This window comes from Ranitomeya variabilis, chromosome 2 (genome assembly GCF_051348905.1).
Source record: "Ranitomeya variabilis isolate aRanVar5 chromosome 2, aRanVar5.hap1, whole genome shotgun sequence".
Classification (NCBI taxonomy): Eukaryota; Metazoa; Chordata; class Amphibia; order Anura; family Dendrobatidae; genus Ranitomeya; species Ranitomeya variabilis.
In genome coordinates this window covers 224,332,361-224,393,308 of record NC_135233.1, presented here as the reverse complement: position 1 = coordinate 224,393,308, position 60,948 = coordinate 224,332,361, and the positions used below count along the sequence as shown (strand labels likewise).

General features: G+C 46.5%; 1 protein-coding gene and 1 long non-coding RNA gene across 3 annotated transcripts; one reads left to right on the top strand and one right to left on the bottom strand.

Moving 5' to 3' along the window:
* The first annotated feature begins 7,473 nt into the window (after window positions 1–7,473).
* On the top strand, window positions 7,474–50,826 carry ABCD1 (ATP binding cassette subfamily D member 1). Of its 2 annotated transcripts, XM_077283774.1 has the most exons (11): window positions 7,474–8,428; window positions 9,147–10,570; window positions 26,057–26,237; window positions 26,796–26,938; window positions 27,377–27,545; window positions 29,579–29,673; window positions 32,541–32,686; window positions 34,179–34,324; window positions 38,456–38,540; window positions 40,476–40,601; window positions 44,422–50,826. In XM_077283774.1, the coding sequence occupies exons 2-11, from the start codon at window positions 9,653–9,655 to the stop codon at window positions 44,648–44,650; spliced, it is 2,238 nt and encodes a 745-aa protein (XP_077139889.1). In that variant the 5' UTR covers window positions 7,474–8,428; window positions 9,147–9,652; the 3' UTR covers window positions 44,651–50,826. The 2 variants fall into 2 exon arrangements, with proteins under 2 accessions (XP_077139889.1, XP_077139888.1); XM_077283773.1 differs by lacking the exon at window positions 7,474–8,428 and having other exon boundaries at window positions 8,671–10,570.
* LOC143805034 (uncharacterized) lies at window positions 7,661–8,577 on the bottom strand. The gene is made up of 4 exons (XR_013221162.1): window positions 8,464–8,577; window positions 8,346–8,407; window positions 7,908–7,983; window positions 7,661–7,789 (listed from the first exon to the last, which is right to left on the bottom strand). It is a non-coding gene; the product is annotated as an uncharacterized LOC143805034 (long non-coding RNA).
* Window positions 50,827–60,948: the final 10,122 nt, after the last annotated feature.

The window sequence follows — 60,948 nt, the reverse complement described above, 5'->3', positions numbered from 1 at the left end:
ATATCGGGGGCAGAAACACAGTTGTGGAGATATCGGGGGCAGGAGGACAGTTGTGGACATATCGGGGGCAGGAGAACAGATATGGAGATATCGGGGGCTGGAGCACAGTTATGGAGATATCAGGGGTAGGAGGACAGTTATGGAGATATCGGGGGCAGGAGGACAGTTGTGGAGATATTGGGGGCAGGAGGACAGTTGTGGACATATCGGGGGCAGGAGAACAGATATGGAGATATCAGGGGCTGGACCACAGTTGTGGAGATATCCGTGGCACAAGGACAGTTGTGGAGATATCGGGGGCTGGAGCACAGTTGTGGAGATATCCGGGGCACAAGGACAGTTGTGGAGATATATCGGGGGCAGAAACACAGTTGTGGAGATATCGGGGGCAGGAGGACAGTTGTGGACATATCGGGGGCAGGAGAACAGATATGGAGATATCGGGGGCTGGAGCACACTTATGGAGATATCAGGGGTAGGAGGACAGTTATGGAGATATCGGGGGCAGGAGGACAGTTGTGGAGATATAGGGGGCAGGAGGGCAGTTGTGGAGATATCGGGGGCAGGAGGACAGTTGTGGAGATATCGGGGCAAGAGGACAGTTGTGGAGATATCGGGGGTAGGAGAACAGTTGTGGAGATATCGTGGGCACGAGGACAGCTGTGGAGATATCGGGGGCATAAGGACAGTTGTGGAGATATCGGGGGCTGGAGCACAGTTGTGGAGATATCCGGGGCATGAGGACAGTTGTGGAGATATATCGGGGGCAGAAACACAGTTGTGGAGATATCGGGGGCAGGAGGACAGTTGTGGACATATCGTGGGCAGGAGAACAGATATGGAGATATCGGGGGCTGGAGCACAGTTATGGAGATATCAGGGGTAGGAGGACAGTTGTGGAGATATCGGGGGTAGGAGAACAGTTGTGGAGATATCGTGGGCACGAGGACAGCTGTGGAGATATCGGGGGCTGGAGCACAGTTGTGGAGATATCTGGGGCACAAGGACAGTTGTGGAGATATCGGGGGCTGGAGCACAGTTGTGGAGATATCCGGGGCACGAGGACAGTTGTGGAGATATATCATGGGCAGAAACACAGTTGTGGAGATATCGGGGGTAGGAGGACAGTTGTGGACATATCGGGGGCAGGAGAACAGACATGGAGATATCGGGAGCTGGAGCACAGTTATGGAGATATCAGGGGTAGGAGGACAGTTATGGAGATATCGGGGGCAGGAGGACAGTTGTGGAGATATTGGGGGCAGGAGGACAGTTGTGGACATATCGGGGGCAGGAGAATAGATATGGAGATATCGGGGGCTGGAGCACAGTTATGGAGATATCAGGGGTAGGAGGACAGTTATGGAGATATCGGGGGCAGGAGGACAGTTGTGGAGATATAGGGGGCAGGAGGGCAGTTGTGGAGATATCGGGGGCAGGAGGACAGTTGTGGAGATATCGGGGCAGGAGGACAGTTGTGGAGATATCGGGGGCAGGAGGACAGTTGTGGAGATATCGGGGGTAGGAGAACAGATATGGAGATATCGGGGGCTGGAGCACAGTTATGGAGATAACAGGGGTAGGAGGACAGTTATGGAAATATCGGGGGCAGGAGGACATTTGTGGAGATATTGGGGGCAGGAGGACAGTTGTGGACATATCGGGGGCAGGAGAACAGTTATGGAGATATCGGGGGCAGGAGGACAGTTGTGGAGATATAGGGGGCAGGAGGGCAGTTGTGGAGATATCGGGGGCAGGAGGACAGTTGTGGAGATATCGGGGCAGGAGGACAGTTGTGGAGATATCGGGGGCAGGAGGACAGTTGTGGAGATATCGGGGGCAGGAGGACAGTTGTGGAGATATCGGGGGTAGGAGAACAGTTGTGGAGATATCGTGGGCACGAGGACAGCTGTGGAGATATCGGGGGCTGGACCACAGTTGTGGAGATATCCGTGGCACAAGGACAGTTGTGGAGATATCGGGGGCTGGAGCACAGTTGTGGAGATATCCGGGGCACAAGGACAGTTGTGGAGATATATCGGGGGCAGAAACACAGTTGTGGAGATATCGGGGGCAGGAGGACAGTTGTGGACATATCGGGGGCAGGAGAACAGATATGGAGATATCGGGGGCTGGAGCACAGTTATGGAGATATCAGGGGTAGGAGGACAGTTATGGAGATATCGGGGGCAGGAGGACAGTTGTGGAGATATAGGGGGCAGGAGGGCAGTTGTGGAGATATCGGGGGCAGGAGGACAGTTGTGGAGATATCGGGGCAGGACGACAGTTGTGGAGATATCGGGGGTAGGAGAACAGTTGTGGAGATACCGTGGGCACGAGGACAGCTGTGGAGATATCGGGGGCATAAGGACAGTTGTGGAGATATCAGGGGCTGGAGCACAGTTGTGGAGATATCCGGGGCACGAGGACAGTTGTGGAGATATATCGGGGGCAGAAACACAGTTGTGGAGATATCGGGGGCAGGAGGACAGTTGTGGACATATCGGGGGTAGGAGAACAGATATGGAGATATCGGGGGCTGGAGCACAGTTATGGAGATATCAGGGGTAGGAGGACAGTTATGGAGATATCGGGGGCAGGAGGACAGTTGTGGAGATATTGGGGGCAGGAGGACAGTTGTGGACATATCGGGGGCAGGAGAACAGATATGGAGATATCGGGGGCTGGAGCACAGTTATGGAGATATCAGGGGTAGGAGGACAGTTATGGAGATATCGGGGGCAGGAGGACAGTTGTGGAGATATCGGGGCAGGAGGACAGTTGTGGAGATATCGGGGGTAGGAGAACAGTTGTGGAGATATCGTGGGCACGAGGACAGCTGTGGAGATATCGGGGGCTGGACCACAGTTGTGGAGATATCCGTGGCACAAGGACAGTTGTGGAGATATCGGGGGCTGGAGCACAGTTGTGGAGATATCCGGGGCACAAGGACAGTTGTGGAGATATATCGGGGGCAGAAACACAGTTGTGGAGATATCGGGGGCAGGAGGACAGTTGTGGACATATCGGGGGCAGGAGAACAGATATGGAGATATCGGGGGCTGGAGCACAGTTGTGGAGATATCGGGGCAGGAGGACAGTTGTGGAGATATCGGGGGCAGGAGGACAGTTGTGGAGATATCGGGGGTAGGAGAACAGATATGGAGATATCGGGGGCTGGAGCACAGTTATGGAGATAACAGGGGTAGAAGGACAGTTATGGAGATATCGGGGGCAGGAGGACATTTGTGGAGATATTGGGGGCAGGAGGACAGTTGTGGACATATCGGGGGCAGGAGAACAGTTATGGAGATATCGGGGGCAGGAGGACAGTTGTGGAGATATAGGGGGCAGGAGGGCAGTTGTGGAGATATCGGGGGCAGGAGGACAGTTGTGGAGATATCGGGGCAGGAGGACAGTTGTGGAGATATCGGGGGCAGGAGGACAGTTGTGGAGATATCGGGGGCAGGAGGACAGTTGTGGAGATATCGGGGGTAGGAGAACAGTTGTGGAGATATCGTGGGCACGAGGACAGCTGTGGAGATATCGGGGGCTGGACCACAGTTGTGGAGATATCCGTGGCACAAGGACAGTTGTGGAGATATCGGGGGCTGGAGCACAGTTGTGGAGATATCCGGGGCACAAGGACAGTTGTGGAGATATATCGGGGGCAGAAACACAGTTGTGGAGATATCGGGGGCAGGAGGACAGTTGTGGACATATCGGGGGCAGGAGAACAGATATGGAGATATCGGGGGCTGGAGCACAGTTATGGAGATATTAGGGGTAGGAGGACAGTTATGGAGATATCGGGGGCAGGAGGACAGTTGTGGAGATATAGGGGGCAGGAGGGCAGTTGTGGAGATATCGGGGGCAGGAGGACAGTTGTGGAGATATCGGGGCAGGACGACAGTTGTGGAGATATCGGGGGTAGGAGAACAGTTGTGGAGATATCGTGGGCACGAGGACAGCTGTGGAGATATCGGGGGCATAAGGTCAGTTGTGGAGATATCAGGGGCTGGAGCACAGTTGTGGAGATATCCGGGGTACGAGGACAGTTGTGGAGATATATCGGGGGCAGAAACACAGTTGTGGAGATATCGGGGGCAGGAGGACAGTTGTGGACATATCGGGGGTAGGAGAACAGATATGGAGATATCGGGGGCTGGAGCACAGTTATGGAGATATCAGGGGTAGGAGGACAGTTATGGAGATATCGGGGGCAGGAGGACAGTTGTGGAGATATTGGGGGCAGGAGGACAGTTGGGGACATATTGGTGGCAGGAGAACAGATATGGAGATATCGGGGGCTGGAGCACAGTTATGGAGATATCAGGGGTAGGAGGACAGTTATGGAGATATCAGGGGCAGGAGGACAGTTGTGGAGATATAGGGGGCAGGAGGGCCGTTGTGGAGATATCGGGGGCAGGAGGACAGTTGTGGAGATATCGGGGCAGGAGGACAGTTGTGGAGATATCGGGGGTAGGAGAACAGTTGTGGAGATATCGTGGGCACGAGGACAGCTGTGGAGATATCGGGGGCTGGACCACAGTTGTGGAGATATCCGTGGCACAAGGACAGTTGTGGAGATATCGGGGGCTGGAGCACAGTTGTGGAGATATCCGGGGCACAAGGACAGTTGTGGAGATATATCGGGGGCAGAAACACAGTTGTGGAGATATCGGGGGCAGGAGGACAGATATGGAGATATCGGGGGCTGGAGCACAGTTATGGAGATATCAGGGGTAGGAGGACAGTTATGGAGATATCGGGGGCAGGAGGACAGTTGTGGAGATATAGGCGGCAGGAGGGCAGTTGTGTAGATATCGGGGGCAGGAGGACAGTTGTGGAGATATCGGGGCAAGAGGACAGTTGTGGAGATATCGGGGGTAGGAGAACAGTTGTGGAGATATCGTGGGCACGAGGACAGCTGTGGAGATATCGGGGGCATAAGGACAGTTGTGGAGATATCGGGGGCTGGAGCACAGTTGTGGAGATATCCGGGGCACGAGGACAGTTGTGGAGATATATCGGGGGCAGAAACACAGTTGTGGAGATATCGGGGGCAGGAGAACAGATATGGAGATATCGGGGGCTGGAGCACAGTTATGGAGATATCAGGGGTAGGAGGACAGTTATGGAGATATCGGGGGCAGGAGGACAGTTGTGGAGATATTGGGGGCAGGAGGACAGTTGTGGACATATCGGGGGCAGGAGAACAGATATGGAGATATCGGGGGCTGGAGCACAGTTATGGAGATATCAGGGGTAGGAGGACAGTTATGGAGATATCGGGGGCAGGAGGACAGTTGTGGAGATATAGGGGGCAGGAGGGCAGTTGTGGAGATATCGGGGGCAGGAGGACAGTTGTGGAGATATCGGGGCAGGAGGACAGTTGTGGAGATATCGGGGGCAGGAGGACAGTTGTGGAGATATCGGGGGTAGGAGAACAGTTGTGGAGATATCGTGGGCACGAGGACAGCTGTGGAGATATCGGGGGCTGGAGCACAGTTGTGGAGATATCCGGGGCACAAGTTCAGTTGTGGAGATATCGGGGGCTGGAGCACAGTTGTGGAGATATCCGGGGCACAAGGACAGTTGTGGAGATATATCGGGGGCAGAAACACAGTTGTGGAGATATCGGGGGCAGGAGGACAGTTGTGGACATATCGGGGGCAGGAGAACAGATATGGAGATATCGGGGGCTGGAGCACAGTTATGGAGATATCAGGGGTAGGAGGACAGTTATGGAGATATCGGGGTAGGAGAACAGTTGTGGAGATATCGTAGGCACGAGGACAGCTGTGGAGATATCGGGGGCTGGAGCACAGTTGTGGAGATATCGGGGGCTGGAGTACAGTTGTGGAGATATCCGGGGCTGGAGCACAGTTGTGGAGATATCCGGGGCACAAGGACAGTTGTGGAGATATCGGGGGCTGGAGCACAGTTGTGGAGATATCCGGGGCACGAGGACAGTTGTGGAGATATATCGGGGGCAGAAACACAGTTGTGGAGATATCGGGGGCAGGAGGACAGTTGTGGACATATCGGGGGCAGGAGAACAGATATGGAGATATCGGGGGCTGGAGCACAGTTATGGAGATAACAGGGGTAGGAGGACAGTTATGGAGATATCGGGGGCAGGAGGACATTTGTGGAGATATTGGGGGCAGGAGGACAGTTGTGGACATATCGGGGGCAGGAGAACAGTTATGGAGATATCGGGGGCAGGAGGACAGTTGTGGAGATATAGGGGGCAGGAGGGCAGTTGTGGAGATATCGGGGGCAGGAGGACAGTTGTGGAGATATCGGGGCAGGAGGACAGTTGTGGAGATATCGGGGGCAGGAGGACAGTTGTGGAGATATCGGGGGTAGGAGAACAGTTGTGGAGATATCGTGGGCACGAGGACAGCTGTGGAGATATCGGGGGCTGGAGCTTAGTTGTGGAGATATCCGGGGCATAAGGACAGTTGTGGAGATATCGGGGGCTGGAGCACAGTTGTGGAGATATCCGGGGCACAAGGACAGTTGTGGAGATATATCGGGGACAGAAACACAGTTGTGGAGATATCGGGGGCAGGAGGACAGTTGTGGACATATCGGGGGCAGGAGAACAGATATGGAGATATCGGGGGCTGGAGCACAGTTATGGAGATATCGGGGGTAGAAGGACAGTTATGGAGATATTGGGGGCAGGAGGACAGTTGTGGAGATATAGGGGGCAGGAGGGCAGTTGTGGAGATATCGGGGGAAGGAGGACAGTTGTGGAGATATTGGGGGCAGGAGGACAGTTGTGGAGATATAGGGGGCAGGAGGGCAGTTGTGGAGATATCGGGGGAAGGAGGACAGTTGTGGAGATATTGGGGCAGGAGGACAGTTGTGGAGATATCGGGGGGGCTGAAGGCCAGCTATGGAGATATCAGGGGCAGACAGACACTTTGATTTTACTTTTGAATTTCTATAAGTCACAGGAAGTTTCCGAAACTGTAAAAAATAATAGTTGCTCTGAAAAATGAAAGCTTTGCTGTGATTGGGTGCTATTGGTTATAGACTTTTTTTTTTTTACAGTTTTCTAAACTTTACCTGAGCTCCAAAAGTTATGGGAGACAGGTGGATAACTTTACACCATTAAATAAATCTTCCCCAGTAGAACTACTCTCTCCTTTTTTCTCACAATTCCATAAGCATCACCTACTATGCATGACGTCACTTGTTGCTCAACGTTCTTTTCAATAAAGTTAAGTGAATGAAATGTTTCCCCAGAAGTGGAACTAAGGGGGCGGAGCCTTTGAAGCCAAACCCGACACCATGATGCCTGGCAAATCCTGATTAGAAGCCCAGTCACACGTAGGTCACCATAGCTCCGCCCACTTGTGGTTCTGACTCCCTCCCTTCAACGCCTCCTATTCGCCCGTTCTGCTGTCAGCTGCCTGTGTGGGCGTGGCCATCCGCCGGCTCCGTTACCAGCAGTAAGTGACGGTGACAGCAGCTCAGGGGACAAAAACGGGAAGTAGTGACACCTGAGGCTCCGGACAGCGGCTGCTGCGAGCAGGAGGGCGGCGGGGACAGGTACCGGGGAGGGACATATTCACCCACACACGCTGCACATACACTTCTATATACAGGAGCCCTAGAATTCATGCGGCAGCAGTGCTGGCGGCCGACATGTGACTGCTCCTAGCGGCAGCTGTGCCCTATAGTCAGTGCTATGTATAGAGGCACCAGATAGCGCTGACTGCAAGGAAGCCTAGATACACACCTGTATACATCTGGTGATGGCTGTGCACACCTAGGGCTGTATATACCTGTACTGCACACCTAGGGCTGTATACACATGTAGTGCACACCTAGGGCTGTATATACACCTGTACTGCACACCTAGGGCTGTATACACCTGTAGTGCACACCTAGGGCTGTATACACCTGTAGTGCACACCTAGGGCTGTATATACACCTGTACTGCACACCTAGGGCTGTATACACCTGTAGTGCACACCTAGGGCTGTATATACACCTGTAGTGCACACCTAGGGCTGTATATACACCTGTAGTGCACACCTAGGGCGGTATATACACCTGTAGTGCACACCTAGGGCTGTATATACACCTGTAGTGCACACATAGGGCTGTATATACACCTGTAGTGCACACCTAGGGCTGTATACACATGTACTGCACACCTAGGGCTGTATATACACCTGTAGTGCACACCTAGGGCTGTATATACACCTGTACTGCACACCTAGGGCTGTATACACCTGTACTGCACACCTAGGGCTGTATATACACCTGTAGTGCACACCTAGGGCTGTATACACATGTAGTGCACACATAGGGCTGTATACACCTGTACTGCACACCTAGGGCTGTATACACACCTGTAGTGCACACCTAGGGCTGTATATACCTGTACTGCACACCTAGGGCTGTATATACCTGTACTGCACACCTAGGGCTGTATACACCTGTACTGCACACCTAGGGCTGTATATACACCTGTAGTGCACACCTAGGGCTGTATACACATGTAGTGCACACATAGGGCTGTATACACCTGTACTGCACACCTAGGGCTGTATACACACCTGTAGTGCACACCTAGGGCTGTATATACCTGTACTGCACACCTAGGGCTGTATATACCTGTACTGCACACCTAGGGCTGTATATACCTGTAGTGCACACCTAGGGCTGTATATACCTGTAGTGCACACCTAGGGCGGTATACACACCTGTAGTGCACACCTAGGGCGGTATACACACCTGTAGTGCACACATAGGGCGGTATATACACCTGTACTGCACACCTAGGGCTGTATACACCTGTAGTGCACACCTAGGGCTGTATATACCTGTACTGCACACCTAGGGCTGTATATACACCTGTACTGCACACTTAGGGCTGTATATACACCTGTACTGCACACCTAGGGCTGTATATACACCTGTAGTACACACCTAGGGCTGTATATACACCTGTACTGCACACCTAGGGCTGTATACACCTGTAGTGCACACCTAGGGCGGTATATACACCTGTAATGCACACCTAGGGCTGTATACACACCTGTAGTGCACACCTAGGGCGGTATATACAGCTGTACTGCACACCTAGGGCGGTATATACACCTGTACTGCACACATAGGGCGGTATATACACCTGTAGTGCACACATAGGACTGTATACACACCTGTAGTGCACACCTAGGGCTGTATACACACCTGTACTTCACACCTAGGGCTGTATCTACACCTGTACTGCACACCTAGGGCTGTATCTACACCTGTACTGCACACCTAGGGCTGTATCTACACCTGTACTGCACACCTAGGGCTGTATACACATCTACTTCACACATAGGGCTGTATATACCCCTGTACTGCACACATAGGGCTGTATCTACACCTGTAGTGCACACACAGGTCGATCTATATCTACTCTCGCACTATACAGGCAGTGAAGATATAGCGACTGACACCTGCAGAGTAAGCATTTCCTATGTAAAACCTCCGGCCTCAGACTCTCGGGAGGATTTCCATATCCACAGGTTTTCTCGTACAATATGTATGCACACTCAAACCTGTAGTCTGGAGAGCGCCCCCTCCTGCACATACACCCCAGGGGATACCCCGGCCCACCCATACACTTACAATGATCCAGGTTTGTCCGTCCCCTGTCACCCGGGCCGCGGTCCTGAAGCGAGTGGCAGCACTGGCAGTGGCCACATATGGCGCCCGCCGGCTGTACCCTGTGTTGAAACATCTCTACCTTCACTCCTCGGAAAAACATAAAACTCCTAATGGACTCCAGAAAAGTGAAGGCTCCTCGTCTTCTGCCTCCGGCCAGTCCGGGTATGAAAGGACCGGGGTGAATAGGGTATTCTTCCGTAGACTCGTCCGTCTGCTCCGGCTGCTGTTCCCCAAGTTGGCATGTAAAGAGTTTGGGTTGCTGGTGTTGCACTCGGCCGCCCTGATCTCCAGGACTTTCCTCTCGGTGTACGTGGCTCAGCTGGACGGACGCCTGACCCGATGTATTGTAAAGAAGCGGCCGGCAAGTTTTGTTTTTCAGCTGTTAAAATGGTTGCTGATCGCCCTGCCCGCCACCTTCATCAACAGCGCCATCCGCTACCTGGAGGGTCAGCTCAGTCTGGCATTTCGCACCCGTTTGGTGGCCCACGCTTACAAGCTGTACTTTGGAAACCAGACTTACTACAGGGTGAGCAACATGGATGGACGACTGCGCAACCCTGACCAGTCTTTGACGGAAGACGTGGTGGCCTTTGCCAGCTCTGTGGCCCATCTGTATTCCAACCTGACCAAACCAGTGCTGGACGTCATCGTGACTACTTACACGTTGCTTAGTACAGCCAAATCCAAGGGAGCCAATACGGGCTGGCCGTCTGCCATAGCGGGACTCGTGGTGGTCATCACAGCTAAAGTGCTGAGGGGCTGCTCCCCGAAATTTGGGAAGCTCGTAGCAGAAGAAGCGAGAAGGAAAGGAGAGCTGCGGTACATGCACTCGCGAGTGGTGGCCAACTCCGAAGAGATTGCCTTCTATGGAGGCCATAAGGTGAGGTGGGCAACTTGTGATGGGTTATGTTGGACTTGCAATATGCACATTGGGCCTGAGCATAATTTGAGCCTTTTTTTATTTTTTGCACTTGTTTTACATCCAAGATTCTTAACCATATTCCAGACTTTCAAGACCCAGACTGAAAGTTCAGATCATTAAGGTGGTTGGTGAAATTAGGTCATCACCTATGTACAGGGTGGGTGATAGCTTGCTGATCAGTTGTGGTCAGACCACTGGGACAGAATGACAAAACTTCTTGTCCCTGACTGGGCACTTCTGTCCCTGTTATAATGGAGTGGCAGGTTGGACCCCCGACCATTTTTGTGTTCATTCTTTACGGGGCTGCCGGAAAGAGCCCAGCATAGCGCTCAGCACCAAGAAAGGGAATGATGTGAACGGCGGTTAAGTATGTGCCGTGCTGCTCCTCGACGGTTGGATCCCCGCTTCTCTTTGTCGGTCAGATCCCCGAGTTGCCTAGTCGGTCGGTTCCCCGCGTCTGCTCAACTGTCAGATCCCTGCGTCTCTGCGTCGGTCAGAGCCTCACCGATCCCTGTGGTATTTGATATCTTGCTTTCACCGGGCAACCCCTTTTTAAAGAGGTTTTTGGTTATCACGAAGGGGCACTGAGCCACAGGATAGGTGATAATTACTAGATGGGACCTGCGACCCCCCTTGTGTTTCAAGTCGGTGCGTTCAAGTGCTGCACCCATCCATCCTGGTCAGTCCAACAGACACTGATGAGCAGCAGCGCTTGTAAATGCTTCTTCTGTCCAACATAAAGCACAAGCAATCTATGGGGGGTCTCAGCAGTTAGACCCCGACCAAATTAGTAGTTCCTGCCTGTCCCGTACATAGCTGTTATCTTTCACCTGTCACCAGGCAGGGACCATTAGCTGTATCATGTGAGCAATAATCTGTGCTGCCGCTGCTGTGAGACCGGGTAAGGCACTGATGCTGGGGGAGAGCAGAAGCTCGTGAAGGGCAGAAAATGCCCAAATTAACAGATCAGCTGATGATTTTGTCATATAATAGTTGTGTTGGAGCTTTTCGGAATATAAATTAATGGAAAAAATATATAGCGCATCTTGTTTGTATTACGGCTGCGCCGTCCCCCCAGATTTGGGAGGCGAGAACTGACATTTCACCAGTAACGGTGGTTTATAGCACGCAAGGTGGCGGGATTATTTTACTTTTCTCATAACTTGGTCATCGTTTTGTCCCATCGAGAAATTCTTCAAGTTTGAAGATGATACACCCAAATTATTTAGATTCCCTCTGTAGACTGAGAACACTTTGGCCATATTATGTTTTTTTTTACGTAGGAGAAGGAAGCCGTTATGAGATCTTTCCAGATTACAAAAAAAATGGACATGTTGGACTAAAACATGCGTGGCCTTCTTTTTTTTCTCTTTGATATCTGCCACAGAGGAAGGTTGTGACACCTCTGTGAACATTAGATCGTTAGCTCGTTATATAATGCGTGTAATGTGTATGGATACCTTAAAGGGGTTGTCTAGTGAAGATACAGAGCCGTAGAAAAGTATTCACACCCGTTACACCCACAAACATAAGGTTTAAGATTTAATTTAGTGATATCAAACTACAGGGGGCATTTAATTTTATGGGTGTAAAGTGAAAAAATGTGGAAAAGTTCACAGGGTATGAATACTTTTTCAAGGCACAGTAGATTATCACGTAATCACAGGAAATTCGATAACTTATTGATTGGTGGGGTCCAGCTGATCAGCAGAACAGGGCACTTTTATCTTCGACAAAATGGATCAGTAGTGCACATGTGCTGAACCACCGCTCCATTCATTCTCTACAGGATTGCCGAAAAAAAGATTGCAGCCCCATAGGGAATGAATGGTGCTGCGGCCGGGCGTGTGCACTTATTCTCCATTCTAATATTAGTATTAGTGCCCCTTCTGGTAGGTGTTGGTCCCAGCTCACAGATCTGTAAGATATCACCTCCCTAGTGGATAGGCGATGACTTCTCAATGGACAGCCCCCTTATGGTTAATATTAATGATTGCTCATTATTGATATGTCTAGCGCAGCCATATGGATGAAACCTAACTTGGCAACCAAATAAGTCATCTTATCCGACACTGTATCTCGTTGGGTAAAACAACCAATCATCTTGGCCTATTGATAACTAACCATCATCTTTTGGAAACAACACATCCATTTAAAAACAAAAAACTTTTGTGTTACAAGTTTCTTGCCCATGAAAGATCTTTATTTTTCGAAAGCACCTTCTTACCCAATGATCGTTAGCCCAACGGTTGTTGGACCATCTAAAGTAGATCTTCCATGATGGATTTCCCTGATGAGAAGAGCTTCTGCCTGCTTCTTCTACCACCATGGCCAAAAATATACTTTTATTGATCCAGCAAAGAATATTTTGGTCCCGCTCTTCTTCGATCTCTGGGTCAACCATACGGTCTCCGCACCTTCTTACCCAATGATCATTAGCCGAACGGTAGTTGGACCATCTAAAGTAGATCTTCCATGATGGATTTTCCTGATGAGAAGAGCTTCTGCCTGCTTCTCCTACCACCATGGCCAAAAATATAGTTTTATTGATCCAACAAAGATTATTTTGGTCATGCTCTTCTTCAATCTATGGGTCAACCATATGGTCTCTGTGAATGTCCATAACCAACCTCTGATCTTCTGAACTCGGGACCGCAGGGAGTGTTCATCCAGATGCTTCTCATTTGTCGGGATGTTTAAGGTTTTAATTGAATTATCGCTCCCGTCTCTAGTGGTTACTCGAGTAAAATGGAATTTTTGCGGGAAACCGTAGACTTGAAACATTTGTGGTGCTCATCGTCTGTCTTACCAGCAGCAGACTGACTCTGGGAGTCACTCGTCAGCTTTGATGCCTCCAGAATAAGAAAGGGCTAATTAGTTCATGGAAAAACAAATCTGGTTACAGTTTCTCACAAATTAAACTTCTCGTTGAAGAAGTTCTTCAAATTTTTTTTTTTTGTCAATCAGTTATAATCACGCGTCTTGTAATTACTGCAAATTTTCCATCTGGACTTTCAGATAGAAAATTCTCAAAAAGATACAAAGTTGGATATTTTCCAGGCAGAAAATTGACCTGAGGTGTGGATTTCTAAATCAGCATGTCAATTCTGGGTGAGGTACTTTCTTAGATTTCCTCCATTCACTCACTGTACTGTAAAATACAACTCTTTTACCGTGTAAAAAAAATGCAAAAAGGTTCTAAAAGTATTTTTACATTGTGTTTTTTTTTTTTTGTAAAGCTGTAAGAAATCTATGACTTTTGGCAGAAATGAGTCAGATCTTTTTTGAATTTTTTTTTTATTTTTTTTGGAGTGTATTCCGTATCAAATAAGTCCAACCATATGTGACGCTTAGATCGGCATTACTAAAAATATATATATTTGACTGTCTTGGTCGCAAAAGAAGGAATTAAAGTTAAAAACTTTTTTAAACTATCTCTAAAAGACCTTTCAAAAGGCCCCTTTCTCAAGTGACCGAGACCAGATAGGTTTAGCTATGTCGCTGGAAAAAAGGAGCCGTTTGAGCCCTGAAACTCGTTGTGTTCTAGAGTTTTTTTTTTTTTTTTGTATCCTCCCGTCTCTGTTCAACATTACTCAGCTGGTGAATGAATGAGGATGTTTCCAGAATGATGGACTTCTTATTTTGGCCTTCAGTGGAGTTGTCCCCAACAAAGTGCAACCTCATAAGTTAAGCAACCTCGTTTGCTCTTCCTTCTCTCGTCGACATACTCGGTCCATGTGGACCTTTTTTTTTTTTTTTTTTACTTGTCTATGCATCAAAGAAGTGACATGTCGCCTGGGTGGTCTGTGTGATGTTCCCTAATTAACGTTTTCCATGCCTTTCACATCTTAACGATACTCCAAAACCTGCCAATTCTACAAGGTCGTAAGGCTCACGGTTTATGAGGCTCGGTATTCAACGTGTCCTGATGAGATAACCAATATCTAAGATCCTTTAAAGTTTTTCCCATAAAACAGTGTAGTATATTCTCCATTGCCCTATGACTTTCTATGAAGTTTATCCTAATCACCTGCAATTTGCGATCGATATCGTGTTTTGCACTTTTGCCCACGGTTAGCTGTTTTCATGGACTGTGTGTCCTGGACACCAGGTCAAGGCTGAAGCTTCATTTCTTCACCAAGGGCAAATTCCATCTAGAACATTTTTATCAAAGTGTTTTTTTTGTTTTTTTTTCTTTCTTTTTCTCAGCTGAGGGTTATTATTAGAAATGAGTATTCCCTGTTTTAAGACATGAATGTGGATATAAAGGAGAAAAAAACCCTGGATGAGATAGGACCAGCCATGGTCCTGAAAGCCACCGACAGTTTGGTAACATGCACGTTTTGTCTGGCCCAATTGACATGTCATTTTAGTGGGCAGGAAGGAATGAACGGCTCCCTCGGACACGACTTGTCTCACAGGAAAGGATCGAGCTGGTTACAATGTCACCTGGCTGACTTAGGAACTGGTGGGCTGTCACCATACCTTTTACAATGGTAGATAGTGAAGTCTGTTGGGTTCACCAACACATATGGAGAGGATTGGTTATGGCGATGGCCTTGTGATAAATGAGTGTGTTAATGGACGTGTTGGGCTTTGGTTCATTTGACCAGCAGTAAATGGAGGGTCTGGTCATTTCTAAGCCATTCCTAAGGGATTCGCAATGTAGTTAGTGCTAAACCTTCAAAAATAATGTTTGACTTGGGTCCACTAAAGAAGGCTTTGACCTCGTCTGGTCAGCGTAGGACTAGAGTACAAAATGTTCTGGTGTCACGTTGACCAGATAAATCCCCAGGATATGACAGGGGCGTAACTACAACAGGTGCAGGGATTGCAATCACACCCGGGCCCTGGAGCCTAGGGGGCCCTAAAAGTCCCTTTGGCCTATACAAAAAGACTATTGCTATTAAAGGTTTAAAATATTTGGGGGCCCCGTTGGAGCTTTCGCATCGGGGCACATGAGTTTCAAGTTACGCCACTGGATATGACCCTCAATAATTCTAGCTTTACATAGTGAGTCGCCTGACCAAAAAATGCCGCCCCCCCCCCCCCCCCCTAAGTATTTTAAAGGTGAAGTTTGGCTGTTCCTCAGACTTGTTGCAGTCGCCTGGGAACAGCATTAAGGTCTCTGCAGGCAAAGTGTGAACCACGACCTAAAATCTAGCAGGTTCAGATTTTTTTTGAGTTTGTTGTGTCATCATGTGACCACATTAGTGACCATCCCACGCGATTTCTGACACCTAACGGAGACTTTATACATGACATCATCATACATGAGGCACCCATCTGTGGACAGAAACAGAGAAGGGTACGAAGTGAGGCCTTTGATATGAGCTTTGGAGGGGAGGATTACTGGTCCTCTTTAAAGTGAGGGACAGTGCACTACACCTAATAAAGGGGGCTTTACTGACCTCCCATACAACAGCCACAGACCTTAATATGGAGTCGCCCCCCCCTGCAGATATAACAACTCCCGCTCTTCTGGGAAGGATTTCAACAAGCTTATGAAGGCGTCTTTGGGGATTTTTGCCCCTTCATCCAAAAGAGGTTTTGTGAGATCAGATACTGGGCTTCCAATCTCCATTATAGGTGATATATGGGGCTGAGGTCCGGGCTCTGTGTAGTCGCTCATGTTCTTCTACCAAACTCCCCCTCCATCTCTGTATGGAGCTTGTGCACTGGGCACAGTCATGGGGAACAGAAAAAAGTCCTCCCCAAACTGTTCCCACAAGGCTGAAGGTACAATTATCCACAATGTCTTGTGCTGAAACATTTTAGATTTCCCTTCACTGGAACTAAGAAACTGAGGCCGACCCCTGAAAAATAACCTCATAGTATTATCCCTCCTCCACCATCTGTACAGCGGGCACAGTGCAGTCAGGGGGTAACGTTCTCCTGGCATTCACCAAACCCAGACTCGTCCATCAGATGCCGGATACAGAAGTGTGTTCCGTCACTGCACAGAACTCGTCTCCTCCAGAGTCCAGTGATGGCGACTTTACACCACTCCATCTGACGCTTGGCCTTGTGTTTGTTGAAGTACGGCTGCGTGCAGCTGCTCTGCCATGAAGCTCCCGGCGGGAGCGCAGTGTTTGTGCTACTGTTATACCAGAGGAGGTCTGGACTCTGCAGATATGGAGTCAGCAGAGCGTTGGTGACTTTTCTGCCCTCTGCTCCTGAGCACTCGGCCCTCCGCTCTGTAACATTATGGGGTCTCCACTTCGTGGCTGAGTTGCCGCGGTTCCTTCCACTTCTCAATAATATCACTCACAGGAGATAGGGGAAGATTTATGATGGAAGAAATGTCATGAACGGACTTGTTACCCCGGTGGGTTCTATTACAGGACAGTGCTGGTATCAGTGATATCTGGACCACCAGCCATGCTGTAACATGTTCGTGAGGGCAGACAGCACTCCAAGGGGCCGCAGGTTATACACAGGGGGCATGGGGCCGGAGGTTATACACTGAGGGACGATGAGCTGGATGTTATACATTAAGGGGACTAATGAGTATACTGAATACAAGACGTGTGTCCCAATACATTTTCTTTAGTATGATTAAACTTTGTAATTCTCAGATCTCGGTACTAAATCCTCATCTCACCTCGGGGAGTATTCCTTTCGGTCTATTCTTCTGACTCACTGAGTAGTTTGCTCTTGGTGCCGCCATCACCTCCTCCATCGTGCCTTAAATAGGGTTTGTGGAATTATTTATTCCTCATGTTACAGAAATATGTTGCCGGACTGGATGGACCTGTTTGAGTCGTTAAACCTCCTGGCTATTCCTCAAAACTTCCTTTGGCAATTAGTCTCACAAATACTTATTTAAGACCTGTCGCGTACCTGGGGACATAAGAGGAGCAGGGCGGGATCTCTGCCAATTTGGCATCTTTTTGTGTTAAGTGGAAACCATCCAACAATTTATTAAACTCTGCGGGAACTTCAAACTGTAAAGAATGGGGTGTATGAGTAGGCAGGTGGTATATGTTTCATCAAATCTTCTAATGCTAGAACCACCATCATTGCCCCTTTCATTCGCACATGTCTGTGGTCTCGTGCCGACACCGTAGAACACTCCTGTGTGGAGCACAAGATGGAAGTGAAGCTCCCAAATCCGAAGGCTGAGATTCATGGATCAATATGGAGGCATCAAATGTGCCCTAGTGCCCTCAGTAATGCTAAATAACTCAGCCAAACTATTAAAAAAGTATTCTAGACATTTCTGCAAGGGCTAAAACTGACCATATCGAGAGATTTTGGACTGAGTGTGGGAGTGACGGACACCGAGCAAAACCAAAAATTTATGGGGAAACTTGATCCACCATTATTAAGTAATTGTCAAGTTCAGTTAAGGATATTTGGAAAGTTGCTCACAAACTTCAGCAAATGTATACCCCTCCGCCACGTCACGGATCAAGAGCCTGGTCTGTCGTTTGTGAGTTTTCGTCTTTGACGTAGAGCGTCCGTGCAATCCTTTGAAGGGGGTCACCATTCTTCAATGTTTAATGTTGGGAAGAAGTCTTAATCACCTATCCACAAATTGAAAGTGATAACTTGCAGATCGATGGGAGGCCAATTTCGAGAACTATGCCCTGCATGAATGTAGCGGTGACTCCGTTCATTCCCTACTACACTGTTGGACATCCGGTCATTCACTACTGCACTGTTGGACGTCGCCATCAGTCCCATACCAAATGCATAGAGAGCTGGTACCCATGCACTGCCACCTTTCCATTCTGACGGCGCATTTCAGGGCGCCATTGTCAAGCTCCAATTCCACTTCCAGTGGTCGGACTCCTACCTATCAATGTTGGGAATAACCCATTAACCAGCGATATGTTCCCTTCATGCTAGAAATCAGAAGCGTCCCAGCACCAATTACTGCTAAATGACTCTAATTTGGCAACTGTGCCATAAAAATTCTGAGGGTGTGGACACTGTATGTAGCCAAACGGCTCTCGTTAGGGTCGATGCCCACCAGACTACAACGAGGAGTCTCGGTGGTAAAAAGGGAAATTACACCCCACGTAACACATGGTTACAACTCTTTGTTTCTCGGCCACATTACAGGTCTCGAGGCAATCAGGTGATCGCCACGACAATTTTCATTTTGAAAGGACCTGTCTGATAGGTTGCCTTGTTTTTATGGGTAAATTAGGTTGTACTAATATAGAAATTAGGTACACACAGACCATCATCATTTGGCACTAAGCTTACTTCAAGGGGATTGAGGTTAGAATCTGCAGACGCTATTATGTGACTGCAGACTTTTCAATCCTTACAGCGCACACACTGCACACTGTTGGGATTCGCAAATACCAGGCAATCGTGTGACCTCAATTACAGTGCCTTGCGAAAGTATTCGGCCTCCTGGAACTTTTCAACCTTTTCCCACATATTATTCTTCAAACATAAAGATACCAAATGTAAATTTTTGGTGAAGAATCATCAACAAGTGGAACACAATTGTGAAGTTGAATGAAATTTTTTGTTTATTTTAAATTTTTGTGGAAATTCAAAAACTGAAAAGTGGGGCGTGCAATATTATTCGGCCCCTTTAACTTAATACTTTGTTGCGCCACCTTTTTCTGCGATTACAGCTGCAAGTCGCTTGGGGTATGTCTCTATCAGTTTTGTACATCCAGAGACTGAATTTCTTGCCCATTCTTCCTTGGCAAACAGCTCGAGCTCAGTGAGGTTTGATGGAGATCGTTTGTGAACAGCAGTTTTCAGCTCTTTCCACAGATCTTCGATTGGATTGAGGTCTGGACTTTGACTTGGCCATTCTAACACCTGGATACGTTTATCTGTGAACCATTCCATTGTAGATTTTGCTGTATGTTTGGGATCATTGTCTTGTTGGAAGACAAATCTCCGTCCCAGTCTCAGGTCTTTTGCAGACTCCAACAGGTTTTCTTCAAGAATGGTCCTGTATTTGGCTCCATCCATCTTCCCATCAATTTTAACCATCTTCCCTGTCCCTGCTGAAGAAAAGCAGGCCCAAACCATGATGCTGCCACCACCATGTTTGACAGTGGGGATGGAGTGTTCAGGGTGATGAGCTGTGTTGCCTTTATGCCAAACATATCGTTTGGCATTGTTGCCAAAAAGTTCGATTTTGGTTTCATCTGACCAGAGCACCTTCTTCCACATGTTTGATGGCTTGTTGCAAACTTTAAACGACACTCTTTATGGATATCTTTGAGAAAAGGCTTTCTTCTTGCCACTCTTCCATAAAGGCCAGATTTGTGCAGTGTACGACTGATTGTTGTCCTATGGACAGACTGTCCCACCTCAGCTGTAGATCTCTGCAGTTCATCCAGAGTGATCATGGGCCTCTTGGCTGCATCTCTGATCAGTCTTCTCCTTGTTTGAGATGAAAGTTTAGAGGGACGGCCGGGTCTTGGTAGATTTGCAGTGGTGTGATACTCCTTCCATTTCAATATGATCGCTTGCACAGTGCTCCTTGGGATGTTTAAAGTTTTGGAAATCATTTTGTATCCAAATCCGGCTTTAAATTTCACAACAGTATCACGGACCCGCCTGTTGTGTTCCTTGGTCTTCATGATGCTCTCTGTGCTTCAAGCAGAACCCTGAGACTATCACAGAGCAGGTGCATTTATACGGAGACTTGATTACACACAGGTGGATTATATTTATCATCATTAGGCATTTAGGACACATTGGATCATTCAGAGATCCACAATGAACTTCTGGAGTGAGTTTGCTGCACTGAAAGTAAAGGGGCCGAATAATATTGCATGCCCCACTTTTCAGTTTTTGAATTTCCACAAACATTTAAGGCTACGTTCACATTTGCGTTGTGCGCCGCAGCGTCGGCGCCGCAGCGCACAACGCAAACAAAAACGCGCCAAAACGCACGCTAAAACGCTGCGTTTTGCGCCGCATGCGTCCTTTTTGGCCGAAAGTTGGACGCAAAAAAAATGCAACTTGAAGCGTTTCTTGCGTCCAACGCTTGCGGCCATGCGGCGCAAAACGCAGCACAACGCATGTCCATGCGCCCCCATGTTAAATATAGGGGCGCATGACGCATGCGGCGCCGCTGCGGCGCCCGACGCTGCGGCGCTGACCGCAAATGTGAACGTAGCCTAAAATAACCAATACATTTCGTTCAGCTTCACAATTGTGTTCCACTTGTTGTTGATTCTTCACCAAAAATTTACATTTGGTATCTTTATGTTTGAAGCATGATATGTGGAAAAAGGTTGAAAAGTTCCAGGGGGCCGAATACTTTCGCAAGACACTGTATATGATTTACATACATGCTGTCACATGCCAACTAGACGTGTACAACCTCTCTCAATACAAGTGAGTGGAGCAAGGCCGGACAAGTCTATTCGGAATGTGGCTGTAAGTATGCAAATCACATAGTGACTGCAGACTTTAACCTCAAGCCTTGACAACCCCTCTAAATGTAAAAAAAACAAAAACCTTTCATTTGCTCACCCTTCTCAGGTCCAGTGATGCTTCTAGTGCTAGTTATTGCACAGTGGATCTGCCTGAGTTGATGGCTCAAATTGCTAAGAAAGCCGACTGGCTGCAGCGCTGTTGACGTAATGTTCATGCTGCAGACAATAACAGACAATGGGAGCAGCGACATAGACTCAGCACTGTACCCGGGAAGGGCTAGTATGGGGGGGTTCAAACTGCAGCCGGGCGGTGAGTTTTTGCTCCCTTTCCTCCCTTTTTGAACCAAATTTTGTAAAAATAGTTTGTGGATTTGAACCCTTGATGTTTTACATTCACACGTTGAGTCTTTTCTTTAGTGGAAAGATAATCTAGGAATCCTCACAAACCTTTACTATGACTGCTAAGACTAGTTATGTTTATTTTTTGTGATCTGTCTCGAAAGCCGACGTCGGCTGCGTGCCGTAAAGCTCCTGTCATTCACATCCCCAAAATCTGAAAATCTGCACCTTTTTGAAGAACAATGTGGATTTCTCATTGACTTGCTGTAAAAACACAGAATTGAAAAGCTGAAGAGAAGCTTAAAGGGGTCTTCTGCTTTTGGAAAATCCCTGTCCCCTGGCTGCAGTCTTCGTCGCCTCTGAGCTGAGTGCGATGTGTCTTCTATTCAGGGCACACACAGACCTCAGGGACTCCTGCTCTTCTGTCTGCATGTAGCACATTTTCAGCAGCATGGAGCGAATTATACAGCGGTATTGAGCAGTGTAGCTGTGAATCCAGCTCTGGGGGTGAGAGAAACACTGCTTTTCCCTTTTTCTCTCTCTGTTAATAGTCAGCACTAATGTGATCCCTGTGTGCCAAAATAATTCTAGTTTTGAGCAATATGCAGATTAGCAGTTTTTCATAGGGAATGATGCGTTCAGGAGGTAGAGGGGGTTGGGATGAAGACTGGCTCATAAGTGGAGAAAGGAGCAGTGAACTTATGGGCTAGTTGATAGATGCAAAGTTAATGCATGAAGATAACAAATTCTGTTGTGACTTCGATGTGTGGATGACATGGGGAGTTATTCATTTTCAGCCTTCTTCTGGCTTCAGTTTGTTGTGTCAGTGTCTATCTTTGTCTTTTTAGTAGTCTTTAGGCTAGTGAGTGGAGACTGCTGATCTACTGTTTCTTATTCAGAGCATAAACAGATATTTGGGACTCCTGCTCTCCTGTCTGTATGCAGCATATGTTCAAAAGCAGCATGGAGCAAATTCTACAGCGGCACTGAGCAGTGTAGCTATGAATCCAGCTCTGGGTTGAGATAAACACTTATTTAAAGCAAGTGCTCTTCCCTTCTTTCTCCATTATAAGGTAGTTGTAATCTGATCCCTGAGTGTGTGGGCAGTACTTCTAGTTTTGTGCAGTCTCGACTATTAGCAAATTTTGAATAGGGAATGGTGAGTTCAGGAGGCAGAGGGAAATGAGAGAAGCGTCTCATAAGTGGAGAAAGGAGTAGTGAACGTATGGGCTAGTTGATGGACGCAAAGTTAGCGCACGGGGATCACAAATGCTGATGTGTGGATGGCATGCAGAGTCCATCATTTCCGGCCTTTTTCTTGATGACACCATAAGGCAGTTATTTGGGCCGCACGTAATAAAAAGCAGGAAGCGCCTAAATCCAGATCCGTGGGGTTATACATAGAAGCTGGGAGCTGCGTTACCTTTCCCCCACTTGGCTGGGAATCTGATGCTGCTCCGCTAAATCCGCAGCTCCCAGAGGGGAATAGAGACAATCGGCGCCTCTCCATTCAGGATGGGTCCCGCTCTGTAGGCGCGAGACACAGATCTGGGACTTGTATCTATCAGACACATGCCATAAGTGTCCGAGATGGCAATATCCCTTTTAGCAAAGTGTGCTAACTTACTGACATTTTGGACCTCTGATCCTCAGAGAGCAGCCATATTTGGGAGTTAGAACATCACATAATTTGAGGGATGTTACAATGAATCTGACGACAGGTTTTTGCTACAGTACAATGATGTAGGGACAGAGACCCTGATTCTAGGTGACATGTCACTTAGTTTACAGTGAGAAGTAGTTGTGATGGCCTGATTGTTTTCTCTGCTGCAAATCTAGCAGTGCTCGGAATACTGAGCCGTGTATAACCCCGCCTCTGATTGGCTGCTTTCTGTGTACACTGTATATTGACAGTAAATTGCCAATCAGTGCTGGGGGTGGGGTTACACGGATTAGCTGGACTGCCTGGCACAGGACCCCTAGTCCTGTAATGATAATATCCTGCTGATAAAACACTGATTTTATTAAAATATCAAGTGACCCTTTGCTGGAATCAAGTTCTCTGTCCTTACATCATGCAAATATGTAAATAGCAAAGACCTGCTGCCAGATTTCCTTTTAAAGGGTATTTCTAGTAGGGATCCGACTCCCGGGACCTACTAGATGAGCACGTTGCCTGACCACCCCCCCCCCCCCTTATTTCTGCTCATCAGTGGATGTTTTTGTGACCCTCCCACCGATCACCACAATGAGTGAGCTCTGCACTCGGTTAACCTTTAACAGTGCCGTAGACATGAGTGGCCTATGCTTCACTTGGCTCCTCTGGGCCGCATTCTTAGAAACACAATGAGTGGGGGGTCCCGAACAGTCAGACCCACACTGATCGCTTATTTGTACAGTACCCCTTTAATATTGCTATATTTATGACTTTCGTAATCCCACCTGTTTTAACTTCATTTTACATTATTCTACATAACAAGTCACTTTTCTTTTACAAATCCTAAATATTACCCCCTTTTATTGTGCTCCTGAGCTTCATTCATAATTCTACAGCCTTCAGAGCTGAAATCTCCCAGCGTTCCTGGTAATTGGTATAGTGGGAAGTTTTAGGTACTGGTGACTAGATCAGTTACCCATTATGGGAGCTCAGCTGTTACGATCATGGCACGTCTCCCGACGTGCTTGTTGATGGTTTCCAGCCATAACTTGCAGAATGTAATTTTTTATATAAAGTCGCTCAACTTTTTCTGCTACCCTCCACCGCTGGCTGGGGAAAGAAGGAGTTTTTGCGGTGGATTTCGAAATACCCAATCCGTTGGCTGGTTCTTGAGGGTTGGCAGCACTTATTCCCCTCTCCGTGCTTGTGTATGGTGGAGAGGGGGAAAGCATTTGACAGTTATCTGAAGGGAGACATCACCAAGAAAGGACGTTATAGAAGAGGTGCCATTTTTAGTCCTTTAACCTTCTCATGTATCTGAAGAGCTGACAGTGAGGCCCGGCTGAGGTGCTGCAGTTTGCTCCCGGCAGCAGCGCTCCTCCGATAAGCGATGGTATTTTGCAGCCTTTAATCTCTCCAGAGCATTTCTGGCTCCAAGGGAAAGGTTACTATAGGACATTGCTCTCACCACTTTTCTGCTTTGGTTACTAAGACACGAAAAAAAAAAAAGGCCTGATGTCGGCAGTGGGCTTAACCCCTCCACTGCCAGAGCACCCTCATTCACAAAAGAAAAAGTTCGACTAATATTAAGTACAACGAGGCACTTGACTTTGGATTTAAAGGGAAACTTTGCTTTTTTTTTCAAGAGGTTAAAAAAAATCTTAATTAAAGGGCATCTGTCAACACTTCCAATGAAGTAAATGCCTGTATTGTCATAATGTAAGAAATCTGGAACAGCTTTTCCTCCATTCCTGCGTTGTGCCGTTCCTCTGTTATTCATGCTCGAAATTTGCGAATTAGTTGTTACTATTCCTCTGGTCAAAGAAAGGGGTGTGGCCCTGCATTCACAGCACTGATTGGACAGTGTCAAATTGGTTAGAGACACGCCCCCTCCCCGCTGGTTGTCAGTTTATTCCTACACTTCCAGGAGAAATAACGGAGGAACGGAACAATGCGGAGTTATAGGAAAAGATGGGAAAATTACGGGAGATCCAAATACAGTAATTGCCAACACAGAGATGTCAGGAGAGTGAAGAGATTATAATTTTTATCTTTTTAAATCTGGAGTAATTGGTAACCTGTCAGCAGGGCGTCATGGAAGCCTGAGATGACTGACTACACAGTGTGAAATGTCTGTTTCCAAGGGCAACCAATAGAATTTTGAATTCTGTAAGAAGTAGGATCCGGTACCCCAAGACTATGCAATGAGGAAATATAGCAAATTGCGCTTGGTCTGTGCTTGTGGGTCTGAGGATAGTGCTGGGTGTAATGTCAGACACTCGAGGAAGAAATATCCAGGCCATTGGTCACTCTGTGCTGTCACATCACGTGAATCATCTGGAGCTCGCAGAGTCCTTCACTCGTGTTACACTGAGCAGCTCTGACGTGTGGCATTTTTATTTTTTTATTATTATTTTTAGCTGCTCATAATGGTAATTTTGTTTTAAAAAGAAAAAAAAATGGTTTCTTACAATAAAAAAATTAAAAATAAATTAATGGTTTTTTTTTTTAATTTATTTAGTAGTTTTCTTTCGCCTTTATTTGGTCGCCTCTGTTTCCCACAGAAACTCGCAAGCTATTGTAGAAAGCCACATGCAAATCAGGCAGGAAGTGCACTGGGGTGTGTCGTTCCAGTTGGTCCGCTTCTTCCAAGTGCATGGACACGCCCCTAGTTCACTTCCTTCCTGATTTGCATATGGATTCTACTCTAGATTTCTCAGCACCGGTACATTGGATCTGTACAAAAGAGGTGTCATTTTTATTGAGGAACAAGTGCCTAAATGGCCTTACCGCTACGTCCATAAAATGCACTGATGGGTTCCCTTAAAGGGATGGTTCAATATTAGAATTTTGTTTTTCCCGAAGAGACGCTGGGTCTGGTGTTGCAGTTCAGGCTTATTTTATTTTAAATGGTACTGATCTGTGAACAAACATAGGAGGAGTATTCAGGAGAATGCCCCATACTGTGATATACACTCTCTGGTGGGTGTAATGATAACCCGTTATTGTCCTACTAATTATCACGTCTTCCTGTCTGATCACTAAAGCTCCCCCTTTCCATGTCATTTCCTTTCACAGGTGGAGTTGTCCCTATTGCAGCAATGCTACAAGGACTTGTCCTCGCAGATAAACCTCATCCTGCTGGAGAGGCTGTGGTATGTGATGCTGGAACAGTTCCTGATGAAGTACGTGTGGAGCGCGTCCGGCCTTGTCATGGTGGCCGTGCCCATCATCACCGCCACTGGTTATTCAGAGAGAGGTAAGGATTGTCCACATCCCCACAAAATTGAACTTTTACGCTATGTGGGGTTCTCTTTCATGACCCATTTATACCCTGGACAGGGGGCAGCCACAAGGAGATCTTCTCTCTATCTGGAGGACTCAACGTGCCCAGAAAGGTGTAATGCTTCATTTTTCCTCTGGGAGTGCTGTGGGGAAATTGCACACTCGCTAATTACACAGCTGACAGCCATAATTTCTAGAGCGAAGTATTTTGTAACTTTTTTTTTAAGTTTTAGAAGAATGTTAAAAAAAAAAAAAACAACTTTCTCGGGTTTGAGACTACCCCGTTTTTTTTTTATTATTATTTAAAGGTGTTTGTTCTAATGTTTGTTGTTCTTGGGGAGAATTTGTGCCTGTATTAGTATGCACCACAATAGTCCGTACACATGGCATCTCTATGTTCATGATGCCATGTACTCAGTGAGTCCTTTATATTTGTATGGCCTCCTTCACTCCCCCCAGTATGGTGGCTTATCCTCCGTGTAGGGGAACGCTGCACTGTGTTACTAACTTTCTTCTTCTTTCTTGACCTCAGATTCAGAGGAAGTGAAGAAAGCAGCCATGGAGATGAAAGAAGAGGAACTAGTAAGCGAGCGAGCTGAAGCCTTCACCACTGCCAGAAATCTTCTGACCGCAGCAGCGGACGCCATCGAGAGAGTAATGTCCTCTTACAAAGAGGTGAGTCACGCGTCGGTGAGTCGCTTCGGTCGCTGTGTTTAGTAGTTGTACAAAATGGAGAGCGCGCGACACTCTCTCTTCTCCATAGGTTGTGTTTAAGTCCATCGACTTAAATGAGCCCAAGCGAATTGCAGTACCATTCCCAGACTGTGTTAAGATGTGGCACTGTTTCCGGAAGGCGTGCATTTTTTTTCCCCTGTAAGGATAATTGTTAAAGAAAAAAAAAAAAGGGGCAACCCCCTTAAATATTTTTTTTTTTTTTTGAGATCATTTCATTGCACATAGCCTGAAGCTGCACTACGTCCGGGTTCTGGTTTCTGAGCGATCTTGTGTGGATCCAAATCACCAAGTACATCAATATCTACCTAGGCCATTGATTTCTGCGGGTGTTATCGCCCTCCTCCCTGAGTTAAGCATACCCCAATATGTTATTTGCAGGTGACCGAACTGGCCGGGTACACAGCTCGAGTCCATGAAATGTTTGAGGTCTTCGAGGATGTACAGAACGGTGTCTACAAGCGTCCCGGAGAATTGGAAGGAGGCAATCCCAAGGAAAGCGATGTTATACAACATGGCATTCGCATCGAAGGTCCCCTTGAGATAAGAGGTAAGGAGGATGTTCTGCCTTCTACAGTGTCATTTGTGTGATTACATATGATCCTTGTACTGACAATGCAGTGAGGTGTCTTATTCGCACAAATATACTTGCCAATAAAAAGTTTAGTATTTTCCTGCCACTAACAGACTGGATCACATATCTTAGGAAAAAAAAAAGCAAATGTATTGAATTGCTTAATTGTAGTCAGAGCCCCCATTTTTTGTGCTCAGTGGTTTGCTCCATCACAGTGCCGTAAGTGGATAAGTCATGGTTTGAAGGCAAAACCACTGCGCACAGATAAATAGGGGTTCTGACTACGATAAATGTGATCTTACATATCTGTTGCTTCCCCCGTACACATGCACTCTCAGTTCGGACTCAGACCTGTCTCCCCAAACCCTGTCCTGCCTCATCCATAGTCCAAAGCAAACGAACAGAAAACCTGCCTATACCAAACATTTCTGACACATTTTATGGATATTTAGGTTATTGTTTAAATCTATAGTCCGGTGAAGAAACCCAATTTTTTTATTATCCTTATTAGGTAAGTTCGAGCCCATAAAGCTGGAGGTTCCTTATTTGAGTCCAATCTATTGGCTAAAGAGGAGAAGGACTACAATAAGCGTGTGAAGTCTTGGAGGACTTAAGATGTCCTTGCATCATGCAATGCCACTTTTTCCCTGCGGGGGCACTGCAGACAAATTGGAATTATGGCAGTTGTTCTTTTAGCCGAAAAGCTGACAAATCAGCCTGGAAAAAAAGCTGTGCGAGAAGCCGACTGGTAACACACCTACTACATCATCCGGTTTCACCTCGTACAGGGCAGGCCCAGGATCCATAATTATTATATACTTAACTCTTCGTCATGAATGAATGAGTCGAGGGCAAACATCACATGGACGACTAAGTGGATTATAACACGTGGGCAATTATACATTCAGCCTGATTAGTATACGCGTAGCTAAAGAACTCCCAAGCCCTGTTATTGTCTCGAAGCACCCCCTGCTGGAAGTCTACCACCATGACAGTATGACCTACCAACCGGCCACCACCGATCATGTAATCAGTCCGCTCAGATCTAAGGTGGACACTTTTTGGCAGATTTTTTTATAAAGTGTATGGCCAGATTTACGGACAGTGAAGGATAAAAGGTGTAAGCACTCGGCTTTGTCCACAGCGTCAATGATGATCAGGGTCAAAATAGTTTTGTGCTGTGAAGACACTTATAGGGATTAGAGGACTCCTTCACCTTTTTTAAAGTGCCTTTTTTTTCTATAGCTTCTTGGAATGGGCCGGAGTGGCGGTTTTCAAGTGAATTTCTGTCTTTTGCTTGTATGTCATTTTTTAGGTTCAAAATTAAGAGTTGTCAGTTTCTCAAAATGAAGTTTTCAGAGATCTCCAGATCCCCCTACGTGGACCGAGAGTAAATAGTAGTTAGGATATTTGGTTTTGCCTTGGCACCAGAACTAAGTCAGTCTTCACTTCTGCAGCTGGAAAGCTTGACCTTGCATCCCCGGCGCCTCTTGTACTTAAGCCCTGCAAGGTCAAGACTTCATGTGAGGCCTAGTCATGTGATGTCATGACATCAGCCGAAGAGACCCCGATAATGCCAGGCCGAGGTTTCCGGCTGCAGAAGTGAAGACTGCCCTGGTCCGGATGCCACGGAGGACTGGACCACACGCTGGACAAGGGCAGCAGAAATCTTTTTGCTCAGTGTTAGTAATTGGCAGATCCTGACTTACAAGGGGCACAGGTGACGCAGACGCCGTTGTGGGGGACAGTGTAGGTATTTGGGAAGTAGTGGCTGTTACAGGGGGTGCAGAGTGGCTGCAGGCACTTGGGCTGTTACGGTGGGAATGTTTGCCGTCATTAAAGGATTAATCCGATATCCGACATTTGTGGCACATTCACAGATTATGCAGATCTCCAAAATAGGTTCCTCTTGGCTGTTTCTGTTACCTTCTATGGGAGTGTCAGAAGTGTAAAACTAGCGACGCTGAATACTATATTAATGTCTTTAATTTTCCCTTGTTCTTCTACAGGACAAGTGGTGGATGTGGAGAACGGCATCATATGTGAGAATATTCCCATTGTCACCCCAACAGGCGACGTGGTTGTTGCCAGTCTCAATATTCGGGTAAGAGTCGAGAAGAAGAGAAGGTGGCGGAGCACACGGCTCCTAATATTACATACGTGGCAGGGAAAGTGGTTCCAGGTCTGCAGATGAAGCTTATTCACAATATGGAGAAAACTCTGCAGTTTTCTAATATACTGGGAGGGATCAGATCCTCCAAAGTTTTCCAGATCTCTGCTTGCAGTCACTGAATGGTGCCCTGTCGCAGCGGTGGGCTCAGTATTCCCATGGCACCGTATGATAAGGACAGATCTTCCATTCCCCGACTGTAAGCAGAGATGGGTGGCAAAAAAAAAAAAGTCCTGTATTGCCAGGCGATTTTGGTCAGATTTGCTTTGGGATCTGGTCATCCACACAATTTACAATTTTTGCAAAATTCTAGGGTAAAAAAAGAGAAATAATAGTGTCATACAGTGGTGGTTTGACCTCTGGGACCCCTACTCTTCCCGAAAAGCAAGGGTAAGCCGAGGTGGTCCAGGTGTGACTGCTGCTGTACAGAAGAAGGCTACGGAGGGTCCGCGGATGGCAGATCAAGGCTTTCAGAGGTCGATGATGACTGTCGTAGCTATCCACAATCAGTCCATGAGATAGGAGACCCCTGTCACTTGTACACTTGGCACAGCTAAAGGGGCTGTATGTATGTAAGTTTCAAACGGAGCCATCATTAGGAAAGTAAAGAATTGGATAGGTTAAAATCCAGATTCCCCTGACTTAAGAATTTGGGGGGTGATGTACCAGCCCCCAGAGATGTTAGTAAATCCAGGCCGTGTGTTACCCATGAGCTGCAATCGATCTGCTCCAACCTTTTCCCTAAAGTATCGCCACGCAGTTAACACCGGCGACATTGCTCTGCCTAATCCCATCGCTCTAATAACTTTCCCTGAAATCTTGATAACCAGATTACATGATCCTAATGTGGGATCAGCGTACACAGGAGACGTGAATGGAGCAAGGTCAAGGTCTGCGATTATCATCTTTCGGCAGTGATAGGAAGAAGACAAAGGTCCAAGGAGCAGCTGAGCTGTCAGATCTCCCCATGGTACAGGAGCCGCGACCTTAGTACCCCATCGCACTGGCGCTTTGTGCAGGGTTCGGACATGTGAGGGCAGATCTGTGTCTAGGGGAAGGGTGTATTCACTGTTACATTACATGTTGGTGGGCAGAGCCGGAGGACCACCTAATGTGTATGGAGGCCTCCGGACTGGGGTGTCTGTGGAAGGGAGAATCAGAGTCATCTAGATCTCAGAGAGATAAGCAGCCGCCATAGGTGTTTGGCAGCGGCTTACTCTCCTCTGCCTACTTGGAACATATGCACGCTCAGGCAGGCTGATCGTGCATATGTATGGGGGAGAAGGGGCCCAGAAGAAAGAACATTCAGCCAACACCTATCTAAGGAGCATGGCAGCCATGGAACTACTTATGCATGGAGTCTTTATATATATATATATATATATATATATATATATATATATATATATATATATAGATTATATATATAGATTATATATATATATATATATATATATATATATATATATATATATATATATATATATATATATATATATATATATATATATATATATATATATATATATATATATATATATATAATCTATCTATCTATCTTAGGATAATAGCCAAACCAGAATCTCAATTTGCAGACACTGTGTTTCGGGGTACAGGCTCGTTAAAGGGTCGACCTTGACTTGTAGGATTGCTACCTTCCAATAGCGCTAGAGTTCTAGTCCTCTTCCTCTCTAAAGAGACAATTTGCATAATGCAATGAATAAAAGTTACATTTTAGTTACACATAAACTTTTTTTTCTATATTGTAATCTAAGTCTCTTGGTGGTGTACACCTATGTGTAACTTTGTTCTTTGAGGATGGATTTACTATACACTAAAAAAAAAAAAAAAGGTTTATATATATTTTTTTTGCCTAAAAGCCTAAAATGCAGAGGAAATGTGTCATCTGTAACTTTAGCCCTTTTAGAGATCATTTCATCTTCAACTTGCTTACCTGCTCACAATAACAGTAAACTTTTACATGCCACTGTACGTATGCTCTGCCTGCCTGGAGGTACAGTAGGTAAGAAGATGGGCCATTCATACAGAACAGCCCCTTGATCCAGCTCTGAGGGGGTCCCAAGTGGGGTGGGGGCCTCTGTCGGGTCCACATGCCTTTTATAGAGAAATGGGCAGATTAGTCCTGATGAAACAACCCCTTTTAGGGGCAGTGATGTAGTCATTTCCCGCTGTCCTGTGTCTTTGTGTCTTTTCACGTGACCCTCCCAGGTCCACACACTATTTCCCTTTAAAAAAAAAAAAAAAGTGTTTTGCTCTGGATCCCCTCCGCCGTCGGCTTCCTCTGAGATGTGCGGACGTCAGCGCCGGTCACACGGGGCATTTCACCTACTGGGGGGTCTGACCCCTGTAATCTGCGATCTCTCACAGGTGCTTTTCTAGATGGGGCTTTGCCTAGTGCTATTGCCCCCCTATCCTGTGCATAAGGGATCGTATTTGATTCTTGGAACCTGTGTATATTCAGACCTTGCGGATTATGGGGGGATTACAAGGGACTCCTCATGATCAACTTATCGGTGGTCCCAAACTTGTCAACTTCTTTAAGATATTCAGATACCTTTTTGGTACATCTATTTATTTTGGGGTGGCTAAAAATCCTTTTTACAAATGGGTTTAATTTAAAACTGCTGGTTGCATTTGGCTTGTACAGTTCCTATCTGGCTGCAGAATGAGGTGACCGTGACTCTGTCAGTGAGCTCCTCCGACATTGGGGCGTGTAACTCTTATCTCTCTTCTTCTCAGTTATCTTCTAAGCTGATTTATGGTCACGATTCCTTCTGTAGGTAGAAGAGGGGATGCACCTTCTGATCACTGGACCCAATGGCTGCGGGAAAAGCTCCTTGTTTCGCATCTTGGGAGGACTGTGGCCTGCATATAGCGGCGTGCTGTACAAACCTCCCCCGCAGCATATGTTTTACATACCACAGAGGTAAGGTAGTCGTTCATCTGCAGATTGTACCGCGGCGCCATGCACAACCATACTTACTCGGGCTTCTCCCTCGGTCCTGTAGACTTTGAAAAGATCGGGACTTTTAAAAAAATCCAATATGCAAATGAAGTAGCAAGTGCCCAGTGGGCGGTCCCAAACCTGGCGGAGATCTTAGGCTTTCCTGCCCTGTTCTGGCCCCTTGTCTTAATTGACTGCCCAGCCTTTGTCACTCTCAAGTCCTGAACTTTGCGGCGATCAACCAAGACCATAGGGGACGGGGATTGCAAAAAAGAGCGTGAGGGCTCACTGGGCTCAGGACCCCCCACTGGGAAACTAGGCATTATTAACATGCGAGGTATAAATATGATTTCCTGCTTATTAGACCTAAAAAGACCACAAATGTCTGCCTATACTTCTGTCTACCTACCTTACCTGCCGCTACCCTTCCTGACGTAGGATTTACCAAGGTGCAGGTGCATAGGGCGGGCTCAGGTGCTGCGCCTTCTCTGCGCAAGGTGGATGCCGACTGTGTTGTACAGGTGGCACCTGCTTCACCATTTAGAGACCCCTGTTAATCTAGGACTGCGGCATTGTTATGGTACTTGAGTCGGCCATTGCCGCCATCTTTGTACTCCCAAAGTTAATACATTTAAAAAAAAAAAAAAAACATTTAAAGTTCTAATCTCCTCCACTTTTTTTTTCCAGTTAAAAAATGAAGAAAAAAAACCCATTTATTTATCGCTGATAGCAAGACAGGCCCTTACACAGCCTTTTTTCCCATGTATTTATTTATTTTTGTTTCGTTTTTTTTACAAATAAAAAATATATATATTTTAAACAGTAAAATAATAAAACCAAAGAAAAAAAAAACTAATTTGGTATTTCTGTACTTTTACTGTCCTGCAGAACTATGTTTCCGGCTCATTCTTACAGCACAATAAGACGAAACTCAAAAAGCAATGGTGATAATGCGATTATGGTTTTTTTTTTTTCCCCCCTACAGTTATTCATTGCATTTGGAATTCTTACCATTTTTTTTAAGCGCATTTTATGGTAAAGTAAATGGTGGCATTCTTGTTGCTCCCCCCTTCCCCCTAAAAAAAAAAAAAAAAAAAAAAAGACCCCTCGTACCGCAATGTGGAGAGAAACATAAAGTTACAAGTCTCGGAAGAAGAGGGGAAAAAACAGGCTCCATGTAAATGGCTAACATAGTTCAGCTTCTGGCCAGCGGATGGCACTGTTGTACACTAATTTGAGTAATAAATGTGTTTAGTCTGATTTAAAGGGGTGCGCTGAATTCTCAATTCTTTGTAAGTTAGGAACAATAAATGGAGACCCTTCATATGTTCTTTATTGTAAACCAGAGTGAATACAAATCAGTGACTGAGTAATATGAGAGGTACTCCGTGTTCTGCAGTGGTAGCAACACTCCCCATTTAAACGCATTCTCTGATTTGTGCTCACATTTATGTCATTTTTCCTTTGCATCCAGGCCTTACATGTCCGTCGGCTCCCTCCGAGATCAGGTTATTTACCCTGACACAGCCACCGACATGAGAACAAAAGGCTTCAATGACCAAAACCTGGAGGTGATCCTGCACATTGTGAATCTGAACTATCTGGTGCAGCGAGAGGGAGGTGAGCGCACGAGCATTTTATTTTTGCATTCTTCCTTGCTTCTAGAACTTTTGTTAAATCAGTCAGTCACCTGAATTATGTAAAACAAAAACTGCAGTACTGTAAACAGCCACCAGATGGTGCAATAAGAACATAACTTTTTCGTCCTTGTGTAGAGTTAGCGCATTGATTATAATCCCAGTTAAAGGGAAATGTCCCAGTTCGATGATGGTTCTATGATCAGCTGAGACCTGAATAATAATAATCTTTATTTATATAGCGCCAGCATATTCCGCAGCGCTTTACAGTTTAACAGTTTCAAACACAACAGTCATAAGTAACAACGTTAACAATACAATAATTAAAGCACAATAAGATGACCCTACTCGTGAGAGCTTACAATCTACAATGAGGTGGGGAGATACAAAGCACAGGTGTGTATTTACAATGATGTATTTACAATGATGGTCCAGCCACCTTCAGGGGGTGGGGGGTAGATGGAGATAGTGAATGGGCTACACATACAAACATAAAATGACTTTGATTAGGGAACATGATAGGCCGCTCTGAACAAATGTGTTTTGAGGGAGCGCCTAAAACTCTGCAAATTGTGGATGGTTCTAATATCTTGGGGTAGAGCATTCCAGAGGATTGGCGCAGCACGGGAGAAGTCTTGGAGTCGGGAGTGGGAGGTACGGATTAGTGCAGAGGTTAGTCGGAAGTCATTTGCAGAGCGCAGCCGCCGGCTAGGCCGATAGACAGAAATGAGGGAGGAGATGTAAGGGGGTGTCACTCTGTGGAGAGCTTTGTGGGTGGGACAAGTACTTTGAGTTGTATCCTGTAATGAATGGGCAGCCAGTGTAATGACTGGCGAAGAGCGGACGCGTCCGAGTAACAATTAGCTAGATAGACGACCCTGGCTGCTGCATTAAGGATAGACTGGAGAGGGGAAAGTCGAGTGAGGGGGAGGCCAATTAATAGAGCGTTACAGTAGTCCAGGCGGGAGTGGATCAGGGCGACAGTGAGGGTTTTTGTTATCTCCATGGTGAGAAAAGGGCGGATTCTAGAGATGTTCTTTAGGTGTAAGCGGCACGAGCGGGCAAGAGATTGTATATGGGAGGTGAAGGAGAGATCGGAGTCAAACATAACACCCAGACAGCGTGCCTGCTGCCGGGGTGTTATTATGGTGCCACCCACGGGGAGGGATATGTCAGATTTAGGGAGGTTAGTAGATGGCGGGAGCAGAAGAACTTCAGTTTTGGAGAGGTTGAGTTTCAGATAGAGAGCGGACATGATGTCGGAGACTGCAGACAGACAGTCACTGGTGTTCTGTAGTACAGCGGGGGTAAGGTCAGGGGATGACGTGTATAGTTGAGTGTCATCAGCATAAAGATGGTACTGAAAGCCAAATCTGCTGATGGTCTGTCCAATTGGGGCTGTGTAGAGGGAGAAGAGAAGGGGGCCAAGGACTGAGCCCTGAGGTACCCCGACAGTGAGAGGAAGCGGAGATGAAGTGGAGCCGGAGAACAGAACACTGAAGGAGCGTTCAGAAAGATAGAAAGAGAACCAGGAGAGAGCAGTGTCCTTAATGCCTAGTGACTGGAGCCTAGAGATTAGGAGAGGGTGGTCAACAGTGTCGAAAGCTGCCGAAAGATCGAGAAGAATGAGCAGAGAGTGGTCACCGTTCCATTTTGCTGTCAGAAGGTCATTGGTCACCTTGATGAGTGCAGTTTCTGTTGAATGTAGGGGGCAGAAGCCGGACTGTGAAGGGTCTAGGAGGGAGTGAGTGGAGAGGTAACAGGTAAGGTGGGAGTAGATCAGGCGCTCCAGGAGTTTAGAGATGAAGGGGAGATTGGAGACTGGTCTGTAGTTGTTTGTGTAGGATGGGTCGAGGGTGGGTTTCTTTAGTAATGGAGTAATGATAGAGTGTTTGAAGGAGGAGGGGAAAATGCCAGAGGAGAGGGAGAGATTAAAGATTGTAGTTATGTGAGTTGTGACGACTAGAGAGAGAGACTGGAGGAGATGTGAGGGAATGGGGTCAGTAGTGCATGTAGTCAGATGAGAAGAGGAGAGGAGCTGGAGACTTCTTCTTCTGTGATGGGATCGAATGTGGAGAGTGAGCCAGGGGAGATGCAGGGAGGGATGGGAGAGTCGCTGCGCTTGGTGTCTGGGAGCGGATTTCCTGACGGATATTGTCTATTTTCTCTATAAAGTGGGAGGCCAGGTCATCAGCACAAATGTCTGTGATAGGGGCTTGTGCTTTTGGCCTGAGGAGAGAGTGAAAAGTGTCAGAAAGTTTCTTGGGGTTGTTGGATTGTGAGGAGATCAGGGTGGTGTAATAGGTCTGTTTGGCGAGGTGAAGGGCAGAGTTATAGGTGAGGTGCACTCGCTTGACCTCAGCTATTTTCATTGCTTATGGGACTGTCGGACCTAGTGGAACACTGCATTCGGCTTTCTCAGGCAGTCCCATAGACCATGAATGGAGTAAAGATTTAGCCTGCATAGTGGCTCTGCATAGCCCAGTTCCCAGAGCCCCACTCCTGAGATCACAGGGGGTGCCAGTAGTGTACAGAGGGGCTCTGCATAGCCCAGAGCCCCACTCCCGAGATCGCATGGGGTCCCAGTAGCGTACATAGGGGCTCTGCATAGCCCAGTTCCCAGAACCCCACTCCCGAGATCGCAGGAGGTCCCAGTAGTGTACCTAGGGGCTCTGCATACCCCAGTTCCCAGAGCCCCACTCCCGAGATCGCAGGGGGTCCCAGTAGTGTACCTAGGGGCTCTGCATAGCCCAGTTCCCAGAGCCCCACTCCCGAGATCGTAGGGGGTCCCAGTAGTGTACCTAGGGGCTCTGCATAGCCCAGTTCCCAGAGCCCCATTCCTGAGTCCCAGCAGTCAGACCTCCAGTGATCAGTAAGTTATCACACATCCTACGGATAGGGGCAAGTCCCTGCTCAGCTGTGGATTTTTTATGCATTTCCAAGAGGAATAACAGAGGAACGGCGCAACATGGAGTTCTCAGAAAAAAAGGGAGCTGACTGCTCGCCTTTATTTCATAACTTGGAAGATCTAGCATTGAAGGGCTTGGGGAAAGCTAAAAGTGAGTGATATTGAGGGGTAGACATACCACGTCACAGGAGACCCAGAGGGTGGGAAGCATACGTACACCGCGAAGCATACGTACGCCGGGTTTTAGGCATGAGCGGCACATTTGCAGCGTGTGTCACTGAATTAAAGAGAAAGCTGTCTGTATGAACCCCCGTCTTCTGACGCCCAGTAATGACGCCATCTTGTGCACCCTTCCAGTCTTCTGCAAGCAGGCATCAGCAACACTGTTTGTTCCATGGCATAATCCGTTTTCTTAACACCATCCTTGTGCCAAGGTGTTTGTGCTCTGACAAGTAGAAGAAAGAGAAAACAGAAGACGAGTGTGTGAGTCCGCGCCAGGGTGATTCAGTGCGACGTGACGAAATCCAGGGGTGTATGGAGCTGCCGATTCTCGCAGGACGCCCCCTCGTCTGGGGAGCTGGTTCCCGTAGTAAATAATGGTGGGAACATCCGGTTCGTTTGCTTATGTTGGGTGATGTAGGCAAATCGCGACCACAGGGGCATCCTTCGCACACTACTATCCCCTCCATGATGGATTAAGGAGTTAAAGGAAAATTCCACATATAATTATTATTTTCATTCCCTATCAGACAATAGAATGTGCCCATAGCTCGGTATAAAAAGCTAATGATGTATTTTTAGAAGGGCCCACTAGGGGGAGCTCACTGCAGATAGATGCAGCGCCTATTCAACTCAATGATGTGCATGTCTTCAGCTGTCTCCTAAGCTCCCTCTAGTGGCTAAAAGTAGTGCTTGCATCAAGTACAAATCAATGTTTGGGCAGCCTAAAAGAGCTGATGGCTCTGAATCGGGGCAGGACTTCAGAGAACAGAGGGGTTCCCTATCTCCTCTCCATTTTCTGTGCTGCTAAATGCAATGTAATGTTCTCTGTTATCCGCCACCATGATGGGTAGCACCCATCAGCTTTATTCTGAGGCTGTATAGGAGAATTCTTGTCCCAATTCATCCTTTTATCTCCATAGGTAACATATATAATGCAGCGAATGTCTACATCTACATGACTTGTTTCTCTGTGTCTCCATACAGGCTGGGACTCTGTGAGCGACTGGAAAGACGTCCTCTCCGGGGGAGAGAAGCAACGTGTGGGAATGGCGCGAATGTTTTACCACAAGTGAGTAAAATACAGAATATGGTGGAAGTAAATTGCTTTACTCTCCAGAACAGACCCTTCCTTGTATACCGATCCCAGACCTGTTCCCTTCTGTATACAGACCACCCACACCATTACAGATTCCAAATCAGCCCCCCGTGTACAGACCTCTTACCATTTCCCAAGTGCATGGAGTCCCCAGACCAGTCCCATCTTGTATACAGACCCCAGACCAGACCCCACTGTATTCAGACTTTTTTTTTAGCATTTCCCCACTGTATACCGACCTCAGACAAGACCCCCTTTGCATACAGATGGCTCATCTATAACAATACAGATGCCACATCAGCCCTCCACCCACATACAGATCTCAAGATCTCATACCATTTTGTCTCTGTGTTTAGACCACTCCGCCCCTGTGTAAAGACACCAGAGCTCCTTTAAAAAGGACTTTTCTCTGGATTAAATGTAGACAGTTTTTGCTCCTATCTTATTCCCTCCGCTCGCGTGACCATACGGGTTTTTTTGCATGTTTAAAATCCGCCATACCATTACATAGATATGAAGCTTCTCATTTACCGTAGTTATAATTTCATGGTCTTTACAAGTGGGTGTGGCTCTCAGGATCCTCGGGGGAGTGTCTTTAGGTAGCTCTGCCTTATTACCCTGTGAGCCACACCCTTTTGGTAAAGAAAAAAATAAACATAAAAACTAGCATGAAATAATAAGGCCCATATCTCTGCCATACAGGCAGATATACAGAAAAACAAAAACCGGAATACTCAGGGGAGCAATGAGAATAAAATCAGAGCAAAAAATGGTCACTTTTGACCTGGTATCAGGTCCCCTTTAATGACCACAGTTTTATGTTGCTCACTTTACCCTTCCTGCGCTTCCCTCTACCTATCTATGATCACATCGGGCTTGGCTCCTCTCCGGGTTCAGCACAGAACCAGTGATCATGTGATAATGTGACTTCATGGACTTAGAAAAGTTTGAACATACAGTAGATTGAGCTGAACAGAAAAAAAATACCTCCCCCTAAAAACTCCTTGTAGATGGATCAATAATATTCTGAGTTTTTCACATTCTCTGTGGATCTGTGTAGATCCATTATAGAGGTTCTCCCATTTAGAAAAGCCACTTGATCCTCATCTATGAATCATAAAGTACTGGGGGTAGTAAGAACCTTTGTCACCCTGGAGGACCCGGCATGAGCATGTAATGCCTCGTCTGTCCTGCGGAGGAGCTGCCGGATAATCAAGCACTTGCTGCTGGGTTCCTCCACAGATTACCTCTGATCATCGGGAGTGGAGCTCTCCATGGCTAGCCTATTAGGTAGGGATTCCTTATAAAAAAAGGGACTGTCCACACCAGACAACCCTTTTCTATATGGCTCTTGTTTATCCATTGGAACAATATTCAAATGAATAGCAATAACTCCCCCTAGATGAGGAGTTAAGGAATTAAGAATGAGAAATGAATTGCTCATATCAACCCCTTCCTGCTGTATGACGTACTATTACGCCCGGAAATGATAACGGCTGATCTTGTGGTTTCTTTTTGCATCAGTTCACCCATCTTGGATTTTTTTTTTTTTTTTTACCATTTTTCTGTAGAATGTAGTCATTTTCATAAGGCTAGGTCAGCAAAAAAAAAAAAAGAAGGGGAGGAAAAAATGAAAGCGCAGAAAGAGATTAAATAAAGAAACACGGATCTTACCTGGCCCAATATGGAGCTCGTATTTCTCCATGTCCCAGCAATCGCTATATAGGCAGCGAATGCAAAACCGGACTTGTGGTCCATATTGTGTCTCCTCGGGGGTCGTGTGGCCACCAAACTTGTGCCTGAATTACAGCAACCCTCCCCAAACAATCCAAGACCTTTCCTCATGGGTCAGTCAGCTGATAAGAAAAGGGGCTGCGTCTAAACAATCTGATTGTCATCTGTCCGCAGACCGAAATATGCCCTCCTGGACGAGTGCACGAGCGCTGTCAGCATCGACGTGGAAGGCAAGATCTTCCAAGCTGCCAAGGATGCTGGGATCGCCCTACTGTCCATCACCCACAGGCCGTCTTTATGGTAAGCCACGAGAGAGGAGGATTGGGCATGTTGAGTCTCCATGCCCCATCCTTTTATTCCCAGGGAAGATAAGCTTCTTATCTCCCTTCTCCTGCGACATGTGTATGACTGTGGGAGCTCCAGCCAAATCCTACAGCACCCCCTACAGCACCGGGGGTCTTCGGACCCCAACTTATAACCTTATAGATACATATGAGGCTGTGAGTTTGGGAGAATCGTGCTCAGTCCGGGCATTGCGGTCCATAAGCAGGCCGGGAGACACGGGCTAAGGTGACGTCTCAGTATAGAGTCTCTAATCCTGTAATGATTTTTATTCCCTTGGAAAACCTTTAGTTTGAGTGATTTTTCTCTGGATTATTTGTTTTTTGCACAGTTGAACACTAACATGTGACAATTTAAAGGATCGTGCTTCTTTTAATGCTAAATATAAGTAATTAAAATGTTTCAATTTGTGCCAAATTCATCAAACATTGTGCCCCCATTTTGTAGGTGACCATGTGACCTCAGGTATGCTATTTGCATACTTCCGGCCACATTCCGACTAGACTTTTGCTGCCTCACTCAATACACTTGCATTGTGTGAGGCTGCACACGTCTAGTCGGCATGTGACTGCATGAATGTAAATTGCACACTTACGGTCACACACCTGCTGCTCCCGGCACCGACACCAGAGAATCCTCACAGCGTGCACACCGTGAAAATTCACAGATTGTCCCCTACAGCCGGACAACCCCTTTAAGGACCCAATTCATCATCAATGTTTTGTTTATGGTTTTGTAAGCCTGAAAGGGATTGTATAAACATAGTAAAAGTGTGAACTCTCCCACTCTAACCCACGTGGCTCCGGAGGTTTCCAGCGAGACTGGAAGTAATGATGTGCACCTGACCTTTGAGGCTGCTGATTGGCTGCAGCGGTCAGGTGATTGGAACATTAACGCAGATGACAGGTCTCCTGACTGGAGCTGGTGGGTATGCATTTTTTAGTATGTTGTTACAATTTTGTACGGTCGGACAAACCCTATTATTGTCCAATCAGTGCTAGAAATGTAAAATAAAGACCTTTTTTTGCCCATTCTTAAATTCAGAATTTGCACAGGGCTGATACGATGGGCAGTGCAGCGGGCATTGTAGCATCCAGACCCCGTGGCAAAGACTAGGACCGTCCAGATAAATTCTGGGCACGTGAGAATCTCCGGTGCCTTGTTCCCCCCTCGCTATGAATGCTGCAGCGTCTGACTGGTGTCTAATGGGGAAATAATGAACATTCATGGGCACAAGGCCCTATTATATGTGCAGCCTGTGAAGTCAGTGCCTCTGGATCGCCAGGCATCACAGTACTGCCAGGGGTTAGCACTTCGGGCAGCATTGGGGTTAAACAGCATCAAGTAAGCGATGTATGGCCATTCTCAGAGATGGCCCCCAGCTGCCCTTTTGTGCCCCACTTCTGTCCCCTTTTATCGTCACAGATGGGGAACTTGGATGGTTTCCAGCCTTGGCCTCCATGAAGGGGACAGGGGAGGACAATGGAGGCTTGTTCTTCCCTCCTCTGCAGTACGTCCAGTGACATGCAGCACAGAGAAGACGAGGGCATTCACCGCGCTGCTTCCTCTCGTCCTCCATTCAGTCCGTCACTGCCGTGCACTGTCCTGCCGCCTCTGCATCTTCTCTGACGTCTCTGCGCTCTAGTAACACTGCCCGGAGCCATCGGGAGGATTTATATAGGGCATTTATTCCCACTTCAGGGGAAAGGGGTCTTCCGATGTCCGCACAGAAGTCATTTATTGTAATATGGAATTCTAGAAAAATTGTCTAATATACTTTCCGACATAATCTCCCAATAAATCTCATGGCGCACAAGATCTCTGCTTGCTGTCATTTACTGGGAATCCTTATCATGACCCATCCTGGCGATGTGATGCATGACACTGCTCTGGTCACTGGACGCGGCTCTGGTCATGGCTCTGGTTACTGGTCGCGGCTCTGGTCGCGGCTGTGGTCAAGGCTCTGGTCGTGGCTCTGGTCACGGTTCTGGTCACTGGACCCAGCTCTGATTGCTGCTCTCCCCCGCTGCTCCCAGTGTCTGTTATTGTCCTCATTCGCACTATAGCCAAACCACGAGCAAAGGAGCTCATACTCAGGGTATTGGGTTCCCGAAAGTGAAAAAACCCTTTAAATCAAAGCAGAAATCTTGAAAACTATACCGGAAAGTTGTAGAACTTTTTACATTGCTTAAATAATAATGTTTACATTGAATAGTGATCCCCTAAATGATGGGGATATACTAAGGCATATCCTCCATGTTTCTTTTCTGTGAGAGGTGGAGGAGTAACCCTGATAAACATGAGGGTCCTCTATAATTAGTTGTTTGCGCCCCTTTAAAGGGGATGGCCCCACAACATTTACTATACATCCACAGGTAGTGGCTGATCACTGGTGTGCCCACAAATCACTGCAATCACAAGCAATGGGGGTCTCCGAGTCTCAGAATGTTATTGTGCATAAGTGACAAGCACTCTATTCCATGGCTATAGTAGTGGTCATGTATGCTCACCGCTCTGTTCTATGGCTATAGTAGTAGTGGTCATGTATGCTCACCGCCCTATTCCATGGCTATAGGAGTTATGGTCATGTATGCTCACCGCTCTATTCCGTGGCTATAGGAGTAGTGGTCATGTATGCTCACCGCTCTATTCCATGGCTATAGGAGTAGTGGTCATGTATGCTCACCGCTCTATTCCGTGGCTATAGGAGTAGTGGTCATGTATGCTCACCGCTCTGTTCTATGGCTATAGTAGTAGTGGTCATGTATGCTCACCGCTCTATTCCATGGCTATAGGACTAGTGGTCATGTATGCTCACCGCTCTATTCCGTGGCTATAGGAGTAGTGGTCATGTATGCTCACCGCTCTATTCCATGGCTATAGGAGTAGTGGTCATGTATGCTCACCGCTCTATTCCATGGCTATAGGAGTAGTGGTCATGTATGCTCACTGCTCTATTCCGTGGCTATAGGAGTAGTGGTCATATATGTTCACCGCTCTATTCCATGGCTATAGGACTAGTGGTCATGTATGCTCACCGCTCTGTTCTATGGCTATAGTAGTAGTGGTTATGTATGCTCACCGCTCTATTCCATGGCTATAGTAGTAGTGGTCATGTATGCTCACCGCTCTATTCCGTGGCTATAGGAGTAGTGGTCATGTATGCTCACCGCTCTATTCCATGGCTATAGAAGTAGTGGTCATGTATGCTCACCGCTCTATTCCGTGGCTATAGGAGTAGTGGTCATGTATGCTCACCGCTCTGTTCTATGGCTATAGTAGTAGTGGTTATGTATGCTCACCGCTCTATTCCGTGGCTATAGGAGTAGTGGTCATATATGTTCACTGCTCTATTCCATGGCTATAGGAGTAGTGGTCATATATGTTCACCGCTCTATTCCGTGGCTATAGGAGTAGTGGTCATATATGCTTACCGCTCTATTCCGTGGCTATAGGAGTAGTGGTCATATATGCTCACCGCTCTATTCCGTGGCTATAGGAGTAGTGGTTACGTATGCTCACTGCTCCATTCCATATTTATGGGAATAATGGCCACTCTTGCTCACTGCTCCATCCTGTAGCTATGAGAGTAGTAGTCACACAGGCTCACCGCTCCATTTACATGGGTGTTTGCGACCCCTGTTCTTGGGGTAGACCTCCTCCCTATTCAGTAACAGGACGAGCTTATGGTTCCCTCTTTGGATTTCAGAATTTTTTCATGTCTTTGGTGCACGACCCCCTCTTACCCCAGTCTATAACCTTCTCCTCTTCTCTCTAGGAAATACCACACTCACTTGCTGCAGTTTGATGGTGAAGGAGGCTGGAAGTTTGAGAAGCTGGACTCGGCCGCTCGTGTCTCGCTCACGGAGGAGAAGCAGCGACTGGAGCAGCAGCTGGCCGGAGTGCCAAAAATGCAGCAGCGCTTCAGTGAACTGTGCCAGATCCTGGGAGAGGATTCCGAGTTGTCCGGAGGTGAAGACGGCCAGAAAGCCGAGCAGCCTGTGTAAGGACCTTTCTCGCTGGTCTCGGCAGCCATTGCTGTTCCATGGCCATAGCCTCACCAGTACCTGCTGGGTAGCACCCGTTACCCACACACGCCTCTCGGCCATTTTTATTTTTCCTATGATTTAGATTAATTGTCCAGACAGTAATAATGCGAATCATCCTGAGCAAGGAGTTAACATGCACTTTGAAGTCAATGGACTTCCGATGCTGAATGTGGTCGTCCTGCAGGCTGCGGTCAGCCATAGGCGGGAATCATTTCTGTCCTTCTGTGGAATATATTGAGGTTTCAATCCAGATAATGTGAAGGAAATGGGGCGTGGGGGTCCGGAAACCTATAAACATTAAAAGGGTTGAATACTTTTGGATAACGCCGCCCTTGCCTGTAAGGATAGTTGGCTCCAAAGGGAGGACAAGATGAGTCGTCCTAGACCATATGGCTGGGCAGAACCAATCCGGAGGTGATCTGGCTGCAAAAGTATTCAACCCCCACCTAAGAGTCCATATCTGCAGCGTGGTGCAGATGGAGGTTAGAGTAGCAATTGGTAAATTTCACGTTCTGAGCCATAAGGATAATTCTGCCATGCTTTAGATCAGCTCTACAGAGAGGGAGGGCTTTTTAAGCAAAGTTCTGCTTGCTGTCATTGAGTGGAAACCTTTTTCCTTTTGTTAAGAGGCTTCATTTTATTTTAGTTACACCATTGCGACCAGTTTAATGCTTCAAAAGATGACATATTAGCAGCTTTGCAAATAGTCTTGATTTAACAATAAAAAAAAAATGCTGCTGTTTTATGTACACAGCTCCTATGCTGAGCATTGGATCTCTGTGGAAACACATTGCAGTATGGAAGTGATCTTTACATCAATCAATGTACAGCGATCAAATGGAAAACTAACTAACCCCATCCACTATGCTGATATTTCCAATAGCAACTAGCAGAATACTGAGTGCAGCTCCGGAGTATAATACAAGCTGTAACTATGGATCAGTACGAGATAAATCATGTATACACATAGTGGTGTAACAGTTTCTCTATTTTGTTATATCCATACAGGCCGTAAAATGGGGTTCGCTGGCAAACAGCACCCCATTTATATGCATATGGAGGCCGTTTTGTTGTTGTCGCCCACAGCAACCAATCACAGCTCAGGTTCAGAAATGAAAGTTGATCTCTGATTGGTTGCTATGTGTAACGCAGACATGTTTTTCTTGTTTAGACAGTTTTCATACATTTCTATTGTCATTTCCTCCATTTATGTGGGGTGTGCCCTGAGGTGATATGATCTTGCCAGATAACCTTAGTCTGAAATCATGGCGCTGAAAGAATAGACGCGTGGCGCATACAGCTTAGGGAGATTGCATCTAATCACTTAAGCATGACAGATTTCCAGCCCTGCACATTCCCCGTAAGCTGCTGCGTGCCTGCGAAGCGCCTCCACATGTACATTAGTCCTCGTGATCCCATGTTTGATAAAACACCCGCCAGAGCTGCCGACAAACATCTGTAGATAGATATAGTATAGTCAGGTGACCTCCAAAATGGCCGACCTAGCGCTCTGCGCACTCCTCAGCTAGACTTCAATGATATTATATACTATGTACAAGGGCAGGGAAGGAGACGAGGCGTCTCCACATGTACATCAGTCCTCCTCGTATTTACATGTTTGTTTTGATACCCGGTAGAGTTGCTGACAAACATCTGTATATAGATAAAGTATATTGTCAGGTGACCTCCAAAATGGCTGACCTAGTGCGCTGTGCACACCTCGGCTACTTCAATGATTATTATATACTGTGTACAAGGGCAGTGAAGGAGACTGGGCACCTCCACATGTATATCAGTCCTCCTCGTGATTACATGTTTGATAAAACATCTGGCAGAGCTGCTGACAAATATATATATATATAGATATAGTATATTGTCAGGTGACCTCCAAGATGGCCGACCTAACGCTCTGCGTGCACCTAGGTTACTTGTATGATGTTATATACTATGTATGAGGGCAGTGTACAGACTGGAGAGAGAGAGGGACGTGTCTTATGAGTGAAATTGTGAAAACCTGGCCGCCACAGCTGTGAAAGTAAACATGGCCGCCACAGCTCTGAAAGTAAACATGGCCGCCACAGCTGTGACAGGACCTGGCTGTTTGCTCTGGTGTCCTGGCAGAACAATAGTAATGTGTACAAAGACCATAACATTAGATCGTCACCTCCTTGCTTCAAAAAGAATCACAGCTGCCATATTATTTAGTCCAGTCAGACTTGCAGTTTCTTCAGTCACAAGCATGACGGAAGCTGAGATTAGGGGTTTCTTTAGGCCTCAAAATGGTAGGACAGGGGTATTGAAAAGAATCGTGACCCCTGTATCTCAGCTTAACGCTGGATTCACACATCCGTTAGCCACATACTGGAGTCCTGCTGTGGTCCGTGACACACGGAGGTCTGAATACCGCCTAATGGTACCCAGTAAATAATGATATAAAATATTTCTGGCACAAATGAAATATTAAAATATTTCATTATAACAATTCTTCCATATTATATTTAAAGACAAATGGGTTGTCCATCTTTTACGTATAAATTTGGGGTTAAAAATCAATTTCTCAAATGGGTGTCATTACAAATTTTTCACCATTTTGGCTGCAAGATGAGGAGAATCTGTCAGTGAGCTCCTTCTGTAACTCTCTTATCTGTCTGTTTCTGAGCTCCTCTGATAATATGGAAGTTCAGCTCAACTTTTCATTTGGTCTGTCTTCATAAACCAGCACAGCGAAGTTCTGTACAAGACTGATAAGAAGGAGCAATAGACAGTGACATACGGAGGCTATTGAAGGCAGATAGGGCAACATTTTTTAATGAAACCCAATTTAAGAAATTATTTTTAGCCAAAAATAGCTACCGGTGATAGTGATTTCATGCAGGCTTGCGGTTTTAGTGCCATGTGCTTTAGATTGAGTAGGTTTTTTTTTACTCTTTCAGAGAAGAAAAAAGAGGAATTAGTGACATCTAACATCCAGTCATGTACATCATGTGGTGTCTGGTGTGACTGTAGACACTTCCCCTTTGCTTACAGGGAATGTGATATCAGAAAATAACCTATTGTTTAAATCAGTTCTTTGTGTTAAATGTATTTCTTAAAAAGAAAAAAAAATTCTATATCACAATTTTAATTACAAATTAGAATCTTGCAATTCTCACAATGGCCACTGGGGCTTTTTAAACTTTAACTTCTTGTTGTTTCAGGAAATAACACATGTACATTAGTCGCAGTGTAAACAGACCCTGACCCTATAATTTGTATTAACGCATCTAATGAGTGTGTGCAAAGGTCATCGTGAAGAGAGAAGGAGGAGGAGGTGAGCTGTGGTAACACAGGATCCACCACCCACAATAGGCGATATAAGCTGTGTATAGAGTTGTTACCTGTCATTGCAATGTAATCCTGCCTCTGCTCATAAGGAGCCTGCTGAAAACTCTTCCAGAAAGGACAGGAAGTACAAGAGGCCAGAAGTAAAAAAAAAAAAAAAAAAAAAGCCCCAGTGTGATATGAATAAAATTGGCGCAAACTTGATATAAACAATAGGTCATTTTCTGGCAGCTCTTTAGTTTTAAAAGCGGAGTGTGAGGACGTCTAATGAGTAATGGCAGTTCTTGTATCAGTTCCTCCATTTGTGTAATACCAGACACAGCCAAGAGGGGAGCTGTTCTAATCTCATACCACCCTATGAACATCGTCTGGAGGTGGATACTTCTGTTATCTTTCTTTTTTTTGTTATATATGTAGGGAACTTATTGTTTTTTTTATCTGCTCCAAACTCTGTGCCCTTAAAGGGATGGTAATCTTAAAGACATTTACAGTTTAGCAGTATGAAAATATCAAAGTATAGGAGTTGTCTTGGTAGCCATCTTTGTTGTCACCTATGATTTTTACTTTCTGCATATCGGCAGGGAACGGGTTAACTGCCCTTTTATAGTGTTAATTTGCGGGGAGCGTATTAATTACCGACCCAAGGCTGCGAGTCGGGTTACACAAGCGCAGTCCTCTCCCAGGTAATAAATACACAGATCCCTTTGTGTGAATGTTTTCATCATGCGACACTACAGCCTCGGTTTGCACCCGCAGGGCAGATCCAGGGGCGTCTCCGAGGATGAAGCCTTTTGTCTTAGTTGTTGGATGGAGAGGGACAAAATTGCAGATTATTGTAAAACATGAAGGAGTCTGGGAATAAAGCAGCTGTATGATGAGCAAACATGTTCTAGGACGATCGGCTAAACCGGCGGATGCAGTTACAAGACCTTTGATATTGTAGCTACGCCCTGCTCAGATAAATGGAGACGCTGCAATACCTAACACAGCCTGTAGTCAAGAGTGGTGCTGTTTCCAGATGACTGGGATTTTTTTGCATATATAAAATAAAACATACAGTAACTCCTATTCCTCGCCAAGTCAGCGCTAACACTCTGGTGGTCCCCTGCTTATGACTGCTGCTGCCAGTCAGTGGCCGTGGCAGTCATTTACCATTGTACTTGCTGAGCGATGGAAGCCAGTGGTACAGTGCATGGCCTCAAATGCCACTGATTGGCTGCAGCGGTCATGTACCTGTTGTGTGTAAAAGAAAGACCGGATGGACTGCCGGATCATCAGCCTTGCATTGGTAGTGATGGGAGAGGGAAGAACTGTTATTTTTGGAGGGGGTTTTTTTTATATATTTTTTTTTTTTTTATATGCTGGATTACCCCCTTTAAATACATGATATTTTGGCTGCTGTCCATTGCTTTACTCCTCACTCCACCCTTTGCATTTCGGCACTTCGCTCACCGCTTACATTACATGTTATATACTAATTATAGAGTGATGATCGACAGTTTAATATGTACTGATATCAAACATTGGATAATCGCTTTCTAGGCTGTCAAAAGACAAAGATAAACTGTTGTTTGTTTGTTTTTTATTTTAATTAGCTTTTAGATAGGGCCAAGATGAGATCAATATCTTTCCAACGTGTTTCAGAAAGCTGTGCAGACAAAAGGTTGGAAAAACCAATGGCAGGGCAATGGGAATATGCAGGGTCAGTGTACCCTGTGGTCTGTAGCCATAGAGATGGATACCTTGGGAGAGAGGGAATATGCAAGGTCAGAGTACCCTACAGTCTGCAGCCATAGAGATGCATACGTTGGGAGAGAGGTAATATGCAGGGTCAGAGTACCCTGGCTTTGGTTGTAGTCTGTAACCAGAGAGACATGGTTTGGAGAGAGGGAATATGCAGGGTCAGACTAACTTGTGGTCTGCAGCCATGGACATGCATACATTGGGAGAGAGGGAATATGCAGGTTCAGAGTACTCTGTGGTCTGCAGCCATAGAGACACATACATTGTGAAAGAGGGAATATGCAGGGTCAGACTATCCTGGCTTTGTTTGTAGTCTGTAACCTTAGAGACACAGTTTGGAGAGAGGTAATATGACTGCAGGATCCTGTTGCTTTGGGTCTGTTTGTAGTCTGTAACACAGAGATACATAGGTCTACATAGGGGCTGTATACAGAAAGCGGTAGGACATTTTAGGTAATTGAGGCCAAATTTTCTAAGCATACTTCCACTAGCTGCAGTCTCTACTTCGTAACAAAGGTGTTGTTCTTTGTATACAGCCACGGTGGTTCAAGATCAGTTCAATTTCTTGTGGATTACTCCTTTTATATGGCCTCAGCAGCATTTCTACATGTGCTGTATTGTCCCTAGTGGGGCACAGTTTTCTGTACCAGACCACGCTTTCTGCCCACCCATTTCCTAATGTTCTTTGCCCAATCTCGGCCGGACCTGTCTCTGATCTTGTCTTATCGGGTATGTGATCCGCACAGGATCCGCTGACACAGGGGCTATATGTATATTACTAATCAGCTATTCTTATACCTCAGCACTTAGAACCGTACACAGTCTGTAACCGAGACCTTCCCTATGTTATATCGGTCTAATATACTAGAAATGACGTATCTGAATAATGTACTGTAACCCCAGAACCGTTCACTCATCACTGCCTCCCCCCAATAACCAAGAGAATCCTCCAATATTGTGCTTGTTCTAACTATGCAATCGTCCAGTAAATCAGAATGTGCCTTAATTGTCGGTTCCAAGACCAAACGAGTTTTGTTGGTTGTATACTAATAAATGTATGATTTAAAGATGTCGGGTTTTGTGTCGTCTTTCCTTCTTACATTTTAGAGACAGAATCGGACATAGTCAGCCTCCATCACGCTCACGGATCGGACTTGGTCTTTCCAGAACATCCCACAACGATCTGTGGAATTTGAGGACAAGTCAATGCTTCACTCGAATCATTCCTGATGGGGGGCAATAATCCTGCTGGGAAAAGGGCACTGCCATTAGGGGATTTCACTAGGTAGCACATAATTTGTACAATGTTTTACGTGGCACGTCTCCATGATACCAGGCCCAGCAGAACTCATCACGATGTCTCCACCAGCTTGTCTTCTTTCCACAGAGCATCATGGTGCCGTCTCGTCCCCAGGTAAATGACTGTCCACACAATGTAGAATGTGACTTATCAGACCAGGCCATGTTTCCCTATTGCTTCATGGTCCAGCTTTGATACTCACATGTCCATTTTAGGCACTTTTTGGTGTTGGACAATGGTCAACATGGGCACCAAGATCGGTCTGCGGCTACACCACATACGCCTTACACCCATACACAGCAAGCTACGATGCTTTGTGTGCTCTGACACCTATCATAATCCACAATATGTCAATACCTGTCAATTAGTTATGAACCTTTTACCACTTTAGGTAGGTGGACCTTCCATGTTGAAGACAATCTGACCCATTTGTCAAGGTTGCTCAGATCCTTAGGTTTTCCAAATTTTCCTGCTTCCAACAGAACTGAATGTTCACTTTACGCCTAATTTATCACACTTTTTTTAGGGGCCACCAATAAAATAAATGTCATTGACTTCACCTGTCAGTGGTTTTAGTCTGGGTGCTCGCATTACCGTTGTTGCACACAGCCGAAACAACGCCTACATGTTTGGTCACTGGCTTCACAATTTTACATTTACTGTACTTGCCAAATCATGCAGCTATTACTTTTAGTTTACTGCCCCAGCCCTGTAACTAATCTCCTGCATGGCACCGTGGCTTGTTGGTGTCCTTCCATGGCGCCCGGTGTCTGCCCCAGCCCTGTAACTAATCTCATCCTTGGCACAGTGGCTTGTTGGTGTTCTATGGCACCCAGCGTCTGATCCAGCCCTGTAACTAATCTCATCTATGGCACAATGGCTTAATGGTGTCCCTCCATGGCACCCAGCGTCTGCCCCAGCCCTGTAACTAATCTCATCTATGGCACAGTGGCTTGTTGGTGTCCCTCCATGTCACCCAGCGTCTGCCCCAGTCCTGTAACTAATCTCATTCATGGCACAATGGCTTGTTGGTGTCCTTCCATTATACTCAGCGTCTGCCCCAACCCTGTAACTAATCTTCATGGCACAGTGGCTTGTTTGTTTCCCTACATGCCACCCAACTGCCCCAGCCCTGTAATTAATCTCATCTATGGCACAGTGGCTTGTTGGTGTCCTTCTGTGGCACCTACAGTAGCATCTGCCCCAGTCCTGTAACTAATCTCATCCATGGCACAGTGGCTTGTTGGTGTCCTTCCGTGGCACCTACAGTAGCATCTGCCCCAGTCCTGTAACTAATCTCATCCATGGCACAGTGGCTTGTTGGTGTCCTTCTGTGGCACCCAGCATCTGCCCCAGCCCTGTAACTAATCTCATCCATGGCACAGTGGTTTGTTGGTGTCCTTCTGTGGCCCCCCTCATCTGCCCCAGCCCTGTAAGAAATCTCATACATGGCACAGTGGCTTGTTGGTGTCCTTCCGTGGCACCCAGCATCTGCCCCAGCCCTGTAACTAATCTCATACATGGCACAGTGGATTGTTGGTGTCCTTCCATGGCACCCAGTGTCTGCCCCAGCCCTGTAACTAATCTCGTCCATAGCACAGTGGCTTGTTGGTTCCCATCCATGGCACCTAGTGTCTGATCCAGCCCTATAACTAATCTCATCCATGGCACAATGGCTTGCTAGTGTTCTTCTATGGCACCCAGCATCTGCCCCAGCCCTGCAACTAATCTCATCTATGGCACAATAGCTTGTTGGTGTCCCTCCATGGCACCCAGCATCTGCCCCAGTCCTGTAACTAATCTAATTCATGGCACAATGGCTTGTTGGTGTCCTTCCATTGTACCCAGCGTCTCTCCCAACCCTGTAACTAATCTTCATGGCACAGTGGCTTGTTGGTGTCCCTACATGGCACCCAGCTTCTGCCCCAGCCCTGTAACTGTCATCCATGGCACAGTGGCTTGTTGGTGTCCTTCCATGGCACTCAGTGTCTGCCCCAGCCCTGTAACTAATCTCGTCCATAGCACAGTGGCTTGTTGGTTCCCCTCCAGGGCACCCAGCGTCTGCCCCAGCCCTGTAACTAATCTCATCCATGGCACAGAGGCTTGTTGGTGTCCTTCCATGGCACCCAGCGTCTGCCCCAGCCCTGTAACTAATCTCATCCATGGCACAGTGGCTTGTTGGTGTCCCTCCATTGTACCCAGCGTCTGCCCCAGCCCTGTAACTAATTTCATCCATGGCACAGTGGCTTGTTGGTGTCCTTCCATGGCACCCAGCATCTGCCCCAGCCCTGTAACTAATCTCATCCATGACACAATGGCTTGTTGGTGTCCTTCCATGGCACCCAGCATCTGCCCCAGCCCTGTAACTAATCTCATCCATGACACAATGGCTTGTTGGTGTCCTTCCATGGCACCCAGCGTCTGCCCCAGCCCTGTAACTAATCTCATCTGTCATGATCTCTGCAGGCAGAGATCATAGCAAGCCTATAGAGGGACAAGCTCTCGGAAGATGGAACTATACTGACCATGAACTAAGCCTGCCGCGCAACTAGAAATAGCCAGGTAGCATTTCCTATTTATCGCTAGATGCCCAGCTCTGGCCTAAGACCTAAATAGCTAGCAGAGGGAAATATAAGACCTGGCTCACCTCTAGAGAAATATTCCAAAGAAGACAGTAGCCCCCCACATATAATGACGGTGAGTTCAGATGAAACAACAAACGCAGCAGGAAAATAGTCTTAGCAAATTTGAGGTCCGCTTACTAGATAGCAGAAGACAGATAGTATACTTTCATGGTCAGCAGAAAAACACTAACAAAACACCATCCAGAGATTACCTTAAACTCTGGCATTAACTCATAACGCCAGAGTAGCAATCCCTGATCAACGAGAGCTTTCCAGACACAGTAACAAAACTTCAGCTGTGAACTGGAACAAATAGGCAAAACAAAACATGGACAAAAGTCCAACTTATCTAGTAGTAGTCTAGAAGCAGGAACAAGCACTGAGAGGCATCAGATAACATTGTTGACCGGCAAGAAACCACCAGAGAAATGAGCTTAAATAGCGACACCCACTACTGATGGAACCAGGTGAAACAGGAAAGAGGATGACAAGTCCAATTCCACAAGCGGCCACCGGGGGAGCCCAGAATCCAAATTCACAACAGTACCCCCCCCTCAAGGAGGGGGCACCGAACCCTCACCAGATCCACCAGGGCGACCAGGATGAGCCCTATGGAAGGCACGAACAAGATCAGAAGCATGAACATCAGATGCATTGACCCACGAATTATCCTCCTGGCCGTAACCCTTCCAGTTGACCAGATACTGGAGTCTCCGTCTGGAAACACGAGAGTCCAAAATTTTCTCCACAACGTACTCCAACTCACCCTCAACCAACACCGGAGCAGGAGGCTCAACTGAAGGTACCACAGGTACCTCATACCTGCGCAATAACGACCGATGAAAAACGTTATGAATGGAAAAGGACGCAGGGAGGTCCAAACGGAAAGAAACAGGATTAAGAATCTCCAATATTCTATAAGGGCCGATGAACCGAGGTTTAAACTTAGGAGAAGAGACCCTCATAGGGACAAAACGAGAAGACAACCACACCAAATCTCCAACACAAAGCCGAGAACCAACACGACGATGACGGTTGGCAAAACGCTGAGTCTTCTCCTGGGACAACTTCAAATTGTCCATAACCTGCCCCCAGATGTGATGCAATCTCTCCACCACCGCATCCACTCCAGGACAATCCGAGGATTCCACCTGACCGGAGGAAAATCGAGGGTGAAACCCCGAATTACAGAAAAACGGGGACACTAAGGTGGAAGAGCTGGCCCGATTATTGAGGGCGAACTCTGCCAATGGCAAAAAAGCAACCCAATCATCCTGGTCAGCAGAGACAAAACACCTCAGATATGTCTCCAGGGTCTGATTAGTCCGCTCGGTCTGGCCATTAGTCTGAGGGTGAAAAGCAGATGAAAAAGACAAATCTATGCCCATCCTAGCACAGAATGCCCGCCAAAATCTAGACACAAATTGGGTACCTCTGTCAGAAACAATATTCTCAGGAATACCGTGCAATCGGACAACATTCTGAAAAAACAGAGGAACCAACTCAGAAGAAGAAGGCAACTTGGGCAGAGGAACCAAATGGACCATTTTAGAGAAACGGTCACAGACCACCCAGATGACAGACATCTTCTGGGAAACAGGCAGATCTGAAATAAAATCCATCGAGATGTGTGTCCAAGGCCTCTTAGGAATAGGCAAGGGCAACAGCAGTCCGCTAGCCCGAGAACTACAAGACTTGGCCCGAGCACAAACGTCACATGACTGCACAAAGACTCGCACATCTCGTGACAGGGAAGGCCACCAGAAGGATCTTGCCACCAAATCCCTGGTACCAAAAATTCCGGGATGACCTGCCAATGCAGAAGAATGTACCTCAGAGATGACTCTGCTGGTCCAATCATCCGGAACAAACAGTCTATCAGGCGGACAACGATCCGGTCTATCCGCCTGAAACTCTTGCAAGGACCGCCGCAGATCAGGAGAAACGGCCGACAAAATTACTCCCTCCCTAAGGATACCTGTGGGTTCAGAATTACCAGGAGAGTCCGGGTCAAAACTCCTAGAAAGGGCATCTGCCTTAACATTCTTAGAACCCGGTAGGTATGACACCACAAAATTAAAGCGAGAAAAAAATAAAGACCAGCGCGCCTGTCTAGGATTCAGGCGTCTGGCAGTCTCAAGATAAATCAAATTTTTGTGGTCAGTCAATACCACCACCTGATGCCTAGCCCCCTCGAGCCAATGGCGCCACTCCTCAAACGCCCACTTCATGGCCAAAAGCTCCCGATTCCCAACATCATAATTCCGCTCTGCGGGCGAAAATTTGCGAGAAAAGAAGGCACAAGGCCTAATGACGGAGCAGTCGGAACCTTTCTGCGACAACACTGCCCCAGCTCCGATCTCCGAAGCGTCAACCTCAACCTGAAAAGGCAGATTCACATCAGGCTGACGCAACACAGGGGCAGAGGCAAAACGGCGCTTAAGCTCCTGAAAGGCCTCTACAGCATGAGGGGACCAATTAGCAACATCAGCGCCTTGTCTGGTCAAATCAGTCAGTGGTTTAACGACATCCGAAAAACCAGCAATAAATCGGCGGTAAAAGTTGGCAAAGCCCAAAAATCTCTGAAGACCCTTAAGAGAGGAGGGCTGAGTCCAGTCACAAATAGCTTGCACCTTGACGGGATCCATCTCAATGGAAGAGGGAGAAAAAATATACCCCAAAAAGGAAATTTTCTGGACCCCAAAAACGCACTTAGACCCCTTCACACATAAAGAATTAGACCGCAGAACCTGAAAAACTCTCCTGACCTGCTGGACATGAGAGTCCCAGTCATCAGAAAAAATCAGAATATCATCCAGATATATTATCATAAATTTATCCAGAAAATCGCGGAAAATATCATGCATAAAAGACTGGAAAACTGAAGGGGCATTAGAAAGACCAAAAGGCATGACCAAATACTCAAAGTGGCCCTCGGGCGTATTAAATGCGGTCTTCCACTCATCCCCCTGCCTGATCCGCACCAAATTATACGCCCCACGAAGATCAATTTTAGAGAACCACTTAGCACCCTCTATACGAGCAAACAAATCAGTAAGCAATGGCAATGGGTATTGATACTTAACAGTGATCTTATTCAGAAGCCGATAATCAATACATGGTCTCAAAGAGCCGTCTTTTTTTGAGACAAAGAAAAACCCAGCTCCCAAGGGAGAAGAAGATGGACGAATATGTCCCTTTTCCAAAGACTCCTTTATATATTCCCGCATAGCAGCATGTTCCGGCACAGACAGATTAAACAAACGACCCTTGGGATATTTACAACCCGGTATCAAATCTATGGCACAATCGCACTCACGGTGCGGAGGTAACGACCCAAGCTTGGGTTCGTCAAAGACGTCTTGATAATCAGAGAGGAACTCAGGGACTTCAGAGGGAATGGACGACGAAATAGAAACCAAAGGTAAGTCCCCATGAATACCCTTACATCCCCAGCTCAACACAGACATTGCTCTCCAGTCCAAGACTGGGTTGTGAGACTGCAACCATGGCAATCCCAGTACCAAATCGTCATGTAAATTATACAGCACCAGGAAACGAATAATCTCCTGGTGATCCGGATTGATACGCATGGTTACTTGTGTCCAGTATTGTGGTTTATTATTAGCCAATGGGGTGGAGTCAATCCCCTTCAGAGGAATAAGAGTCTCCAAAGGCTCTAAATCAAAACCACAACGATTGGCAAAGGACCAATCCATAAGACTCAGAGCGGCGCCAGAGTCAACATAGGCGTCCGTGGCAATGGATGACAAAGAGCAAATCAGGGTTACAGACAAAATAAACTTAGACTGAATGGTGCCAATGGAAACAGACTTATCAAGCTTCTTTGTACGCCTAGAGCATGCTGATATAACATGAGTAGAATCCCCACAATAGAAACACAATCCATTCTTCCGTCTAAAATTCTGTCGTTCGCTCCTGGACAGAATTCTATCACACTGCATACTTTCTGGCGTCTTTTCCATAGACACCGCCAGATGGTGCACCGGTTTGCGCTCCCGCAGACGCCTATCAATCTGAATAGCCATTGTCATGGACTCATTCAGACCTGCAGGCACAGGGAACCCCACCATAACATCCTTAACGGCATCAGAGAGACCTTCTCTGAAAGTTGCCGCCAAGGCGCACTCATTCCACTGAGTAAGCACAGACCATTTACGGAATTTTTGGCAGAAAACTTCAGCTTCGTCTTGCCCCTGAGATAGTGCCATCAAAGTTTTTTCTGCCTGAAGTTCCAAATGAGGTTCCTCATAAAGCAAGCCCAAGGCCAGAAAAAACGCATCCACATCGCGTAACGCAGGATCCCCTGCTGGCAATGAGAAGGCCCAATCTTGAGGGTCACCCCTGAGCAAGGAAATCACAATCCTAACCTGCTGAGCAGGGTCTCCAGCTGAACGAGACTTCAGGGACAAATAAAGCTTACAATTATTTCGGAAATTCTGGAAGCTAGCTCTATTCCCTGTGAAGAACTCCGGCAAAGGAATTCTCGGCTCAGATACCGGAGCATGTACCACAAAATCTTGTAAATTTTGTACTTTCGTGATGAGATTATTCAAACCCGCAGTTACACTCTGGAGATCCATTATTGTCAGGTGCACACAGAGCCATACAGAGATTAGGAGGAGAGAGAGAAAAAAGACTGCAGCAAGGCAGACTGGAGGAAAAAAAAAAAAAATTCCAGCAGACTTCTTATAACTCTCCTTTCTCAACCTGGGTCTTTAACACTTTATTGGCCGGTCAAACTGTCATGATCTCTGCAGGCAGAGATCATAGCAAGCCTATAGAGGGACAAGCTCTCGGAAGATGGAACTATACTGACCATGAACTAAGCCTGCCGCGCAACTAGAAATAGCCAGGTAGCATTTCCTATTTATCGCTAGATGCCCAGCTCTGGCCTAAGACCTAAATAGCTAGCAGAGGGAAATATAAGACCTGGCTCACCTCTAGAGAAATATTCCAAAGAAGACAGTAGCCCCCCACATATAATGACGGTGAGTTCAGATGAAACAACAAACGCAGCAGGAAAATAGTCTTAGCAAATTTGAGGTCCGCTTACTAGATAGCAGAAGACAGATAGTATACTTTCATGGTCAGCAGAAAAACACTAACAAAACACCATCCAGAGATTACCTTAAACTCTGGCATTAACTCATAACGCCAGAGTAGCAATCCCTGATCAACGAGAGCTTTCCAGACACAGTAACAAAACTTCAGCTGTGAACTGGAACAAATAGGCAAAACAAAACATGGACAAAAGTCCAACTTATCTAGTAGTAGTCTAGAAGCAGGAACAAGCACTGAGAGGCATCAGATAACATTGTTGACCGGCAAGAAACCACCAGAGAAATGAGCTTAAATAGCGACACCCACTACTGATGGAACCAGGTGAAACAGGAAAGAGGATGACAAGTCCAATTCCACAAGCGGCCACCGGGGGAGCCCAGAATCCAAATTCACAACACTCATCCATGGCACAATGGCTTGTTGGTGTCCTTCCATGGCACCCAGTGTCTGCCCCATCCCTGTAGCTAATCTTATTCATGGCTTAATGGCTTGTTGGTGTCCCTCCATTGTACCCAGCGTCTGCCCCAGCCCTGTAACTAATTTCATCCATGCACAGTGGCTTGTTGGTGTCCTTCCATGGCACCCAGCATCTGCCCCAGCCCTGTAACTAATCTCATCCATGGCACAGTGGCTTGTTGGTGTCCCTCCATTGCACCCAGCGTCTGCCCCAGCCGACACCACTTTAAAAATCTTATTTGTGCAAGACATTGAGAATGGATCAGGGCAGATGGGCTATCGAACACAGAAGAGCAGTAATCCGTATTTTCATTTCTGTATTATGTGTACAGGAGTTAGACCCGCCACAATTTAAGGTAACTGTATACCTATCACTATAGGGCTCAGTTGAACCACAGGTGTCCAGCCCTTATGGCTGTAACATGGCCTCTAACATTGGTCTATATTACTGCTGTCTCTAAGGCCAATTTCACACCCCACATCACAGTCAGAGTTCGGACCACCATGTCCTCGGGTTTCCCGACTCGAACACAACAGCCTTATAGACATAAATGAAGCTGTTGAGTTTGCGTTAGGAGATTTATGGCTGGTCTGGGAATCGAGGCCCGTACTTGCACCATGAATGTCAATCGCATGAAATCGGCTATATTGAGACTATAAAATGGCTTTTATTTAATTCTATAACTGTTCCCATAATTCACTTTCACATACATGCTTTGTGGGAACCAAAGGAAAAGTTTGTTTCCCCTAGTTAACACCTCAGATATTTATAAGGCCCAGTTTTGTATGTGTAAATAACTAAATTCCTACAACAATCTAGACTAAATTCTCACGTTGCATGTTTGGTGCAGATTTTTCAGTAGGAAATCTGTAGCTTATTTGCTGCAAAATCTGCATGTGTTGCATTCAGATTTTTTTGCACCCCCCCAAAAAAGTGGAAATAAAAAAAAAAATCGATATGCAGGAACTTTCTGTAATGTGCAGATGCCATTCAATGACGTCTCATCTACTTATCTGTCCGGATACGTGCACACAGAGTCTTTTTGTGGCGTTTTCAGAGCAGAAACTCCCACGTTTTTGAAGAGGATTTGGAGAGTTTCCACTCAGATTCTGCTCAAAAACCTTCTAAAAAAAACTCCTGTGTGCACAGAACCTAAGAGGGGAAAAGTTGCCCCCAATCAGCGGTCTGCATCAGTTTCCCTTGGTTTTCACAGTGGCTTTTATGCTGACGTGTGAACATGACCCTACTTACAACTCTTACTATAAATAAGTTTATATTTCAACATCTTTTGAGGCTTCATGGGGGAAACTGGTGAAATGATCTGTCTATAGGGGCAGGGAGCCGTGCCTGAACCTGCCGCACAGATGCCGGTCAGGCCTCAGGGAACGTCATCTTATCTTTCCTCCCTCCCTTCTAGCTCCGTAATGTAAAGTGCTGAAATATTCATGATTTATGCATTATAGTGAATGATCACTGCACTGACATACGCCATGTATCACGGCTCTTCCACCTAATAGTCCTCGAGTTGTCCTTTTCTGTTACAAGCTGTACCCCATATCTGAAATCTGGCTGATATGTTACATATTTTGTGGCTTCCACTTTTTCCAAAATCCTGAATCTCAAATCTGTTAAAACTGTATTTTAGCCATCTATTGCTCTTATTTTAAGCCATTTCCACCCCGTGTATATATTTTTTTGTAAATACTCTATATGGTTCCAGAGGTAT

What these genes read in the sequence shown, in the direction of transcription:
- ABCD1 (XM_077283774.1), top strand. Translation starts at nt 9,653, where the DNA reads ATGATCCAGGTTTGTCCGTCCCCTGTCACCCGGGCCGCGGTCCTGAAG. An exon ending in CCTTCTATGGAGGCCATAAG is followed by an intron (nt 10,571 to 26,056) that starts GTGAGGTGGGCA and finishes TTCCTTTCACAG; the next exon opens with GTGGAGTTGTCCCTATTGCA. An exon ending in CACTGGTTATTCAGAGAGAG is followed by an intron (nt 26,238 to 26,795) that starts GTAAGGATTGTC and finishes TCTTGACCTCAG; the next exon opens with ATTCAGAGGAAGTGAAGAAA.